Below are 55,296 nucleotides of genomic sequence, written 5' to 3' on the forward strand. Positions count from 1 at the left end.
TTATGATCTGTGCGGAGGTCATCAGTGGGGTGGCAGGTGTCACTTACCCCTTTAAGGTTAGGCCTACATTGCATCTTTGCCAGAACGCCATTTGTGGGGTCATAGATCACGGAGTTATGCTACCTTTATCGCAAGTATTGAAGGTTTATTCCGTGGTATAGCTTTTAGTGAACACATAAGTTTTGAGCCACGACGACACTGCAGGTAGACTTTGTGGAGCACCAAGTCAAAAAAACACTAACACCAAGTCTGATATTAAAATTAAATTTATTTTTTTTTATTCTGTGAAATTCAACACTTAATTTATTTTCCTTGGTTTATTTATTTATTTTTTTTATCACAGTTTTAGCCTTTTTATTCAAAAAGTGTTTCAGCGATCTACTCGTCGACATGCCACACATCCTGTAAGACGATCCGAGAATTTCTGGGACAAGATATATACGGATGGAATTTACAGCAGAAACCCTGTGTCTCCTTGTAGTCTCACTTTCCCGCAGCAGTATAATATATTCTCCGGGGTTTTATCAAAAGCACATGAAACGGCTGCACCTCACACACTTCAACGTATTTTTTATTTTTAGAAAAGTACCTCATGTACCTCCAGAGTTTTAAAAATACTGTAGTAAAATAAACTTTTGACTTTTCGATGCCCTTTGTAGCAGATAGGAAGGCTCCAGACTGAAAATACATGACTATACCTTGTATTCTATACATTTGTATCTCTGAATTCTTTATGGAACTCCATATATTTAGCACAGAGGAGAGTGACTACAAAGTGCACACCTCTCTCTCGTTGATTCAAGCGATAATGCAATACCTCTTTTCATCTGCGGGGGTGCTATAGGGAAATTTCAAACTAAATAATAATGATAATTCTTTATTTATATAGTGCACACAGATTATGCAGCGCTGCACTGAGCTCGCCAAATCAGTCCTTGTCCCCGTGGGACTCACAATCTAATCAACCTACCAGTATGTTTTGGAGTGTGGGCGGAAACCGGAGGACCCGGAGAAAACCCACTCAAACACAGAGAGAACATACAAACTCTTTGCAGATGTTGACCTGGGTGGGACTTGAACCCAGGACCCCAGTGCTGCAAGGCAGAAGTGCTACCCACTCAGCCACCATGCTGCCTTTTTTGCAAGGTTTTATTGGAAAATAAAGCTAAATTATTTTAGAGCCCAGAAGAAGGATCGCCTGTAATTCACTAATATTTAATAGACCTGTCTAAAAAAAAAAAAAAGAGGTTACCTAAAGTGGACAAGCCCTCTAACCTTGCCTAACTGCATAGAAACACCCATGGAGACGCCTCAACTATCTGCTGTCCCAATGTATCCAATCCAGCTAACTTGGCTACTATATAATCATGTGAGGCCTTCAGTGGGAATAGTCATAAAAACTGATGGGGGAGGACTTGCCCACAACAACCATTCAAATTCTTGCTTTTTGTTTTCCAGCCTGACTCAAAAATTAGAAATCTTTAATCTGATTGGATTTTGTAGGCAACAAACAAGGAAGGCGCCAGCTCACCGATCAAGGCTCCTACAGCAATCCTCTAGGTCAGTGGTGGCGAACCTATGGCACGGGTGCCAGAGGTGGCACTCAGAGCCCTCTCTATGGGCACCCGCGTCATCACCCCACTGCAGAGTTCGCCAGACAGGACTCAACGCCTCTTGCGTTCCCAGGCAGCCCATGGTCCTAGAAGGAAGCTACAATGATAACCAAAGCTTCTTCTTCTTTCTACTGTATTGGTGTCCTCAGGTGCCTATACAAGTTAAACATGTGACAGAGCAGGGAGTAATAAGTTACTGCTTAAACTGTCGCATCTGCACTTTGCGAAAAATATGTGGGTTTGGATGTAGTTTGGGCACTCGGCGTCTAAAAGGTTTGCCATCACTGCTCTAGGTGCACGGACAGAAGTGCAAGCCATACACGGAAAAACTCAAGTTTCAAGATAGCGGATTCCAGCACAGTCACGGAGGATGCAGATAGGTTTCAAGTAATCTTTATTCCAGCATAAAAAGCTTGGTCACAAAATACATGCAGCAAACGGACAGAGGTAGGCAGACCTACGCGTTTCGTCTACTCAGACTTAATCATGGTCCCATGATTAAGTCTGAATAGACGAAACGCGTAGGTCTGCCTACCTCTGTCCGTTTGCTGCAAGTATTTTGTGACCAAGCTTTTTATGCTGGGTGCAGTTTGCCTGTCTAGTGTGCAGGGGGCGCCAGATTCATGAAATGTGGCGCACTTCCTCCATGAACCTTGCACTGCCCCGACTGAGAGAGCACCAATTTTTTTTTTTCGTGCATCTTTAACATAGGGCGTGCAACACAATTCTGTCGGACTCTGCGTGATAAATGTGGCGCAAGGTCGGACTGTGCACAGGAACGCCCCTTTATGTGCAGAATTTTGTGTCTCATCGGAAATAGTGCTGCTGCGGACATGTTACAAATGCATGTGTAAGAAGTTTGCATTGAAAAGAACGTGCAAAGTCCGACAGAGAACTGGTGCAGGGGCTTTAATAAATGTGGGGCATACATCTAATATTCCGGCCTGTCCTTGAAATAGGTAATCGGGGAACCCTTACCCTTGCCAACTCCAAGGAGCTCGTATTTAATAACTGCATTGAAGGCAACTCTACAATGGAGCTGCCATCATCATAGGCCAGAGAAATGATAATGACTGAAGTATGAGCCAAAGGGTTTCTCGGTTCTAATTGCAATGGGTGGCGATAACCAAAGTCATGTAACAAATTCTCGGAACCTATGCAACCCCATTCTATTACACATTCTATGAATTTTGGTCGCAAAATCCCCAAGTGTCTCCAGCCCTATGTAACTTCTCTGGCTCCACTTCCTCCAGACCATTGCACTATGTGTGAATGTTTTTAGCAGCTCTCTACACATAAGTGTTTGACGTTTTACTTTTCTCTGCTCTTTTAATTTGACCAAATTGCTTTGTCTTCCTTCCTGAGAATCCCGCTGCCGTCTATACATATCGCCACTCTCAAGGCTAATACCTATTTGGCACAGGTTGGACGTCCTGTTTATACTTAACTTCACACGGTGACTTGGCAAAGGATTTATAATATGTAATTTTTAATAATGCAGAACAATTTTTTTTTTGGGTGTGGAGATGAAATGTGGAAAAAAATTGGAAATGTGGAAAAAAATTGTTACATTTGTTAGATGTTGCATGTAGCCTGACCCCTTTTGTAATAAATCAAATAGGATCCTAGTTATTTTTCCAGAAGGATTGAGATGGACTGGCTGCAAATGTATTCTATATAGTCATCTCGACTCTTCTCTACCGATTTGCATGGTGTGTGTGGACATGGGCTGCAGATATGATGTGCAGGGCCATATGTACTACTACTCCAATACTACAGGCAACAATTATATATTTGGCTACTTGTTGCTTCGGGCCAAAAAGAAGTGGAATAAAAAAAAAATTATTACATGAATATTATGTTATCATGGCTTCACCAAGTATGGGCAGCATTTGTTATTCTGCCTTGGAAGCTTAGTAAGTTGTCTTTATAGTAAGGTTTTTACCTTATCAATTACTTTTAACTCAATCAGGTATCTTATACACAATGCCAAACATCCATACATTGCAAAATTAGTTTTCCAGCATCACCGGAGACTATTGACCTACAGTTCATGTCCCTTGTATACTATACACCTTGTATACTATACACTTTGGTATCTAGCATTCACTGCCCTGTCATTTCTGCCTACGACCGTGACCTGTTTTAGTGTGCAGTCAGTGCAGAGAAATATATACTCCATACAAAACGGTGATGGGTCTTGCAAACTAGACAAAAAGATGAAGTGGAGGACACCTGAGCTACAACAAAATGTCTCCATATGTTGTGACGTATGGAGCTACAGCAAATTGTGCTTAGACTTATGCAGGAAATGGGAGCATCTGCATGATGCTGGGTCCCCTTAGAAATAACATGGGGGTCATGGTGGAAGGAGATGAGGAAAGGGCCAATCTACTGAATGTCGCCTTCTCAACTGTTTTTACCCAGGAAAATCCCCTGGTGGAAGACACAATGAGGAATAATGTAAATTCTTTTTATAATGTCAACAGTTTAACCCAGGAAGAGGTACGGCGCCGCCTCGCATCCACTAAGATAGATAAATCACCTGGGCCAGATGGCATACACCCCCGGGTTCTGCATGAATTATGTACGGTGATAGACAGACCGTTATTTTTAATATTTGAAGATTCACTGAGGACTGGTTATGTTCCACAGGAATGGCGCATAGCAAATGTGGTACCAATATACAAAAAAGGATCAAATAGCGATCCTGGAAACTACAGACCCGTAAGTCTAACTGCTGTGGTGGGGAAAATATTTGAGGGGTTCATTAGAGATGCTATCCTGGAGTATCTCACTGTGCACAACCTTATAACCCAGCGTCAGCATGGGTTTATGAGAGATCGGTCCTGTCAGACTAATCTGATTGGTTTCTACGAGGAGGTAAGTTCAAGACTGGATCTGGGGGACGCTGTGGATGTTGTATATCTGGACTTTTCAAAGGCATTTGACACCGTGCCACATAAAAGGTTGGTATATAAAATGAGACTGCTGGGAGTAGGAGAAAATCTGTGTATCTGGGTAAGTAATTGGCTTAGTGATAGAAAACAGAGGGTGGTCATTAATGGCACATTCTCAGATTGGGTTGATGTTACCAGTGGAGTGCCACAGGGGTCAGTATTGGGGCCACTTCTTTTTAATATTTTTATTAATGACCTTGTAGTGGGTTTACACAGTCAAGTTTCAATATTTGCAGATGATACTAAGCTGTGTAAAGTAATAAATACTGAGGTCGATAGTTTAGCATTACAGAGGGATTTGTGGAAGCTTGAGGGATGGGCAGAGAAATGGTTGATGAGGTTTAATGTAGATAAATGTAAAGTTATGCACTTGGGCCATGGAAACAAAAAGTATAATTATGTTCTAAACGGTCAATTACTTAGTAAAACTGAAGCTGAAAAGGACTTGGGCGTATTGGTGGATGGTAAACTTAATTTTAGTGACCAGAGCCAGGCGGCTGCTGCTAAAGCAAATAAAATAATGGGATGTATCAAGAGAGGAATAGATTCTCATGATAAAGACATAGTTCTGCCCTTATACAAATCCCTGGTCAGACCACACATGGAATATTGCGTACAGTTTTGGGCACCAGTATATAAAAAGGATATAGTAGAGCTGGAACGGGTGCAGAGGAGAGCAACCAGGATTATTAGGGGAATGGGGGGACTAGAATACAATGACAGATTACAAAATTTGGGATTATTCAGTTTAGAAAAAAGACGACTGAGGGGAGACCTCATTACAATGTACAAATACCTGAATGGACAGTACAAGGATCTCTCCAAAGATCTTTTTATACCTAGGCCTGTGACCAGAACAAGGGGGCATCCTCTACGCCTAGAGGAGAGGCGATTCTACCATCACCATAGACAAAGGTTCTTTACTGTAAGAGCAGTGAGACTATGGAACTCTCTGCCGCAGGAGGTTGTTATGGCGGACTCTATGTACATGTTCAAGAGAGGCCTGGATGACTTTCTGGAGAGAAAAAATATCACGGGTTATGGGGATAAAACATTTATTTAATTCTTGAAGGTTGGACTTGATGGACTTGCGTCTCCTTCCAGCCTTATATACTATGATACTATGAAAGTGATCTCTGACCCAAATGTCAATAACTTTGCTCTCTGGTCTCAAAATCTATATTCTCTTCCCAGGTACATTGTACCTATGTCTCGAGCAAGTCTAAGACCCTGGGAATCCAAGTTCAGAAAGGTGCGTAGGATATGCATGCAGTCAAAATTTAACTTATTCGATTTACGGATGTGCGCACCACCACCTACATGAACATCCAGCATCTTATGAGTGACCTGACCTAGTCCTAAGCCCCGGACTGCATGAAATATCCACATTTAGGGACGAAGAAAGCAACAACCTTGTCGCTGAAATTTACCCCTTTGCCAGCTTAAGGGGGACAGGGCTCAAAAATTCCACCCAACACAAAGGGGTCGCTTTATACATTAGTCACCCACACATAGAAATACATGATCTTTATGGGCAGGGTAAAAAAAACACAGTCCTACAGTCAGGCTGGGAATACCAACCAAGTGGCTCCTTCTTCCCGTAAAATCAGAATAATGCACACAGATCCGGAGCTGACTAGCAACCAGCACTGACTTCCATGTAACATCACATTGGACATAGAAAGTGAGCAGCAATGTAGGAATCACAAAGGACAAAAGAGGGGACCACAGACTGGTTATATACCACGTACCCTTCAAGTTATCAGAACTTGGTATTATGTACTTTCCCTATTCTCTGCAGGTTCACTACAGTGGTGTAATACTGTACAGAATAACACCCAACCCTGTCCGGGTCAACTCTACCATCATGGTAAGATACGTCAGCCGTACAGTAGGCTGTTTTCTGTAGCCCTCTGTCTACACATCTCTTCTTTTTTTGACCGTTTACTGGCAACAAAAATCACCATTTTCAGCATTTGGACATTACACTTGGTGACACGTACTGTCTTTTAGGTAATTCCTAGACCCATGTTTGTCTAAAGCTGCAGAGGACTCAATGCCACACCGGGGGAGACCAGTGAAGTGGGACAGACAAGACATAAACTCCACTATTTAGTTGTCTGGCTCTTGGAACCACTCGGGGTGTGAGAAGGAGATGTTATATACAGATGCCCAGCGGGCAAAGACTAGTTTCTCTGTGATGAAGCGATGGTGATTGCCTCTTCGTCCGCGCTCGTTCTGAATGTAAGTGGTGCACTCATCTGGACCACGGGGTTCATAGTAGTGATATGGCATTTTGTGTTGCCGGTTACTGGAAATAAAGAAAGAAATCAGTTTTAGATTGCGTTATTGTCACCTAAACAGGATCTGCCTTCACCTGGCTAATAGAAAAATGTAACTGTAAAGACTAGATTCCATGCGAAGCAGAAATGTGACCTCAAATTTATAACCCATGGTACAAGACTTGCCCCCCCCCATGCTTCCCAATTACTATTTACATCAAAAATGATCTTAAAATGTGCATTATTTTGGAGAAACCCTTACCACCTCCACCAACATTTTGCATACTTGAAAAGGTGTCACTCCCCTAGCTTAAAGGGAACCTGCCACCAGCGGCGCTGAAGAGAATTCCTGAGGAATTCCATACACACAACACAGCCAGCGTCTCCCTCAAGCCCTTCGTTCCCCCCTATCTCAGGATTTCTCTTCAGCAAGTCACACACAGACAACTTCTCTCTTAACTCCCTCATTCCTGAGGGGGCGGGGTTGCTTGACTGTATGCTAGATCCTCCCCCTCTGTGACTGGATCTTTAGTAATAGGAGGCTTCAATAAAAGTCTTTTTTTAACCCATGGTTAGAGCCATCAGTGAAAGGAGAACATACTAACCATAAATGGACTCCATAAAATACATGGAGCAGTTATTATAGCAGTGGGTAGCTGATGTGACCCCTACTCCCCCCCCCCTATAATACCCCTAATGTTTGCTCATCAATTAGTCACCCTGGCTAGCAAATCAATGCCTGAATAATAGAAGGGCCCCCAAAGGTTATGACCTCCTTTCCAAAAAAATATTTAAAAAAATTAATAGTAAGTTGTTCCTCAAAATCGTACCGAATAAAATTACAGCCTGCCTCACAAAACACAAGCCCCCCCAACAACCTGAAATGGAAAATGTAATAGTTTTTTACTCCACAAAATTCAAAGTCCTTTTACTGGGCGGCATAAGTTAACACGTTACCCCTAAGTATTGCTATTAAATATAAATTTTAAATGTAAAAAATTAAATCATGTGTTATACAGCAAAAACCAATCCCTAATGAACAAGAAGATTAGTCAGAAGGTAGTGTGCAAGCCTCCTTACCTGCAGTAGTCGGGGGGCACCATTCCGTATACGTGGACTTTGTTACACAACTCCACGGCAATGACCATGGTAAACCAACCAGTGCTGAGCCATGAATGGGACTTCTGCCTGTGGATAACAACACATTCATTGTCACAAAAAAAACAATCCGTTATATAGGCGCACTCCTGTGGACCACAATACAGGCAATCCCCGGGTTACATACAAGTTAGGGTCCGTAGGTTTGTTCTTAAGTTGAATTTGTATGTAAGTTGGAACTGTATATTTTATAGTTGTAACCCCAGCCAAATTTTTTTGGTTTCTGTGACAATTGGATTTTAAAAATGTTGGATTGTCATAAGAACCAGGATTAACACTAACGCTTCATTACAGACACCTGTGATAACTGTTATAGCTGTTTATTGTAATCTAGGGCTAAAGTACAGTAAACTGCTAACATCCAGAGGTCCGTTGGTAACTAGGGGTCGTCTGTAAGTCAGGTGTTCTTAAGTAGGGGACCGCCTGTAGTGTTATAGGATTGAAGAAACGCTGTGGGCGAGATAATGGAGCACTTGAGCTGTACTGTGCACTTCAAACCTATTTTGTAGAGTTATTGTAGATTTCTATAGCAACACTCGCCAGCATTACGCAGTGTATATAAGCCACACGCAATGTGTAAAAGGCAGGTACTCTATAGAAGGTCAAGCAATAACCGGAGCAAATGCAATCGGAGAAATCCAATATCTTAAAAAAAAACCCTGAAATAACAACATTTTATCGATAAAACCTTTTTTTTTTCAATAAATTTTATTGAGTTTTCAAAATATAACAAGATATTGACATGACAAATTTACAGCCCAATGGGCCACCGTACATTTATAACAAATCTTGAAAGCTAACATTGCAGAGCTTACATCTAGGATTAGGAAATAAGTACCGATCAAATAATTTTATACATTGCCTCCAGTTTTTAGGCTGCAGTCCTGAGGCTTTCATTACTTTTGTGTTGTCATATTTTAGGTTTAGTGTTTTGAAATATGAACAGATTATATTTGTTTTATACATTGCTTTCACTTTTTAAGATGCAGGTTTTTTTTATTGTATATTGTTAAAGGATCCTAATTTATTGGAAAATGTGTTCAGGTTTCACTGCGTTCAGATTTTAGGCTGCAGTTTGATTGTTTAAGTCTTTTTTTTTTTTTTTATTAGGCTTAGAATTTTTGGATGTGAATAAATACATTGCCTTCAAGTTTTGACCTTTTATATGTTCTTCCTATATATTTTGTACACTTTAGCTGCGGTTTAGTCATTTACACAATACAGGCGGTCCCCTACTTAAGGACCCCCGACTTAGAGACTACCCATAGTTAAAGACGGACCCCTCTTCCCGCTGTGACCTCTGGTGAAGCTCTCTGGATGCTTAACTATAGTCCCAGACTGCACTGATCAGCTGTAAGGTGTCTGTAATGAAGCTTTATTCATAATCCTTGGTCCAATTACAGCAAAAAATTTTGAAATTCCAATTGTCACTGGGGCAAAAATTTATTTTTTTGTCCGGATCCACCATAAAATATTCAGTTTCGACTTACACACAAATTCAACTTAAGAACAAACCTACAAACCCTATCTTGTATGTAACCAGGGGACTGCCTGTATATATACTGTACTCCTTTTAAGAGAACCTTTCGCCAGTTAATAATATTTGCCTCTATACCCCATTACGGATCCTGGCTACATTGGTATTTTTTGGCTAACCCACCATTCCTGAGCATTCAGTGCGGTTGGCTTTGGCAACAAATATGCTAATATAGTGTCACGTGGGTGGTACAGGCTTGCTCCTAGGACCACCCACCTGACAAAATCACTTAACGGGGGTAGGAAATAAGCAGAACCGATTGCGTGGGAATAATGGTGCCTAGAGGAAAAATTTGAACTGCAGTTTTATACATTTTTGATGTTGATTTAAAGTGGTATTGGTTCTCCTTGCAGAGAATAGCAAAAAGTTGGAAGCCAATCTGTATAGAATACGCAGACACTATACAATACCCAGTGGCATAACTAGAAGCTAATGGGCCCCAGTGCAAAGTCGGTGCCAGGCCCCCGACTATAATGTATGGTTTATAGTAATAATCTTCTCATATGGGAAAGTGACACCATAAGGGCCCCCTAAACCTCTTGGGCCCAGGTGCAATCGCAACCTCTGCACCCCCTAAAGTTACGCCCCTGGGAGTACCTCCGATTTACACACTGCCTGTAACAGATGCATAACAGAATAATGTCTCCTTAAAATGAAACCATTATATGCAAATAAATCAAAGCTGTATTTGCCTGATCCTCATTGCTCCTTTAAATGCTCCGTACACCTGCAGTGTTGCTTTACAGCACTCGCTGAAAACCGGCAGGTTACGGATGAAATCAATGGATGCCTGGTGTGTACCAGAACAAAGATCGGCTTGTTGCAGCCTCTTGATCTGGAATATTACAGAGGGGTTTCACGCTATCAACTACTTATTCTACAGTATTACCCCTATTTATTATCCCTTTGAGAGGCAGAGATTGTAGAGTGATATGGCCATGAACATAAACTCAAAATGGCGCTCCAATCTTTCATGATTATAAACAGCAATAAGATCATGAGATGAAAAGCACATAAGCAAATTTAAAATCCACTGCAATGTTTTAAATAGTGATGCCACCGAACAGGGATAATACACAGAGTGATGTCACAGTACAAGGAAAATGTATAAAGTGATGTCACGGTACAGGGATAGACACACTGTGATGTCACTGTACAGGGATAGACACACTGTGATGTCACAGTACAGGCGTAGACACACTGTGACGTCACAGTACAGAGATAATACACACAGTGATGTCACAGTACAGGCGTAGACACACTGTGACGTCACAGTACAGAGATAATACACACTGTGATGTCACAGTACAGGGATAGACACACTGTGACGTCACAGTACAGGGATAATAGACACAGTGATGTCACAGTACAGGGATAATACACACAGTGATGTCACAGTACAGAGATAATACACACAGTGATGTCACAGTACAGGGATAATGCACACAGTGATGTCACAGTACAGGGATAATACACACAGTGATGTCACAGTACAGAGATAATACACACTGTGATGTCACAGTACAGGGATAGACACACTGTGACGTCACAGTACGGGGATAGACACACTGTGACGTCACAGTACGGGGATAGACACACTGTGACGTCACTGTACGGGGATAGACACACTGTGACGTCACTGTATGGGGATAGACACACTGTGAAGTCACAGTACAGGGATAGACACGCTGTGACGTCACAGTACAGGGATAGACACGCTGTGACGTCACAGTACAGGGATAGACACGCTGTGACCTCACAGTACAGGGATAGACACGCTGTGACCTCACAGTACAGGGATAGACACGCTGTGACCTCACAGTACAGGGATAGACACGCTGTGACCTCACAGTACAGGGATAATAGATAGACTTCACAATAGTAAAATAATGCTCACAGTGATGTCACAGTACAGTGATTATTGGTAGAATGATGTCACAATACTGAGATAATATAACAATGAATCTGTAAAGAAAAAAAGAATCGTAACTGAACTAAGCCGTCACTGACCAGGCAAAAGTAGGGGTGCAGACCTGTGGCTTAGTATTCGGAAACACAGAACAACTCCACAGAGTGATCCCACAAGGAGATTATGATAACTGTGTACAGTATTGGTTACAAAACATGGCAGCTTCCGTTTCTCCTAATCCTGTTACTTTATTCAGCCACGGGATAGGGGATGACCATTAATCTTGGACCACCCTCTTAAGAAGGGAGAGAGGAGTTGGGGTGTAAGTGTTTGAATTAGAACTGTTAGAATTTTTCTTACCTGTCTCTTCCTGTTTCTGTCCGAAAAAGGTCATCAAATCGCGCCATGTTCCGAGGAGACAAAACAAAAGCTGACACACTGGGGAAAGCCGAGCTGGCTCTCTGAATGATGTGGTACAGATTAGTTTTACTGTTCTGCTGCATCTTGATCGCAGGTCCCCAGAATATGAGGGTCTGGCCTGGTGCACGGCTCAAGAATTCTTGAGGTCTCCGCAGTACTCGGTACACGCTGGAGTGGGCGACCACCCTGAAGGTTGTCTTATTACCCACATCTTTTTCATAGCTGGTGATAGGGGCATCATTCATGCGGATGACACACTCAGACTGATCAATCGTATGGCCTAGACCAGTGTGGAGGAGGTGACTTGAGCTGGTGACCAGGACACAACTGTTGCATTTGTTGTGAAAAGTCTACAAAAAGACCAGAAGAAAGAGGACGTGAGACTAAGAATAATTTTTGGACCAAATTCATGCATTCCTGATAGTCTAAAAGATTGCAAATCCACAACTTTATCCCATGGATAGACTTCTCTAGAATAAAGAACCACTTGAAGTCTCTTCCAAAAAGATCCAACATCCCTTTGTGTACTGAGCATAGTACATCTTACCTTGTTTCCAGTCACACCAATGTAGCCGTCTTGTAGCCCCCATTTTCTAATATTGGGTGGGTTTTGATGTTTGATTTTCAGATCCTTGTAGTTGAATGGCTCCTCATTGTTGTTAGAGCTCAGAATAATGAGGAAGGTCACAAGGGCGAAGATCAGTAGTAGGGCTGCCGTACGACCCTGTGGAGAATAGACAAAAAAATCTGAGTTACTAGATTTTGGAATGGAGACACCATGACAAAGGATCGGTCTGGATTTGTTCGATTTGGCTTGATGTTTTAATAGAGGGGAACTAAGGGCAATTACACAGATCTAGGCTGGTTTATCTCTAGAAATTGGATTTCGGCTTTCACTGACAGATGGTTTACAAGGATCCTTAGACAATAGATTATCTGTTCATCAAAATGTTTTGCCAATGGCAATACAAGAAGAAGGTTTTTATGGTTGACTCCATGGCAACTTTGGAGGACAACCTTAGGTGCTATCTGAACATGGCTATCTCCCTATAGGAATGTTTGATTCCCATAATATCCACTGGGATGCCTGGTAGTGGTTGTTTTACATGACAATAAACCTCTGGACAATGAAGCAGCTATAATATTTGTTGTCTTAAAGGAGCCAGATGGTGAGGCTAAAGATTACTCATTCAACAGCAGAAATCCCCTGGGGATCAGTTTTAATTACAGGCAGAGGATGTGGACGTCCCTTTAACCTGGGGGCTGCTACAGAGGAAATACAGTATTATACAGCAACCATGCAGATGAACTGAGGGTAAAGATTGGAGACATAACTTATAGTCATCCCCTCCCCAGACTGGGAGCAATAGTAATTTAAGGCACAACCCACCGGTGGGAAACAGATGGCGGGTGTACAGTCCCTTACAGAATAAAATTGCTGTAATGTCAGCTGGGAGATCCCATAGATTACATTAGTCAATGGTGTCCATTGGGCATCAGTGTTGTCTATCGTGACTAATCCACGGGTACAGAGACAAAATCAGGTTTTGTAAAGCAGCTGAATAGCGATTCCGGTGTAGCATGGTCAATCGAGAATTTATGGTGGGGACCAATGAAATGCCATCAAGTATTTTGATGATGGACAGGCACAGTGGTGTAACTAGGAAAGGCAGGGCCCCATAGCAGACTTCTGAATGGGGCCCTCCTTCCCCCTTAAAAAATATACATATTTATATACTCACAAATATGTCATACACATATTGGGGGTCATTTACTAAGGGCCCGATTCGCGTTTTCCCGACGTGTTACCCGAATATTTCCGATTTGCGCCGCTTGTACATGAATTGCCCCGGGTTTTTGGCGCACGCGATCGGATTGTGGCGCATCGGGGCCGGCATGCGCGCGACAGAAATGGGGGGGGGGCGTGGCCGAACGAAAACCCGACGTATTCGGAAAAACCGCCGCATTTAAAAACCGAAAATGTGTCGCTTGGGGAGCGCTCACCTTCACCTTCTATGGCAGTGGTGGCGAACCTATGGCACGGGTGCCAGAGGTGGCACATGGAGCCCTGTCTGTGGGCACTCAGGCCATCACCAAAGAGAACACAAGGGATCTTCATGGATTCCCAGGAGGCCCAGGATTTTTTGTGCTCAGTGCTATCCCGAGACTACAGGAGGAATGGGAAGGGGTGGATAGATCTGGAATATTATTGAAGCTTCAGCTCCAGGCCCAAAAATTCTTCGTATTCAGGGGAACCTGAATTTGTCACTTTCTTTTGTACTGTGTTGGTGTTCTTAGGATACTGATACGATTGAAAGCTATAACGGCAAGAAGTTACTGTTTAAATAACTTTGGGATAAATAAGTGGATTTTGGTTGTAGTGTGGGCACTCCGTGCCTAAAAGGTTCGCCATCAGTGTTCTATGGGATGGTGCATTCCGGGGCGTTAAGATTATTTTCGCCGCTGCAGCGCCACCTGGTGGACGGCGGAGGAACTACCATCTTAAATCCCAGCCGGACCCGAATCCTGTGCAGAGAACGCGCCGCTGGATCGCGAATGGGCCGGGTAAGTAAATGTGCCCCATTATGTTGTGCAATGTGCAGCATAATATGTATATAATGGGGTACATCCTCTATTCTTTAGTTTGTCAGGTTGGATGATAGAGCACCCTGACACTGTGGGCCCCATAGCAGCTGCTATGGCTGCTACCACTGTAGTTACGCCCCTGGACAGGCAAAAATAAGGGGGACCCAAGCAAGTGGCCACCCTGACCCTTCCTCTATAACAGTGGAGGCAAACCTATGGCATGGGTGCCATAGGTGGCAGTCAGAGCCATCTCTATGGGCACCCAAGCCATCACCCCTGCGCAAAGTTTGCCAAACAGGACTCAAGGCCTCTTGCAGTCCTAGGAAGCCCAAGACCCTAGAACCAAGCTACAATGATAATCCGAACGTCTCCTCCTTTCTACTGTATTGGTGTCCTCAGGTGCCTATACGATTTAAACCTGTGACAGAGCATGGAGTCATAAGTTACTGACACTTTGTAAAAAAATATGTGGGTTTTGGTTGTAGTTTGGGCACTCGGTGTCTAGAAGGTTTGCCATGTCTTCTCCATAAAATCCAGATTTTTTTTTTCTGTTTTGTGCAACCCCTGGTCATGTCTATAAATTACACAACCTTTCTAATCTTCACTAATGGACGCTTTTAGCTCTGATATTCCCCAGTGAGTATTCACAGTGACCAACATAGTATATGACGGCTATAGGGACCCATAAACACACACTATGCCGTCATAGAAGTGACTCTTATCCGTACGATTGGCCAAATTTGAAGGTTAGTCTTCTTCTGCCCTATAGCTTTGTTATTACATTTCTCTGTTTGTTGTCATGCGGTATTATTTATTTCCTAATAATCCTCCCCCCCCCCCCCCAGCCATTGTATACATCACAATGAGTAGCGGCAGGGGGCCATCAGAGCCATTACAGTCTACTTGACTCAGCTTGGCTTCTAAGGTCAGTCTTTGTCGGATATAATGGCCGCTGCATATTATGGTTTGAATGAAAACCTACAGCACAGTAGTTATTTTATTAAATATATTTTTCTGGATCTAGAAAAAAAAAAGGGTCTGGTTTAGAAAACAGCACCCCGTCTGTCCAGAGGCTGTGTCTGGTATTGCAATTGTGATTGAGTCGCAGGAATGGGGACGAGGGGCAGTGCCAGGAAGAACCCATGCACGGATGTGGTGCTGTTTCTTACCTAAACAAAATCCATAATATAATAATATAAAAAGTCCCTGATGCAATTCAGTCCCTGTCCTGACTCTACAGGAAGTTGTTGAGAATGTATGTGTAGCCACAGAGATGATCCGCCTCTAGCAGTGATTGGCTGAACAGATTTTGCTAGTTGTTTCCTGCTGGATTGGGATCGGGACAGGAAGTGGGGCCTGGATCAATGGTTCATTGAAGTCAGTACAAGCAGTCCCCGGCTTCCATACATAATAGGTTCTTTAGGTTTGTTCTTAAGTTGAATTTGCATGCAAGTCAGAACTATATATTTAAGAATCGTAGCTACAGGCAAATTTTTGGATTGGATTTTAAAATGTTGTGCTTTTCAGGGAAAAATGATTATCAATAAAGCTTCATTACAGACACATTGGGGCACATTTACTAAGGGTCCGCACACCGCATTTTGGCCGGGTTTCCCAACTTTTTCCATTTTTCCATAACTGTTTTTTTTTGTAGCACGTGGTCAGGTTTTGGCGCAATTGCGGGGACTTGCATGCGACACAAATTAGGTGGGCGCGCCGTCGGACGATCCGACGGATTCAGACAACGCACTGGATTTAACATGTCAAATTGTGTCGCAAGACAAGCACTTACAAGCACCGGGAGCAAGAAGGTGAACTCTTAGTGAATCGCGGCAGCTCCGAATCCTCGTCGGACAACGCACCTCGGTGATCACGACGGGACGGGTAAGTAAATTTGCCCCATAACATCTGATCATTGTAACCTGGAACTAAAGTAAAGCCCCCCCCCACCCTTAAGAAAATCTACTAATTCTTCATTCTTCATAAGTAATTAGTAATAAAGAGATCCCAAGTGAAATATCTTGCAGACGCCTACTTCCACCCAGTCGGCCACACATTCCCCATAGGCCCACAGGTTATCCTACCCCTACTTACCCTTTCCTACCCCAATCCCGCAATGCAGCCATCCATCCCCACCTCTCATTATAACACTTTTCTTATTGTATCGCAAGAGCCCCATACTGCGCCAGCACAAGCTGAATGTGTTTCTATGGTAACAAAATCGGAAGGCTTGAAATCTGCATCTCCCCCCCCCCCCCTTTCCCAAAGCAGACGAGAGGGAGGGTGGGAGAGTAATGGAGATGAAGCAAGTGGGAGAGCGAGAGAAATGCTGAGGATCTAGTTTGTATAATACAGAGTTGCGTCTGATTCCAAGATGAGAGGTTTTGGTGGAAGGAGGGGAGGGGGGGGGGGATAGTTTCTTTTTTCCTTTCAGAATTAATGAGCAAGCAAACCCACATTAGAGGTAAGAGAAAACAAAGCAGAGGTAAATCAATAGCCTCTATGCTGACAAGCCATATGTGACAGCCGCTAGTATTAATTATGTTTTCAGCCCTAGTAAGTGGGAGTAATATAGTGCATCGGTGGAGGAGGTGGGGGTTATAGGGTTAAATCCACTTTTATGCCGCCCAACATTACCTACTATAAAAATTATTTATAAAAATAGGTAAATCTCAAGCACTTTCTAATAAATACAGCAGCTGATGGAAGCACCATATGGCGGCACAAAGAGTACCTGCCGGTCCATAATACCAACCCATAGGGACTCAGTGCTGCCGTAACAATCTGTGTACATCCCAGCCTTGTGTGCAGGAGCTTATCTGTCATCTAGGGAAACAAAAATGGGTATTCTGTGTATCCTTTATGAAATGTAAAAAATTCTGAAATTCACCATGCCGTCCCACTGTTATATCTTTTTATACAAAAAAAAACACCTTTGAACACCTCCTTGTGCATCAGATCAATGATTTTCCTGGACACAGGACCATCAATTACAATAAAGGGGACCTTCTAAGGTAGGGAGAGCTTGAATTCAGTGTTAAATTCTCCGTCTCCTTGAACCAATTTACATGAACAATGTTGATTTTGTGAATGATGCCACCAAACTGGGCAATGAAAGAAACATCTAGAAGCTGTTCAGCTGCTTGACAACACTGCTAGTGGTTTATTTTGCCGATTTCTGATGACAGGTTCCCTTTAAATCTCAAATTTCATTCTACGTTAAAGTCGTCTGTGCTCTGCAATCAATCCCATGATGCCTCAGCACAGCAGCTCATATACAGTTTAATTAATCTGCCTGATGTTACCAGTATAACAGAATAACTATCATTTTCTCTTTATTGACCTTTGTAATCTAAAATACATCAGTATACAGGAAGGAAGACTAAGCTGTAATCTTCTTGCTTATAAAGTGTGACTAGAACTTTTCCAAGCAACTGCAGTAGGGATTTGGAGAGGCAATGGTACAGTCCATCCAGTCTTGGAGACAACAGGATGTGTCTTTCCCAGATGTAACATGATTCAATAGAATAGAACAATATCACGAATTTGATATTTTTGCATTAAAAAAATTTTTATAGGAAAAAAAAAAATCCCATAATGTGCCGGCATACCGGATATGACTGGATGTGGCCTGTCCCCCACGCGCCGTGGCAGGCCGCCTCCACAAATATCTGACTTCACGTTTTCACGCTGTTCTGAAAGACTCGCTCTGTCTAGAAGAAATCTGCTTCATACTGTGTCTTCAGACGCTCCAGCCTCTACTCTGCGCATATCAGCGGGCGCCGAGCTGACTAATGATATCTCCACTGCCCATTCATGAGAAAAATTCTTGTTAGTCATTTCAAACGACTGTAGCAAGCGAGCGGAAAAAGCTGGGCAAATATCTCTGTTCAATTTTTCTAAACTCGATCATTCAAAGCCGCGTAAGACCAAAAGTGAAAAATTAGAAAAAATATATTGTGCCCATATGTGAGGCATACTAATCCGCTGAGAGCAAAAATCGACGACATCTAATACACATAAGATGGTCAATGGACGATCCCAAATTTGGTGGACTTGGCCAAGTCTGTGGGGCAGATTTACTTACCCGGTCCATTCGCGATCCAGCGGCGGGTTCTCCGACGCTGAATCGGGTCTTCTGGCGATTCACTAAGGTAGTGCGCCCGATGTCCACCAGGTGTCGCTGCTGCGCTCAAGTCCGTCGGAGTTCACTAGAGTTCACCAAGCTAGCCTGGGTGCAGGTAAGTGCGTGTCAAGCGACACATTTTATTTTTTAAATAAGGCGGTTTTTCCGAATCCGCCGGTTTTTCATATGGCCACGCCCCCGATTTCCGTCATATCTCACTGTATGCTCATATGGTGGGATACGTTGTGCTTCTCCTCCCCCCAGAAAGTGGGAGAAGGAGTGAACATCAGTAGATGCCATTGATTGTTAGGAATATCTGTTAAGTCATAGTTGCACTTTTTTTTACCAAAAAATACTGTGCGCAGCTCCATTAAAACCTGCCAAGATCTCGTCCATAAATTTTCAGACAAGTTTTTCTTTTTTTTGGTGTGGAAGATTTTTTATTTTGTAAGATGCATGAGATGTTGTTTTGTGTATGTGACTTTTTTGTCTGAAAATTGCAATACCTAAAGCAAGCCACAATATAAAAAGTGGCACAGAAAAATGCCTCTTTGGTCTACCGGAAAAAGAGTAGACCGCTCGGACTATCCGAAGAGTTTACAATTCTGTTTGGTGCCACTGAGATCTTAATGGCAAAAAATGGACAGCCCCAATTACACAGGGGCAATCCCAATAACATTGGTCAGGGGTCACTACCGCTTTTTACTTCTTGCCAAAAACAACAAGGTGACACAATGAATGAAGGTATGTTGATTGAGTAGTACACCCCTATCACAGAGAGCGACAGGGTGTTCTCTGTGTGTATGTAGGGTTCCTATTCTATCTACAGTTGATAAGAATTGTCATGTCCTCCGCTGGTCCTGTCCCAGTCTACACAGCAAAGCCTGACCTGGAGAACTCAGTAATCCTACTTTAGTGGCCAATGAGAGAACCATAACAATTCGCGACATGTTATTTGAAATAATGTTAAAAAACTAAAGCCTTATTAAAATTACGTTGACACTTCCCCTTTGAGTGCAGGATGCCTAACAAGAAGACATTGGGGCAGATTTAATTACCCGTTCTGACGCGTTCCCCGAAAAGCGCATTGTCCAACCAGAATCTGCCATGATTCACTAACATTGTGCGCCCGATATCGAGCATGTGTCCGACACAGTTCACCTTCTTCTTCCTGGTGCATGTAAGTGCTTGATCTTTGCGACACAATTTGAAAGTTACATCCCGCGCTTAGTCCAAATCAGTCAGATCATCCGACGTCCGCCATTCGATTTCTGCCGCATCAAAGCCGGCGTTGCCGCGCCATAATCCGATCGGGTACAACACAATCCCCTGCTAAATACCTTCACAGCGGCGCAAATCCTGAAAACAAAGGAAAATCCGACAAAAGTGCGGCCCTTAGTAAATAAGCCCCATTGACTTAGTAAATAAGCCCCGTATTTGTCAATGTAATCAGGATAAAGTGGTTGTATGAGGGAAATGCAAACTAATGAAATCTCGTCTCTACAGGTAATTTATTCCCATCTCCTCGCCATGATGTACCGCGCGTTTCAGGTTTCCGTAACCTAATTCCCATACACTTTGCTGTGTATAAGCAATTGACTTACATAAACCCTTCAAATTTAAAATGTTTCCCCTATAAAATGTCTCTTCTGGTGACGCGGCCCCCGCACCCACATGTGAGAGGGACTTACGCTGCCTCTTTATAATTCACTGTGAGTAATTTCCTCTGCAATAACATCTCTCACGGGACACTGCTGTGTAATAGGGATTATAGTATTAGCACGTTACTTGCATAGAGTAATAATATCATTTACTTAAGGAGGATACACACTCGTTGTCTTGAGAAGGATATGTACCGTAAGTCATGATCTCTGGGTAATGGATACTTGTTCACCCCACCATTGCAGCTACAATATCATCTGTGTCTCCATCTCTCCTACAATGTCTATCGGCTACATGGTGGTTTGTCCTATATTCTTTCCTCCATGCTTTACACTGAAGATTTGCTCATGTAGATTTTTTTTTAAGACCCCACTTCTGAGGATATATATGTGTAAAATAAAACAGGTGCCAATTTAATGGAATTTTCCTCTGTGACCCCTATCATTGTTATATATGTGCTGTAGGGAAATCCCCTTTTAAGGACTAGGTTTCCTAAGTGTCACCTCAGACTCATCCCCTCCCACGCTTGGCGATCTTCGTCAGCTCCGTAGAGATGAATGGTGCAGCACGGTCATGCGCGGGCGTCTGCTCCATTCCTCTAACGGAGCGACGAGGGGTCCGAAAGAGCTATATGGGACCCCATCAGACCCCTCCTTTTTGTGATCTGTGAGGGTCTCATCACCGATCAGCAAGTTTGGGACCAACTTGTATTTGTGGGAACACCCCTTTAACAATAGGCCCAGGAGAACATAGCAGATCAGGAGGAGATGAGTAACTGGTCTGGTACTTCCCATAGGATGCAATTAATTTCCTAATTAATGATCTGTACAGTTCTGTTTAGAGGGAACTTGTTGGATCAAAGTGCCACTGAGCAGGGGGAGCGGAGCGGATAGATATACAGGTTAGAGGGGAAATATTTAGTATAACGTGTTTTCTCTAAACAACTCTGTCTATTTTAAGCTTGGGAGTCCAGTGGCCGGTCCTACTCAGTGACAGGTAGTTATCTATGTATGTATCTCTGAGGAGGCCTGCCCACTGGACTCCTAAGCTAAGGACAGAAGTTTGGAATAATACCAAGCTATAATAGATAATTTGTCCCAATCTTATGTATTAATCTCCTCAGCTCCTCCTGCGTTATAACACACTATGTAAAATCTGCTCAGCTCCTCCTGCTCTATATCATGCTGCCTGCAGAAAGGACACTATGTACAATCTACTCAGCCCTTCATGCTATTTAACATGCTGCCCCTGTGCCCTTTTCTGTAGCCCCCCTTTATAGTGCTCCCATTTCTGTAGCCCACTTTTTCTGTTGCCTGGCTTTATAAGAAGGGTGCTACAGAAAAGGGGGCATTATAATAACATGCCTATAATGTCCCCTTGTCTTTGGCCTTTTCACTGCAAAAAAAAAAAAAAAAAAAAAATATATATATATATATATATATATATATATATATATATATATACCGTATATACTCCAATATATACGTATAAGCTGAAGCACCTATTTTAAACACACTAAAAAAATGGGAAAACTTATTGACAAGGATGAGAAATGCTGATGCTACTCTTTAATAAATGTCCAGCATCTTTCTCATCAATGAAATGTCCAACAGCTTCCCTTCAATAATATGTCCAGCAGCAGCCTTCCCGCATTAATGAAATGTCTAGCAGCAGCCTTCCCGCATTAATAAAATGTCCAGGAGCAGCCTCCCGCATTAATAAAATGTCCAGGAGCAGCCTCCCGCATTAATAAAATGTCCAGCAGCAGCCTCCCCGCATTAATGAAATGTCTAGCAGCAGCCTTCCCGCATTAATAAAATGTCCAGGAGCAGCCTCCCGCATTAATAAAATGTCCAGGAGCAGCCTCCCGCATTAATAAAATTTCCAGGAGCATCCTCCCGCATTAATAAAATGTCCAGGAGCAGCCTCCCGCATTAATAAAATGTCCAGGAGCAGCCTCCCGCATTAATAAAATGTCCAGGAGCAGCCTCCCGCATTAATAAAATTTCCAGGAGCATCCTCCCGCATTAATAAAATGTCCAGCAGCAGCCTCCCCGCATTAATGAAATGTCTAGCAGCAGGCTCCCCGCTTTAATAAAATGTCCAGCAGCAGCCTCCCCGCATTAATAAAATGTCCAGCAGCAGCCTCCCCGCATTAATAAAATGTCCAGCTCCTCCTGCTATATATATGCTGCCTGCAGATAGGACACTATTTAGAATCTGCTTGGCTCCCCCTTCTCTATAACATGCTGCCTGCAGATAGGACACTATGTACAATCTGCTCAGCTCGTGCTGCTCTATAACATGCTGCCTGCAGATAGGACACCATATATAATCTGTGCAGCTCATCCTGCTCTATAACATGTGGCTTGCAGAAAGATCACTAAATGGACAATCTGCTCACCTGCTTCTGCTCTATAACATGCTGCCTACAGATAGGACACTATGCACAATCTGCTCATCTCCTCCTGCTCTAATAAATGCTTCAGATAGGACATTATGTACAATCTGCTTAGCTCCTCCTGCTCTATAACATGCTGCCTGTAAATCTTCTTTCATTTCGGGTAATCTCAATGTTAAATGGTGTTTTCCAATGACTGCTGCACATCAGAAACATATGGATATTTGGAGGGATTGTATCCATCATCCGTCTTCATGGAACGAATGGAGCTCAAGTGCTCTCTGTTATCAGGAAACCCTTTAAGAATGTCAATCTTTACCTTGATAAATATGAGGGATACATTACATGATGACAATGAATGTGCAAATCTTTGTTTCATTTTTGGGTTTGTTACACTCCAGCGATGGATACATACTTCATGCGCCTTTTAACTTGCATTATTTATAAATTGCGCCTCCAAATGGAGAGAGAATACTTTAATATCTTCTTATTGCCCCTCGGTGAACCCCTTCTTTCCGTACACATCTAGGAAATCCCATGCCCTCCCGTATTATGGAATAACACACGGATATAGTATCCCCTGATACTAGGCCACCATAACAACACCTGTTCTGAGTCACTATGGACCTACAGGCCACCAAGCCGAGCTACAAACCATAGCAGAAGAATATTTCGGTCACCCTCCCGGAATTACGGTGGCAGCTTTGCGAAGGCAGCGGTGAAGCAGCTGGCACTGACTCCCCATACAGGACGAGGGGCAATGATGTGGACTCATTATATAAGAACAGCTGTCACCGCTGCTCCCATCCCTTCCCCCCCTGCACTTACCGGGGCCATAGGAGCACTCAGATGTCCCCTCTGGTCACCAGGCCTTGACGTCAGGATATTGCTCCTTGCCGGTTGTCACGATATTCTCTCTTCTTCTTGGATCAATCCTTGTCTCGCAGCAAACCATACATCCCTATGCATCTACCTATGAGCAGTCTAGAGGAGACTGTCTCTAAGTATTAGATGGGGGGTCCTCCTCTCTGCAATCCTACATTTGGGGTCCCCGCTCTTCCGTCATTGTACCTACACTTGGATGACCCCCGTCTTCCTCCTTGGAGGGTCTCTGGCTATATACAGGCCTCCCGATCCAAAATGAGGGTCTTTCTTTATGCGAAGGTCTGTCACTTACATCCAACCGTGCAGACGGTCTGTCGTATTGCATTTATCCCTCTCTCCAATTCGTCTGTGGAGGCATTGCCCTGTAGTGTTTGAGGGTCTCTGTCTGTGTGAGGGTCTCTCCCCTTTCTGCTAAAGTCTGCAGCTGCTACATGGAAGCGGTGGAAGACGGCGAGCCGACCACAGGGTCCTAGTGCCCGCAGCTGTCTACAGTGCACTGGTGCTGAAATCTGTGATCACACATCTATAGAGGAGAATCCCCAGATTCAGTATATATGATATATAAACGTACATTACATATAGTTATGCATGGTTCTTCTTTTTTATTTTATCATCTAAAGGACACAAATGGAAGAATAACCCCGTTGCCCTTTAATTTGGGAATGTTTGGTATCTGGGTGATAGCGATGTGTAGGGCAGAGGGATTAGCTTGCAAATCCGCATTCCATATTTGTACATTATTAAGGAGCGTGGATGTCACCCGCCAGCCCTGGTATTGTCTAAAGCGATTCCGGCTCAATTCACATGCAGTAGATTTTGTTGCAGAAAATAATGAATTTGTCTGGAATTTCCATGCAAAATGTCATTGTTGAAACTCCATGGCATTTTACAGAAACCATCTACCGTATTTTTCGGACTATAAGTACAGTGCGCCTTACATATGAACCGTACTTACAGACAACAGCTGCCTTGAACTGTGCACAGGTCTGCCACCTGCTGGTCATTCATCCTTATAATCAGGTGCGCCTCATAATCCGGTGCGCCTTATATATGAACCTAGACGTTTTAGCAGGCATTTGATGGTGCACCTTATAATCCGGTGCGCCTTATGGTCCGAAAAATACGGTTCTTCTCAATGTGATGGGACTTTCACAGATTCTTGGTTTTTGATGATATTTATCAAAAACAGTGCAAATCCTCTAATTTATGCCCAAATCATATAAAATGCTGTATTTCACACACTTTCTTGTAATGTTTTTTTACTTGACCCGGTGAATATGGTATGTTTGTGCACAAATCGGACTAAAACCCCCTCTGGGAATTGGAAATGTCCATTTTCGTGGATCAAAAAAGTCACAACCGCTGCAAATAAACAACCAAAAAAGGTGAAAATTCAATTAACTATTAAAAATACTGGATTGGCAATATCATATTTGTGTGATTTGTCAGCCAGAATCACACAAAGATAGAATTTATTCAATCGAAGTTGACGTTACTCGCCGAGGACTTTGAGGGGGAGTCCAGTTTAGAAAACCCCCTGTCCTAAACGTGTTTCATAATAGATGGGGTCTTATTTTCAGAATTTTGATCTTTTGGCCAAGGTGGGAGACTCTACAAAGACTATTGCGCAATGTTTAAAGGGGATATACTAAGTATGATTGTTATCACCAATCAGATCAGTGGGGGTCCAACTGCTGGGACCTATACTCCTATAGTATTGTATGGAGTAGCTTGATGCATGATCAATCTGCTGCTTCTCTTAGTAGTGAGAATGGGAGCCCTGTTCTCATGATCGTTGGGGGTCCCAGCATTCGAACCTCCACAGCTTGGACCGTGATAATCTATCCTGTGGGTAGGGACTAACCATCAAAATTAGTGCAACGGCTCCTGTATAGTGCTGTATGTATACTGCCAGAGACCCCTTTAAGACACTGATACTCATTAGTCGGAATTTGGCCGACCCCCACAAACATTGTGACATACATGTACACCTTCCATAGAATCTTCATTGGGGTAAGTGTAGAGATAGTGTATAGATGATAGATTCCCAGTTCTTTAGGTTCTTATGGTCAATATGGCTGCAGTAAAGCATCTCTCTGAATGCTGTTCAGGCAAGATGGCCGCCCCATGATCAGGGGGCTTCCAAAAATTTTGATTTATAAATGCCAAATCTTCCCATTTCTACACTGACGCGTCCATCTTATTAACCCCCTGAACAGCTTTGCCATTCAGGAGTCTGGAAAAGTCCAGTGACAACACTTCTGGGCAGGAAGTGGCTAAATCAAACTTTCTATAACTTGATAGAAGATGATAACTTGCTGATTTATATTCTGTGACGATCATATGGTTTTAGGGAGAAGTGCACAGTGTATTATGGTAATGGATACCATCTGTCTCGTATTTGCTAGATCCATCTCCATGTGGAGTGACAGAACTAATAGGAGCAGAAGAGTTTAATTGTGGCATCAATCTGCCATTCGCAAGGCATCATGTCATGGTAGCTAACAGCTGAGGAAGAACTTCCCAGATTTTCTTATTAAAACTGAAGAACATTAGACAGGACGGCCATGTCCTGTATGAGGGATAGAAGTACAGGCATGTATGGAGAAAATAGATTCAGCCTATAGGGTCCAAGGGTATATGGAAATCAGGCTATGCTCACATCGAAGTCACAGAGCCTGACAAAAATATCAACAGATGCCATAAGGGGAACCCAATGGACCCTATTAACGTCAATGGTGTCCACTGGGATCTGTTATACGATAGATCCCTCTTCATAGGGACTGTATTGTAGGGGGAACTTGCACAAACTCCATATACAGGGTGTAACAAAAAGGCTAGAGCAGTGGACTATCTTGCAAAATACACTAAAAATATATGGGAGGGGATAAACATGAGTCCCCGGCCTCACACACATTGGGCAGGGGTGTATAATGTGAGTCCCTGCCTCTCTCAAGTCTTAAGTCTCCTTCCCTCTGAAGATGGGAAGTTTTCTTCGAATCCTCTATATGAAAGGAAATCTGCCATTTGCTTTTATGCATTATGAACCAAACATTCCTTGAGAATACTGTAGCTACACTGATGCAGAAGAATATCTTGTTTAATCCCTAAACTGAATGGTTTTGCTGAAAAAACTATTAAATTATGATAATGAGGCTCTGTGGCTGCCCCAGTGCTCTCCTCACCCTAATTATGCACTGCTCCAGCCTTGTCCTGCCCAGTGTAAGCCGAGAACATCATCACTGTGTTGTCTTTGACAGGCAGAAATAATCAATCGCTGCACCATCCCCTAGTTGCTGTGTACGAGTCATCCAGTTCAGGTTGATTAGTCCTGTCTGGACAGTTCAGGCAGATCATGTGTATGTGGGAGTAATGTGCTTTATGTAGGGCAGCCAACCTTTCCCAAGCTCCTGAATTTTTTTTTTAGCAAAACTACTCAGTTAAGGGATTAAACAAGATACATTTCTGCATCAGTGTCACTACAGAATTCTCAAGGTATGTTTGGTTCACAATGCATAAAAGTGGATGGTAGATTTCCTTTTAGTGCTGGAGTTTGATGAAATTGGATAGCTTTTAGAAAAATATTGCATACGTCTGTTTTCACACATTTAGATTTTTGGCAATTACAGCACTAAACGTCAATGAAAAAAGACACAGGTCAAATCGATGTAATTATTCCCGGGGAGTCCAAATCTGCAATAAAAAATGGGAGTTTCCTTTTAAGATTTTGAAGTTGCCCCACACCCAGGGGGTGTGGGTAGGGGGCCGAGTTTGGTATCATTGGATAGATTTTTAAAAAATATTTGACATGTGTATTTTTAGTTTGTCAATCCGATGAATGTTTTGTGAGATATTGCACCCTATATAAGATAATCAGCCATTATTGGGTCCAGTGTAATGACCAGAGATGACTCTAAAGAGACCTGTCACTAAGTACTACATTCTGAATACTTTCTGATGGTTACTGATCCATTTGGTGTTGGTTTCTTTAAAATTCATCCGTTAAAAAGATATAAAGATACGGCCCTGAAAACTTAGACATGAATTAAATTATATTAGCCAAGGGGGCGGTAACTTTTTATTTTTCTCTCTGGGGGTGTGTCCCTGTAATAGGGTAACTACTTCCCATCTACACTTCCGGGGGCCATAACTATTGAACTGATGTATGGATTGTAATAAGGTGATTAGTGATCATTAAGTTTAATTTGCCACGGATATACTGTGTACATTCTCTGTGACTAAACAAATGGAGCGGCAGACACTGACGTTACATGTAATTCACGCTCTCGTTCTCTTCCGAAATATGTTTACTTGCCGAGATAATGCTGAGAATGAAACACAATTTCAGTAATGTTCTGTAACAGTTCTGAAAGCAATTCGCAGAATTTTCCTCAGCCCACTCACTATTGTATCCGCTGCCAGTGCCGGAAGTATAGGATCAGCCATTGCCTGAACATCTCAGATGTAGAAGACGACAGCAGGAAGGAAAACTGAATGTATGAACTGGGGCTTATAGATCAGGGTTTTCTAACTGGGGCTGATTTTGCACCTCTTGGCTACAGAGAAGACCCCGTAGACAAATAATGGATAGATATAAACACAACGTCAGCATGTATTACTATCAGTTGCTTCTGGCCAGCAGTTTTTATGCCAGCGAAATGTGAACGAGCCCTTAGTCGTCTTTAGTTGCTATATTTACCAGCCATGACTATACACTCCTAGTGTTCAACATTGCTTCACACAACATGACATCCTTGGCAGCTGTGCCTCTACTGCCCCCCCCCCCCCCCCCCCCGCTCAGGAAGTAAAATGGTGACATATCGTTTCACCAAATTATTTCACAGCCTCCTACAAGATCAGTATGCGGTTTCCTGAAATACTCTGTGCCGCTGCTGACTAGCTATGCACACTATAGACTTTCCTGTCACGCCGACCATTCACGTCTTCAGGACATTGTATTTCTGTCCACTTTGAAGTAATGCGGATGGACAGGAGGGGGGTAAAAAGTTGCACAAGAACAGAAGTCTAAGCGCTACGGAATATGGCACTATATAAAGATCATTATTATCATTACGTAGAGCTTTTCAGAAAATAATAGACAGTTATGAAAGTCCAAGATTGAGTTCTGATCATTTCTATATCAGGCAAGAAAATGACCGTAATAGCTTAAAATTGGGGAAATAATAGGGGGAAGCTGCAGCAGGGCTTCAGAGCATCACAGCACTAGTACCAGTAGCTCCTCAGGGCGACCACACGGCAATAGATGCCACTTCCTCCTCCTGGACAGACCTGACCGCTTCTTCTTCTGTGGTTGTCTGAAACTTAACTAACTTCGAGCCTGAGGTAGTCCCAGGTCTGGGTGATGGGTAGAGATGAGTTGACCCAATGTTCAGGTTCAAACACACGACTCAGATAATCCCGCAATATGTCTGGGTTGTGTGTCTAAACCATTGGGCCACATTTACTTACAAGGTCCAGTCGTGATCCCAGGGCGCGTTGTCTGACGCTGATTCGGGTCTGCCGGGATTCACTAAGATCGTGCGGCCGATATCCAGCAGGTGTCACTGCTGTGACGTGGTCCGCCGGAGTTCATCTGCTTTTTCCTGGTGCATGTGAGTGCTGATCTTGCAACACAAATTCTTTTTAAAATTATGCGTTTTTTCCGAATCCATCAGGTTGTCCGACGGCCACACTCCAATTTCTGTCGCGTGAAAGCCGGCGCCGACGCGACACAATCCGATCGCGTGTGCCAAAATCCCGGAGCAATTCGGAACAAAACGGAAATATTTGGGAAACCCGACGAAAGTGCGGCGTTCGGACCCTTAGTAAATGAGCCCCATTGGGTCTATTCATCTTTAGTGATGGGCTATCCTGCTATGAGCTAGCTCTCCCTGTTTACATCGAGGCCCCCAATGCCGGATCTCTCCGACTCCTTGTGATATATTTCACATTCCGGTCACCCTCTCAATGTTCCTTGCAGCCCTTTGTCAGGCCACTGTCTCATCTACAGGGGTCTTTCTCTGCCTTCAGATTCCACCCTTGGTGACCACGATTAGTCCTGCACACTAATGTCTGTATAAACTGTATAAACATTTCCTCCACAACAAGTCCAAGCGATTCTGCCGCATCTTGTTTTCACTTTTTATTTACTTCCTTTCCTTAAAGCAGAGAAGCCACAAGGGATCAGCCCCCATTGAATGACACGGATCCTTGTGCAGATCAGAAACAATGTAAACGGCTTATCCATGGCAGATCCACAGAAAACCAAAAACTCCAGGGGAAGCTGTGGAATTCATATTGTAAAATATCCTGCTGGAATCTGCATTGTCATAATTTGCCTCACATTGAGTGTCCATCACAAGGGGCACCAGAGCGGTGGCGATTGAGCACCGGGGGATTTAACAATATTTATGACTATTTTTAACACATTATTTACATATTTTTTGTTAAACTCTTGGTTACATACGAAATAGGGTCCTTGGGTTTGTACTTAAGTTGAATTTGTATGTAAGTCGGGACTGTATATTTTATAATGGTAGATCCAGACAAAATTTTGTTTTTGCCCCAGTGGCAATTGGATTTTCTAAATTTTTTTGCTGTAATGGGACCAAGGATTATCCATAAAGCTTCATTACAGACACCCTACAGCTGATCTGGGAATATAGTAAAGCATTCAGAGAGCTTCACCAGAGGTCACAGTCGGCAGAGAGGTCCGTCTGTAACTAGGGGTTGTCTGTAAGTCGGGTGTCCTTAAGTAGGGGACCGCCTGTATAGTTTATGGACACAATGGTGCACTTTTTCTGAATTAAAGAGGGCCTTTCACCTATAAAAAATGCACTAGGAGCTTCTTACTAAGGTAAGCAGCTCCTAGCACTACCTCAGATGCAGCAGTGTTACACTGCTAGCGCTATTGGAAACCTCTGATAACGCTAGCAGGTACTACAGAGATGTACAATAGGAACGCCGGACCGCACTCAAAGGGGTACGGCATATTCATGAGGGGGCGTTCCGAGGTGCTGCTTCTTCCCCGGACCACCACCCCCACTCCATAGGCCGGCGGTGACTGCCAAGCTTCATGCCTCCTAGTACCGCCCCCTCATAGATACGCCGGACTGCCGGGATAAATTCTCTGTCTGTCTGTAGCTATACACTCATCACACTGCTGCCAGCAGGAACTCAGTGGGGGTCAATTAGTAAGGGCCCGATTCGCGTTTTCCCGACGTGTTACCCGAATATTTACGATTTGCGGTGATTTTCCCTGTATTGCCCCGGGTTTTTGGCACACGCAATCTATATTGTGGCGCATCGGTCGCTGGCATGCACGCGAAGGAAATCGGGGAGCGTGGCCGAATGAAAACCCGACAGATTCGGAAAAACCAACGCATTTTTTTAAAAAACCGTGTCGCTCGGCACGCGCTTACCTTCACTCAGCCCGGCTCGGTGTACTCCAGCGCGTTCTGATGCTCTTCAGCGCAGCAGCGACATCTGGTGGACGTAGGAGGAACTGCCTTAGTGAATCGCCGGAAGACCCGAATCCACCGCAGAGAACGTGCCGCTGGATCGCGAATGGGCGGGTAAGTAAATCTGCCCCAATGTCTGTGTCAGTGTGAGAGCTCAGTCCTGGAATGGGAGGGACTAAAGTGTAGGGAGCAAAGAGACCAAGATGGATTCCCCGACCCTAAATTAAAGTTACAGGGTCGTGTCTCTTTAATAATACGTCATTGTCTCTTTGACAATGCTATACTATCTGCAGGTTCAATGCATTACTTGAAAATAAAAATGAGCAGATTCTATATATATTTTTGAGAGGGGGAAAAAAACTATCACTCATAATTTATAAATGTAAACCTTGGCTTAAAGGGGTATTCCAGGAATATGAACATCTGATAAAACAAAAAATCCATAATGCTAAAAAATAAGTGAATGAATGCAACAGAACTCAATGTAATTAATCAATAACCAGAGCTTAAATAGTTTGCTTTTATGATTCCAAAATTTTATGGGGTTTCTAAAGTAGGCTGAGTTATCACCAAGATGGCTGCCATCTACAACTACAACTCTCATGATCCCTCAGTTCTCAGTGACAGCTCCTCCCTCTCATGCTCTGCTCCCAGTGATGATGTAACAGAATGTCCTGCTCTGTTACCATAGTAATGATGTGTAACTGTTATCACTGCGCATTACCTCACTGAAATAGCATCTCACCACTACACTGGTCATACTGCATGCACTGCAACCAACCGACTACAACCAAACATAGTGATGATCACATAACCTGCCCAGGCAGGTACAGGACATGATCTGAGCATGTGACCAGCAGCCATTTTCCGTCCTGTGTCTTCTCCACAGGGACAAAGTCACAGGAGTGATTAAATGGCTGGTAGCAGGGGAGCAAAATTTTACATGACAACTAATTACATATTAGCCTATATTTTAATGACCCATTTTGAACACGAATTATTCCTGGAATACCCCTTTTAAAGCAAACCTACCATCAAAATCACACATGATAAACTAGGGACACTTAGATCCATGCACCGTGACTGTGGTTATCTTCTTATATACATCCTTCTAAAATCAACTTTTAAAATTATGCTATTGGACTAGAAGGACTGATAATTGCATAATTGTAAAAATTGATTTTAGAAGGAAAGGGGACCATGGATGACAAATATAAAATGGTGCCTGGATTTTATGAGCTTTATCATGAATATTTATTTTGATTTCCTTTTGAGAGTCCAGTGGGTGGTCTTAATCAGTGATTGACAGATCTGTGCATGCTAGGACTAGGACTTCTATTGGACCAACAATTTTTAAATACTAGTTTTAACCTGCACCTTTAAATCGGAAAGGACTGGTAAAATAAGAACATCTTTGGTTTAAATCCTTCCCAGATCTGCCGTCTGTTTCATTCCATTCCGCTTTGGAATCCTGAATGCGGGTGAGAATACAGTAACCGCTGCCTCAGAACAGGCACAAAGTCATCCTCTCCACTGGAACTATTTTAGGAATATTAATCTTTTAATCCTGAGGCATGTTATGAAAATTGTCATACTTTTGCTGAGCTACAATACATCTGGCGGTTCATAAAAAAATTGTGTTCTTCGTGCACTGGATCTGTGATTAGTAGAAATGGGTATAAGGAGCTTTACAAGACAAGCAATGTATCAAAATCAATCCCATTTCTGAAGAAGAAAGCTGCACCTCTAGTGCCGCCTGTTGATAAATGACTTTCTGCTTGTCACCTCTCCAGACATGTCTTCTCTTAAATTAAGTTGTATTTTCCATGAAATTTTTAATTAGCATTGTTCCTCTGTTATTCTTCCTAGAAATATATCAATACTTTGGGGTGTATCTACAGGACTGGGACAGAACAATATCATTCCCTCCCCCATTTAAGAACAATATCTCCTCCTTCGCTTATCCTTAATACCTTCCCTCTAATTCAGATCCCAGACCAGAAACCAAAATTATCTAGCCCTGAAGAACCTATATACCCAAGGTAGACCCCAAACCAGATTCATAAGACAGACCCACTTCCCATAATCAGACCCTAGATGGGCCAAGATATGGCCCCCTAGATTAGTATACAGGCAGTCCCCAGGTTACGTACAAGATAGGTTCCATAGGTTTGTTCTTAAGTTGAATTTGTATGTAAGTCGAAACTGTATATTTTATAATTGTAGATCCAGACAAAAAAATTTTTGCCCCAGTGACAATTGAAGTTTCAAAATTTTTTGCTGTAATGGGACCAATGATTATCAATAAAGCTTCATTACAGACACTTTACAGCTGATTATTGCAGCCTGGGACTATAGTAAAGCATCCAGAGACCTTCACCAGAGGTCATAGGGGGCAGAGGGTGCGTCTTTAACTAGAGGTTGTCTGTAAGTCGGATGTTCTTAAGTAGGGGCTTGTCTGTATAGATCTCTAATTACAGACCCCAATCTAAATCCCTAAAACCGACTCCAGAGCAGTCATATCCCTTAAACATGCCCAGAACTGGAACCCTAAACTTCTTAACAACCCAGACCCCCTAACCTTGAAATCTGGATACCAGATTTGGCCCCTAAATTAATTCAGATCCAAAACCAGATCCCTTCATTCAGGACCCAGATTCCTATGATAGACCCTAAAGTAATAAAACTGAGGACTGGCCTTGAGATCTAACACTTAAGAATAGCTCAGTTATGACTACCTAAATCAGTGATGGCAAACCTTTTAGAGATCGAGTGCCCAAAATGAGACCCAAAAAACACTAGCTTTTCCCAAAGTGCCGACACGGCAATTTAGGCAGTAACAAACTTATTGCTACCAGAATCTTTGAGCTCCAATCCGACCCTGTCCACACCTTTTTACTCTTTGGACAGGACCAAGCAGCACAGGATGGGTCACTTTAAAATAGCAGGGCACTACTTGGACTGACTGAGACTGTAGGAAGATGCCATGTCTGGCAAACTCTGTGCCTGGGAGACAAGCCAGTGTGCCCACAGAGAGGCCTTCGAGTGCCATCTCTGGCACCAGTGCCATAGGTTCGCCACCACTGCCCTAAATCATGGCTCCTTCAGACCCCAGAACAGTCATATAAGTCACTTCCCTAAATCAAGCCCAGAACTGGACCCCCTAAACACCCCAAAGTTCAGATCCCAGATAAATCATTCAGATCATAGATAAGACTCTGTAATTAATTCAGAACCGATAATGCTATCTTAAATAGCAGATCTCTAGACCCAAACCATTAATTCCATCCTGGAAGAGATTTCTAAGCAGGACCCCTGACCAGTCCTCTAAGTCTGCCCCTAAATCTCACCTAAACAGAGTAAAATGATATTAGTTAGTAGGACAATCCCTTACAGCTACAAGGCTATTGGCAGACGGTATTTATATGGAAATGAATAATACATTTTCTCAGGTTTTCAACATAAACTGACCACTAGGTGGCTCCGTTCAGCAGTTTGTTTTTTATTGGTTGTATTTGTTATACACACACATTATGGTCGTTTTTCATATTTACAAGGTGCATTAGGATTGAGAATAAACTCGACAAAATAGTTTTGCATTAGAAAAAGCAACATAATGGACCTGAATAAGAAAATTACTCACCCGGTGTTCCGGTACAAAGGTGCGTGTACGTATTCTGTGATTACTGCTCGCTCCAAAAGGATAGATAATAGGTCCAAAAATTGTTTTTATTACATAAAAGCTGTGGTGCAAAACTAGGAGTAGCAGGTAAGAAGCAGAAGTTACACTTCCTCTCATTGTGCTTCCAATATGTAGTCTGGGCTCCTTTGGGTGTGGCTATGAGCATTTGTGGCATAGCATCACAGGAAACTTGGCACAGAGAATCATTTAAATGAATCCACCCAAAATAATAAAAAAAAAACTTCTTTAATAATTATTATTAAAAAGCATTGCCCTTATCCCTTAGGCTCCGTTCTCATGTTCAGTTTTTCAGATGCAGTTTTTGAGGCCATAAGTTGGCGTGGATTATAATGAGTGAGAACACATGATTTGATGTTACTCCTCCTCCTTTTTCACTACGATTTGGTCTGGTTTGGGCATCAAAAACTGCATGCGAAAAACTGAATATGGGAACACAGTCTCAATGGCTCCTTTCCATGGCTGCAATCTTAAAAAAAATCAGTTTAGTAAACTTATACTGGCAACTTTTGGATCTGGCATAGTAAATTTTACTTGCATTGCCCTGCTTCCATTTTCCTGATTGACAGGCATCGCTGTTAGGACATGCTGCTCTGTAGAACATTGAGAGACAGCTATGTTACATCATTGGTGATTTTGTCTTGTGACCATGGTGATGTAATTTAAGGTCCTGCTACATTTGCAACGTCTACCCCATGTATCTATCTGATCACATGAAATCACAGCAGCCTCAATGGAAGATAGGGATGAGTATAAGTCCATGGAGGCTGCTGTGTTTTCATGAGATCAGATACATACATGGGGAAGACGTTACAAATGTAACTTGGTAAAGGACCTTAGATGACATAACCCTGGTACATAACATTTAGTACTGAATGCTGGAAAGAGGAATGGGAAATGGGGAGGAGTAGATGGGAGGGGCTGGCTGAGCAGGACACGCCCCATCTGATGCCAGGTAATATAAGTTGATTTATGGGGATGTAATTGAAACTATTTTTAGCGAAAAATAAGGGTGCCAGTTAATAGGGCTCTATGGGAACCTGTCACTAGCTGTATTTGTGAAAATGTGGTGACAGGTTCCCTTTAAATTCAATATAGAAATATTTTAATAGATGAAAAACACCTAGACCTTTATCAGCCTTTTTGGGATATACATTTATGCATGGATAAAGGTTTTATTTTCACATGAGAAATAATTTTTCACCAGATGCCAAGTTTTCTGAGATCCTGGGATGTGTAGGACATAATATAATAACATAATACGAGTGCCCACACATCTATGAAAGGCAAAGATTCATAACAATACAAATAAAAAATAATAGATCTCACGCGAGCAGAGGGCTGCCCCACCTATACCGTGGCCTCCTCAGGGGGGATCCTTACATCAGGGATTTGGCGCTTCTCATCGGGCGATTGGAAACCGGCTAAACTTTTAGTTACAAAGGACATAGAATCATTGTATAGGATGATGTCTCATGAGATTGGGGTGTCAGCCGTGGCCTAATTTGTCTGACAAATAATTTGGGCAGAAAGCATGATGCATATATTTAGGAATTTTTGTGCTATGATACAACTATATCCTGTTTAACCGGTACCAGCAGGTGTCCTGCACCGCGATGGGGGCACGCCTACTATGTAAACCTATTTTTGGGACATGGGTGTACCCATCCCGGAGATATCAAACCCTTGTGAGTAAATTATATAACTACATAGACTACATTGTGTTTCTTTGGCAGGGCACCAAACATGGGGCATAGCGGAACAATAACATTGTCAAATCTCAAGAACAATGGTGGAATTTCTGGATCTGAAATTGGTAAAACAAGGTAATAAGATTGATACTAGAAGAAGATGGCTACAAGTAATAACAGATATAAGATTAAAAAACATTAATACAGTATTTTTCGGACTATAAGGCGCACCGGAGTATAAGGCGCACCATCAATAAATGCCTGCTAAAATGTCAAGGTTCATATATAAGGCGCACCTGATTATAAGGATGAATGACCAGCAGGTGGCAGACCTGTGCACAGTTCTAAGCAGCTGTTGTCTGTGAGTACGGTTCATATATAAGGCGCACTGAACTATAAGGTGCACCTTTTGATTTCTGAGAAAATCAAAGACTTACCGAAAAATACAGTAAGTCTTTCTTGTTTCATGGACTCTTGGATGCAAGATACGGGAAATCTAATGACTGCTGCACACACAAAAAATGATGAGCTTTACCTTTTAATAATAAAACATCAGTCATTTATGTAACAGAAACCACACTTAAATATTTGAGCATCGTCCACAGGTAAAAGGCACATAAAATGTCAGAATACTGGAATCCAAGTCGTGACATTAATACAACATAAAAGCTACAAAACATATAAACAATAAAAGCAATAAAACCATCTTGGAGATAAAACATGATTGTATAGTTACCAAAGTAACAAGATCTGTCACTTCCAGAAACAGTTTATTGGAATTCCAATTTGTGTGGATATGACTGACACACGTGATGACATGTACATGGCCGGTATACTGACACACGTGATGACATGTACATGGCCGGTATACTGACACACGTGATGACATGTACATGGCCGGTATACTGACACACGTGATGACATGTACATGGCCGGTATACTGACACACGTGATGACATGTACATGGCCGGTATACTGACACACGTGATGACATGTACATGGCCGGTATACTGACACACGTGATGACATGTACATGGCCGGTATACTGACACACGTGATCGACATGTACATGGCCGGTATACTGACACACGTGATCGACATGTACATGGCCGGTATACTGACACACGTGATCGACATGTACATGGCCGGTATACTGACACACGTGATGACATGTACATGGCCGGTATACTGACACACGTGATGACATGTACATGGCCGGTATACTGACACACGTGATGACATGTACATGGCCGGTATACTGACACACGTGATGACATGTACATGGCCGGTATACTGACACACGTGATGACATGTACATGGCCGGTATACTGACACACGTGATGACATGTACATGGCCGGTATACTGACACACGTGATGACATGTACATGGCCGGTGGTATACTGACATGTAATATCAGAAGTGACTGGCAAATACTGATAATATTTAGAAGTCACCCATCTATTGTCACTATGAGGTGATTTTCTGTGCAGTATGGAGTGTATATAAGGGAGGTTGACACTATTCTGAAAGTTGGCACTATATATACATATATATGTAAATATAGTAAACCTCAGCAACTAGTTTTTTTACAACATTTTTGCATCAAAAATGCATGGTTATGCTGTAAAACCCAGAAAATGTGCAGTTTTAACATCTAGAAGAAATGTTGTATCAAACATTTGCAAACATCTGTTGATATATATATAGAGAGAGAAAATGGCACATGGGACATGTAATCACAGGTAAATACTGAATATAAATATAGATGTATGGTTTACAAATACCTTCATTCATTTTCAATTGATCAGTTAATTTTTAAAATTGGAAACTGTCAGCAAGCAGGTTATACAAAACACTGATACTGTACTTGGTCCTGATTCATATCGCTGTGTGGAGCATTTACAATTCTCAGAAAACTTTGATTTGTCATATTTCTGGCACGTTTATGGCACAGATGAGTGATCTGGAGACTCATAGGGGGTCATTTACTAAGGGCCCGATTCGCGTTTTGCCGATGAGTTATCCGAAAATTTCCGTTCTGCGCCGATTTTCCCTGAATTGCCCGGGATTGTGGCGCATCGGTGCCGGTATGCACGTGCCGGAAATGGGGGGGTGGACGGTGGACGTACGAAAACCTGACGGATTCAGAAAAAACGCCGCATTTTTTTAAAAAAAAGTGTCGCTGGACACACGCTTACCTGCACCCGGCCTGGCTTGGTGAAGTTCAGTGCATTCCGATGAACTTCAGCACAGCAGCGACACCTGGTGGACGTCGGAGGAACTACCTTAGTGAATACCGGCCGGACCCTAATCCTCAGCAGAGAACCTTCCCCGACAGCACAGACCTACAATGCGTCACATGTAGCGTACAGCACGTGTGTTGTGTGAACACAGTCTAAGGCTATATTCACACTGCCGTTGCCCGCCCGTACCGTACCATAGCGGGCAACGGCAGTGCACGGGGAGAGGAGGAGGAGGTGAGCGCAGCTCACCCCCGCCCCTCTCCATAGCAACCTATGGCGCACGGCGCCGTATTATGGGAAAAGATAGGACAGGTCCTATCTCTTTCCCGGGTACCGCTCCCGTAGGGTGCCGTGCGCCCATAGAAGTGTATGGGGGACGTATATCGGCCGTATATACGTCCCCCATACGTTAGTGTGAATGTAGCCTTAGGCTGCATTTACACATTCAAATTTTTGAATGCAATTTTTTTTTTCCGTAGCCTGAAATGTGGAAAAGCACCTTTCTATACGTTACACTCCCACCAACACCTACGCCTATTGTTGGCCTCATAAACTGCATGCACAAACCTGAGCTTGTAATTACACCCCAACTATCGTAATTACAGCCTTCTGCTCTCACAGTACTTGGTGACAGTTTCGTTTGCAACCTAAGCAATATAAAACACAGTAAAAATAAGTAAAAAATGACAAATTATACAAATATGTTATATTTTACATAGGTTTGGACTAGATCCAATGGGGCACATTTACTAAGGGTCCGAACGTCGGGTTTCACGATTATTTCCGTTTTGCACCGAATTTCCCCGGGTTTTTGGTGCACGCGATCGGATTTTGGCGCATAGACGCCGGCTTGCATGCGACAGAAATCGGGGGACGTGGCCGTCGGACAACCTGACTGATTTGGACAAACCGCAGAATTTAAAAACAGAATTGTGTCGAAAGATCAGCACTTACATACACTAGGAAGAAGAAGGTGAACTCCGGCGGACCTCGGCGCAGACGCGACAGATGCAGGAACTCGGGCGCACGATCTTAGTGAATCGCGGCAGCTCCGAATCCTCGTCGGACAACGCACCGTGGGATCGCGACAGGACCGGGTCAGTAAATCTGCCCCAATGTGTTCTGTCTGAGTTTTCCACTCCTTGCTTTACTGTAACAGACTTATACTCGCACGAGTGCAGTCACCTCCCCGAACAGGGTCGTTCTTGGCACCAGTGGAGGTTCTAGAATCCAGAACCCCTATTAAATACATTTTTAGGAAATGTTTTACTTAACCCTTAAGGTTAGGCTGCATCTTGCTTGTCCATGATGAGCGGCATCAGTACATCGGGGTTAAAATTCCATAATTGTCAACAGCAAAAAAATTCGGGAAAAATATTGATTGTTAAATTGGTGACTTGTTCACTTTAAAAAAAAAATCCACTGAGGAGTCTGACACGTGATATAATAAACCTTAACTCTATCTAATAAGATCTGTCTAATGTCAGGACATGTCATCGTGTTATCGTCATCTACTTACAAAATGGGTTTTTATAAAATCAGTGCACGGAGAAGCGTCAAGATGCTGTATCCATAGCAACCGCCACTTTAATGACCTGGAACGGCAGAGACGAGAAACAAAGAAGCCGCGTTCTTGATGTCATTACTCCTAATGTGCTATAGACAATACATCCGAGGAGGCTTGTAAAAACCTGCGTAGATGGTTCTATAGAGCCCTATGATATGATACACAGCGCTGTCTTACAAAAGGGCGGGACTTTGCAGGAAGAGGTGTGGCTTAGAGGAAATTAGTTATGTTTTAAAGAGAACCTGCCACACAGGTCCTTATGGACTGATGGTTTAGTGTCCCAAATTATCCTTTAGAAAGTCTCCAGGTGACTGGTTCTTGCCTGGTTCTGGTGCTCCTCATACTACAACAAAGTGGGGGTGCAGTGCTCTGAGGCTTTGGGAGCACAAGAGATGGCTCAGATGCGCCTCATCTGACCAATCTCTAGCTAAGTATTGATTTTTTTTTTTTTTTTTGGATAGTGGTCACAAAGGGGGATTTGGGACAGTAAACCACGAGTCCAAATCACCCTGACAGGTCCTCTTGCAACTTCGGAAGTTATCCCCAATCCACAGCATAGCACCGCGAGGGTCCGACAGCAGGGACCCCCACTGTTATGAGAATGGACCCCCCATCAATCTGAAAAACGAGAGTTCCGCTCTCAAGTGGAGTGTCGTGTTTATTATGCGTCTTGCCGCTCCATTCAACTCTTTGAGAGCAGCCACAGATTGCTGAGCACAGCGCTGAGCTATCTATATTACTCACTTAGACAATGAATGGAAGTGCTGGAGACCTACCCATACTACTGAATGGAACAGCAGGACCACCCACAGATTTATGGATTGTTCCAAAAGAGACTCCATACCGGGAACAGAAACCTATAAGAGAGAATATGCAGGGTTGGCATCAGCCGACCTGTACTCTGAGGAAGTCAGAAAACTTTTCTAACGAAGATAGAAAGTACCAGGAACGGCAACGTGTTACCCTTGCAATATCTCATTCCTAAATTCGATCTCTACGCCCCATAATACGAGGGCTGTAATAATTTGGCAAGGACTTGGTAAATGTAAAACCTGCCGCAGTTGCAGAATCACTGATAAGAGTTTACAGATCTAATTTCTGGTGTACCCTGAAAACTAGATAAAATTGTGAATTATGGAGTGTGAAAAAAATGCAATATATTGGGGCTTCTCACGTTCTATAGAGTGTCCTGAGGGTGCGACACTTGCATTCAGTAATGTGACCGCAACCTTCGTTTTATGGCAATCATCTGGCACTTTATCTGGCAAAGTCTTAGTCCTTGTCCTGTCTGCTGGTGTCAGCAGCTAGCGCCACACGCTGGTGGTTACTGGGATCAGCTTATCTAATCCCCCCTTTAAGAAAAACCGAGAAATGTCAGCAAATATTACACTGTAGTATCCCCTTAGCTGCATTTTGTTCTCCAATGCTGTAACACTGTATAGCAAATTCTCCAGTATCTGTAATAACTAGACATAACTTGCCGTACAGTTGGGAAGGAGTTAAAATAAATTGCTGCACTAATGAGCTGCTGTAGTTATACCTAGAGAGGAGTAACTTATGTCTCTCCACCTGGTGGTATTCCTGGGTATTGCATGTACTCACACCTCGAATAACACTGTCACCACATAGATAATACTGCTCAATAGTCCCCTACAGAATACCGTATAACGCAGGTAGGTGCACGCCGCAGCAGCACAGTAGCATCTGTAAGCGGCCTTACCAGAACACTACAAACTGCTACTTAATGTACGTGCACCCGCTTGCTTCACCCTGGGCCTCTTGTAAATGTCCTAAAATAGTCATATAAAAGTATAAGAACAGATGTGCAGGTCTCTCTGAAGAGGGTAAGATTGTCATAATACTTCTCTCTGTGATTCCAGAAAACATCAGAGCTCACAGGAGCTGCAGGACGGCAAAACCCTAGATCGGCATTACCTGCTTTCTTTAAAAAAAAATGACTTAAAAATTGCTGTGCGTGGTATAAAAGGGAGGCCGCCTCCAACCTCAGGCCTCCCAGGATGGGTGCTTAAAATAGATCCGTTTTCTGCGGGCCCAGCGGGAGAAGACTGCCTTCTCGGTGATGAAGCGGTGGGCGCCCCGCGACGCTCTCTCATGCATCATGTAAGTTGTACATTCATCCAGGCGGCCCTTCTCATAATAGTGGTAAGGCACCGGAGGTTGCGTGCGATCCCTGCAGGGAGAGAGGGGATTATATAAGGTGCATGTTCTCGCTGAATGGAAGACATGGGGGGCCACTACAACAACCACTAGCACTCTGTGGGGGTACAGAAAGCCCTTTCCCTTTCTACCTCTTAAATTAAAAAAAATTTACCATCAAAATCACACATGATAAACCAGGAGCATTTACTTATAAATCCAGGCACTGTGACCAGGGCTGTGGAGTAGGTGAAGGGAACCCGTCACCAGGGACCTCATTTTCACAAAAGACAGGTTACAGAAGCCCATTACACCTGCAGTGCAAATCTGCCTTCTCTAAGCATTTGCATTACAATATAATTGTGAATTATAACTAACGTTGCCCCCTGACAGAATCCATTGTGTAGTCCTAGGGGTTGGGCTTTGGTTTGGATGCATTTCAAAAAACAACATGTGACCTTTGTGATCCTGTACAGCTCCCCCCCCCCCCCCCTGATGTCAGCTCACCCCGCTGTGAGCTCTGTGAAGGAGCAGGAGGGAGGAGCTGTACAGGAGTACAAAGGTGGGGGCTGAGAGCTGATCAGTCTACAGCACAGACAGTATGTTATTATACTGTAATGCAGATGCTTAGAGAAGGCAGAAAGGCATATTTGCAATCCAGCTGTAATGGGTTTCTGTAACCTGCCTTTAGTGAAAATGAGGTCCCTGGTGACCTTTAAGCCAAACCTCCGACTTTTAAGCCAAACTTTCACTCCAGCTCCACCAAAATGGTCACCGACTCCACAGTCATGTTTTCCTGGTCCCTCTAGCAGTGCATGTTGGCATTCCTTCCCAGTGTTTTATTCCTCTGATATATAACAGAGAAGCTCCACTCCTGAGCATGTACATAAAGTACACAAAGGTGCACAAGCTGTACTGATAGGCCACATGCAGCCTGTCAAGCCATGAGTTGCGGTCTGCACCCTGCTGACTGTCCATTGGACATTTCCATAACTGATGTAGCAATTCGTGCAGCTGCAAATTTCTCAATACTACTGGGTCCTCTACTGTGTGCTCTGGGTCCTGACTGCCGACACTGGTTGTATACTTCAAGGTCAGGACCCAGAGTAGAATCTGCAGGAGAGGACCCAAGAGCGGTAAGTACTTGTCACGAGTACCTCTACTACTCCTTGTGCATTTCTACTTAGGGTCCTGATGCTGCCGCATAGAACCAGCGCAGGACACAGAGTAGAGAGGCACATGGAGGAGAGAAGTAGCTGCAGTGTGTGTGTGGTGCAGGGAGGAGAGAAGAAGCTGCAGTGTGTGTGTGGTGCAGGGAGGAGAGAAGAAGCTGCAGTGTGTGTGTGGTGCAGGGAGGAGAGAAGAAGCTGCAGTGTGTGTGTGGTGCAGGGAGGAGAGAAGAAGCTGCAGTGTGTGTGTGGTGCAGGGAGGAGAGAAGAAGCTGCAGTGTGTGTGTGGTGCAGGGAGGAGAGAAGAAGCTGCAGCGCGTGTGTGGTGCAGGGAGGAGAGAAGAAGCTGCAGTGCGTGTGTGGTGCAGGGAGGAGAGAAGAAGCTGCAGTGCGTGTGTGGTGCAGGGAGGAGAGAAGAAGCTGCAGTGCGTGTGTGGTGCAGGGAGGAGAGAAGAAGCTGCAGTGCGTGTGTGGTGCAGGGAGGAGAGAAGAAGCTGCAGTGCGTGTGTGGTGCAGGGAGGAGAGAAGAAGCTGCAGTGCGTGTGTGGTGCAGGGAGGAGAGAAGAAGCTGCAGTGCGTGTGTGGTGCAGGGAGGAGAGAAGAAGCTGCAGTGCGTGGTGCAGGGAGGAGAGAAGAAGCTGCAGTGTGTGGTGCACGGAGGAGAGAAGAAGCTGCAGTGTGTGTGTGGTGCAGGGAGGAGAGAAGAAGCTGCAGTGTGTGGTGCACGGAGGAGAGAAGAAGCTGCAGTGTGTGTGTGGTGCAGGGAGGAGAGAAGAAGCTGCAGTGTGTGTGTGGTGCAGGGAGGAGAGAAGAAGCTGCAGTGTGTGTGTGGTGCAGGGAGGAGAGAAGAAGCTGCAGTGTGTGTGTGGTGCAGGGAGGAGAGAAGAAGCTGCAGTGTGTGTGTGGTGCAGGGAGGAGAGAAGAAGCTGCAGGGTGTGTGGTGCAGGGAGGAGAGAAGAAGCTGCAGTGCGTGGTGCAGGGAGGAGAGAAGAAGCTGCTCTGAGGATCTCCAGTAATATTATCTACTACAGGGTCTCCAGTATGTGTCTGCCCTGCGGGTCTCCAGTATTTTAAGCCTGCTATGTGGTCTCCTGTACTATTATTATCTGCTCTGATTTGGTTTCTAGGGTAGTATTTTGTGCTGTACTGTCGTTTTTGGTGCATCTAGGGTGCCAGTTACTGATGCGCCCTCTAAAGTTGAGCATTATGACAATATGGCCCTTGGACCAATAATTGTTACTCACCCCGGATATAAAATCCTTAGATCAGGAATAGAACAGACATTTAATGGACATTTCAATTTTAATAATTTATTATATGTTTGTGCAGTTGGTCCATTTTATCACTACTCCGACTCCACCCAAATTGTCACCGACTCCACAGAACCTGACTGTGGTAATCTTCTTGTATTTGTTATCCATGGCCTCCTTCCTTCTAAAAGCAACATCTAAAATGATGCTAATGAGCCTAAAAGGCTCTGGGGAGTATTACAAGAGCCTCTCCATACTGCAGCTTCACAGGCTGCGCAAGGAGCACTTCCCCCTCCAACTATGTGGTTGAAAATACCTCTGCTGCAGTAACATTACATCAGGCAGAGGTGGGGAGGGGAAGAAAGTGTAACAGCCTGTGAATCTGCAGCACAGAGGGGCTTTTGTAACAGTCCCCATAGCCCTTCTGGCTCATTGGCTTAATTTTACAAGATTATTTTAGAATGAAGGAGGCCATGTATAAAAAATGTAAGTCACAGTGCCCGGATCTCTATGTCCCTGGTTATTCATGATGTATTTTGATGGTAGATTTCCTTTAGTACTGTGGTGCTCTATTCTTTAGCAGTACATTGACTATATCAGATTGTCTCCTTACCTGCAGTAACTCTCGCTGACCATCCCATATACCGAGACCTCCTCACACAGCTCCATGGCCAGGATCATAGTGAACCAGCCGGTGCTAAGAAACGTACCAGACTTGGCTCTGCGGGCACAAAAAGAGGTAAGAGGTCTCAATAAATAGCATAGGAATAGCAATAGGAGAATAGGACTGCCGCCATTACCTACATTCTGATGGCTCATACAGAGGGTATTCTCATATTAAAGGAGTATTCCCGTTTCAGAAAATCAATGTTTTTTGTGATAAAAAGTTATACAATTTTCCAATATACTTTCTGTACCAATTTCTCACGGTTTTCTAGATCTCTGCTTGCTGTCATTCTAAACAAATTATTTCAACATGGGGAGAGAAAAAGAACTGGACCGCACATCCACACATCACACAACGATCTACTGCCGCTAGGCTACATTATGTAACCAACTCGAGGTTCTTAGTTACATTTTGATCAAATTGTATAAGCGCACCAACCACTTCACGGTGACCTCTTTATGGTGGGTCCCTACGCTATTATGTGCGGCATCACATGGTGTCCACCACCGCCGCAGCACAGCGCCGGCAGGGACCAAGACCCGGTTGCCCCCCAGTGCCTATACTGGCAGATATAGCCCCCATAGCCCCCACAGAAATCTGACCAGGGTCACACAGGTGCACAACTCGTTAGTAGCACAGAGGGTAATCAGCACTAACGAGCTGTGCACCTGTGTGACCGTGGTCAGATTTCTGTCCACTAGAAGTAAACATATAATTTCTATAGAAGCAAAGCAAGCAGAGATCTAGAAAACCGTGAGGAATTGATTCATAAACTTTTTATAATCCAAATAATAACATTAATTTTCTGAAATGGGAATAACCCTTTAACTCGTTAACGCTCCATGATTTTAAATAAGTTATACCCGGCGTTGGACACCATAACATAAAATAGTGCCCAAATGGCATCAGAAGACGGTGAGACAAAACTTTTTTTTTCCTCATACACAGGGTTTTAATTTTTAAAAATGTATCAAAACACAACAAAAACCTGTTAGATTTAGAATCCCCAGAATACAATACGTAAAAAAAAACAAGCTCACAAGAAAATGTTGCACTGATTTCATAGCATTTAGAATTTTTTTTCCCAGTACACGCCATGAAATAATAAATACCATCACAAAGAAGTATGAAAAAAAAAGTATGAAAATTGAACGGAAAAAGGCTGTGTCCTTAAAGGAAACCTACCACTTGAAATGGCAGGTGTAAGAAGAAGCTGGTGCTCTGTGTTTTCTTCTTAAACCTGCCATTTCAAGTGGTAGGTTTCCTTTAAGAGGTCAAAGATGGAACATACCATTACTTTGTGATCAGTGGGGTCTATCATCTGGGATCCCATGATGATGCAGCACTGGTTTAGCACTATGTCCCCTTTTTCGCTCCTGACTACCTGGCAGTGCAGGGCACTGCCTCACATTACATGTATACCAAGATAGGTGAGCACCTACCTGTCCTTGCCTGTCTCATTCTGGAAGACCTGGTCGCAGTGCGCCATCATATTCTGTGTAAGCGCGTAGATGTTAACGCCAGGAAACTTGCTCTTAGCTTGTAGCAAGGCGCGATACGTGATCCCCTGGTCAATGTCCATCTGTTTGGGTGGTCCCCAAATCACATACACAGTGTCTTGAGACTGCTGGAAGAAGTAGGTCTGGTTGCGTAGCAGGTGAGGTACACTGGTATGTGACACGACCCTCAGGGTGCTACGACTCCCGACATCTGACTCGTAGCCAACAGTAGGAGCCGTATTCATGCGCAGGACACACTCAGCCTGGTCAATCTGTGGCCCCAGGCCAGAACCAAGCATCTGCCCGGAGCTGGACACCACGGCACAAGTGTTACAGGGATTCCTCACCAGGGGCTTTAGGATACAAAAAAGGACAATGGTACAAAATTACAGAAGGAAATAAAGTGTAACATGCTGGCAGGGCGCTGTAATTGATATTGTTTGAATAATGAAAAATTATACACATGTCCAGTATACTTTCTGTATAAATTCACCATGGTTTTCTAGATCTCTGCTTGTTGTCATTATATAGAAAGTGTCATTGTTTATTTCCAGTGGACAGAAATCTGTCCATGGTCACGTCTCATTATATCACACAGCTCTGATTACTCTCTATGATACTAACGAGCCGTGCACCTGTGTGACCATGGTCATGTTTCTATCCACTGGAAGTAAACAATGAAGCTTCCTATAGAAAAAAAGCAAGCAGAGATCTAGAAAACTGAGGAATTGATACAGGAAGTATATTGGAAAATTGTGTCATTTTATTGTCATGCAAACTATAACATTCCTTTGTCAATGTGGAAATACCGCTTAAGGCTACATTCACGCGGCCGACGTATATACGCCGTATATACGTCCCCCGTAGACGGCAATGGGCCAATGGCCGATTTATCAGTGATAAATCCCCCCATATGTCTCTCACCTCTCCGTCTGGTAGTCGGCTGTAACCCGGGAGCTGCAGTACATGAGGTAGTAGAGATGGACGACGTTCTGCTGGTTCCCTGACGTTTGCCTTAATCCAGCACAACCAGAGAATGACGCAGAGCAGGAGACTTGCCACACACACCCGACCCTGTCATCACAAAGACTGTATTCTATACATGCAACGTCTTTTACATCTACATAAAGGACACCTACCATCAGTTTTACTAATGTTAAATGTCTCCTACTAAGAAGTTATAACTCTTTACTGTAATTATGCTAATTAGCCCTCATCTTTTGATTTATTCAAATATTTAATATTATTGTAAGAGGGGAGTGAATAAATTAAAAGACGAGGCACGCTGCGGTGCTCTGCTAAGGTAGCCGGAGAGCCCCAGGGTAATTACCTTAATTTTTATAACTCTATGGGGGAGATTTATCAAGCTGCCTACGAATAAGATTGTGCTTTGTTTCCCTTGGCAACCAATTACAGCTCAGCTTTCATTTTACCAGTGCTCAGGAATATTTTAAAGGGGGGCTGTAAGTGGTTGCTGTGGGCAACTAAGCACATTCTTACTTTTAGGCAACTATACGCCGCAATTGCGCCATATAGAGTTGTAATAATAAAAGAAATCTGTTCCTCAGGAACTATTAAGTAGGACACGTATACCACTAGTAAAACTGATAGTAGGCGCCCTTCTTCGTGAGCAAGGTCATTGATGCCTGAATGTCTAGGTCAAAACAACTTTACATATCAAAACCATTTTACTTTGTTTTCTTGCATGACATGTGAGACCTTTAACTTGATAGGATAGTTTTATTAATTACATATATTTTCTTTATAAAATTTGCTATTAATTGACTACAAATGTAGAAAAAAGGGTTTTATTTTGTCATTTTTCCAATTAAATTTTTACTTCTTTACTTCTGGAATTCTGCAAACTGCCGCTTCTTCTACGTTGTACCCTCAGCTGACAGGCTGGATGGGGGTGCACTTCAAACACCTATATCTCCTGAACCAATTCTGGTGTCCCTCCTAAAGATTAAAGGAGAATCTCTCCTTTTAATATGATATAAGGATTGTGTATGGATGTGTCACAGAACTGTAGATATCCACTCTTAAAGTTACAATCGGACATCTCAGGAATAGAAAGCTGTATATTAAAAAAAATCACTTTTTTACTACAACTTTAAGAGTGAATATCTCTGGTTCTATATCATATTATAGGAGATTCTCCTGTTTAATATGGCCCCAGATTTGTGTTTCGAGGTGCTATGGATCAGGAGGTATAGCCCTTTGAAGTTTTCCACTGTCATGACGTATACAGGCGGTCCCCTACTTAAGAACACTCGACTTACATACGACCCCTAGTTACAAACGGACCTCTGGATATTGGTAATTAATTTATTTACAGTCATGAAGGGGTTTAGGTCTCCCCACACACTGATCAGAGAGGATGTGGAAAGATGATAATAATATAACTTGGGATAACCCCTTTAAGGGAAAAGCCACATAATTGCATATATAACCTCAATGCCCAACTAGACCCATAGAAGCCCAAAGCTTTAGCAGTCATTTAGCATCAGCAATAATGAGGATCTCTTAAAGGGGTTCTCTGGGATGGGCACTGCTGCTGACCTATATATTAAAAAATCTCAGACAACCCCTTTAAGTATAAATGACACTTGTGGATAATCTTTGTAATAATTCAGCAATATGATTTACTTACTAAAATCTTCATGTTTCATCAGATAAGGAGACTCCAAGGGCCTGCAACAAGAACGAACAGGACCGGTCAGCGACTGTAGCACCCACACGTGTATAATACAGGGATAAAAGGTCATAAGGTTATATGATAAATACCCATAAAGAAGTATAAGAGCGAGCATCTGGATATAGACCTGGCACTGCTCTGCCCTCCGCTCTCATCTGGGCAGTAATCAGAGACGGCGGGTATCGGTGCACTTCCAGCTCGGGCTACACAGTAATGTGATACAATGATCCCAAAATTACATCTAGTCACTGTCAATGTGTGAGTGCAAACCCCAATATTATACAGTGCCACCAAATATTCATAAAGTATATGAATCCCTTTACTAGTCAGAGCCATTGTAGAGAGTAGCCCTAGAGAAGCGTCTATGCCCGGGCATTACCTACTGCCCGCTTACTATGCCAGTCTGTACCTCGCCCTCGCCTAAGGACATGTTCACATGAAACATATGCAGATTTTCCGTCACGTCATTTTAGCTAATTTTAAGGCAACCTCCCACAAATTTAATCAAATTACAACATAAAATCTGCATTAAAAGTTATTATTTTTAACCTGGAATTACTGAAGATGTGTAATGGACATGAGCCATAGGGAGCTGGGGGATAAGTGGCACAGATACTAATGTGCCACCACTTATGTCCAGGACCACATAGGACAAGGCCCAGTTTTGTGTGCCCTGTGATGGGGGCACAGATATGACATAACACAGCTATACTTATCATAAAGGAGCCCTCTAAATGTCCATAGAGAAGGGGCACAGGGCACTATAACCCATGTAGGCAGCGGTGCCATGCAGTATGGCATGCCCACCCCGAGAACCGTATTACATCCTCCCTGCGGTAACGCAGCGTCTGCATGACTCACCTCCCCGGTGCCCGCCGCATGGGTCACCCCGGGCCGGGTGTGCCTGGCATGGGATGAGCAGATAACACAGTCCGAGGCCTGAAGGGGAGGCCTCCTCGCCCCGGATAAGGAAGCCTCAGTCCCGCCCCATAGACACTGCAGGGGGCGACGTGACCAGGGCCTCCATCCTGTGCCCTGGGGGGAGATGGCGGCGGCCCGGCATGTACTAGTGATAGTGACGTCACATCACACCGTATACTGCAGCCTCCTCCTGCTAATATGGGGGACAACTGCTTACATAGCAATCCCTTATGTGTATTACAAGTAATAGAGACTATGGAGGGGCCTATAGAGGGAAGGAATACCTGAGCTGGCACCATATTTACCCACCGTGGGCAGACCTATGTTATGTCGTCTGTTATGGGCACAAATATTCAGACCTGTAAATGATACTGCAGTATAACTTCCATTGAATTTAATTAAACATGAATCCTTTATTCTAGAAATAGCGCCACGTGTGACTACAGGATGTATGTGGTATTGCTGGTCATTACTTGAATGGAGCTGAGCTGCAATACCAGATATAACACATAGTAGGCAGATGCCGCACTGGTCTGTAAGACAGTAGCTATCCTGGGTAGGCCCTTTAAAGGAATTGTACCATGTTTGATTGTAATCCACTGGATAAGAGTCAACAATCTGATTGTGTGGGGGTCCGAATGGGGAGAGCCGAAGATCATGAGCATCTGAACTCTGAGAGGGGATTAATTGAACAATCATTTTGATCCCTGCCACATGTATCTTAACCTGTATGCGGATTCCCTCTATTCGGACCGTTATTCTCAGTATTTAGGGTCTATAGATGATTTGTATGGTATCTGGTTATTGCCAAAATATTCATTAAAAACACAGACTTGTGTATTGACTACAATGGTAAATGCAGTTTGTTAAGGGTTCATTCACACTGCAGTGTCCTGCTTCATGGACCGACCACAGTGCAGAGAACGGGACTCTTAGTGATACCGTATATGATACAAGGAGTCCCTGCTTCCCTGTGCAAGAGCAGCGCAGAATTGTAATCAGGATAACAGCAGGGAAGCAGGGACTCCTTGTATCATATATCACTATGATGCTCGGAGTTCCGTCCTCTGCACTGTGGTCGTGAAAACTCCCAAGTGCTTGGCCCGGGATTCACTGCCTGATACACTTGACCGTGGCTGCCATAATTGGGATAATTTTTAGGGATAAATTTTTCAAACTTCTTTGACTTTCATAGAAATGAAGAATGCGGTGTGGCTGATGCAACTCAGATATTGTGGACACCAGATGGCACAGGGGTTGGAGACCCTTCTTTTGGATATGGAGGGAGTACCAGATGTATGACTGTAGAGACATATAACTTGTACTTATATGGATATGTTGTTCATTTCTGTAGTGGGAATACCCCTTTAAAATCAGAAGATGGGGCTGGTTGCACAGGATGGATGCAGTAGGACACGGTTACCAAGAAGAGATATGATCGGAAGGCAAAAACCTGGAAGAGATGACCTCAAGAAGCTTATGGGTCAGTGGATGGGATAACAAATTTAGAGGGTCTGAAAAAGTAAGATCCCCTTGTAAAAATAGTTATTTGCCATAAAGTCTGCCTCTTTCCTGACTATTGGGGTCACCAGGAGACAGTGGGCACATTTACTTACCTGTCCTCCCTTTGACGCCGCCAATCCGGAATGTCCGATGAGGATTCGGAGCTGCCGCAATTCACTAAGATCGCGCGTCCAATTTCCTTCATGTGTCGCTTCCGCCCTCAGGTCCGCCGGAGTTCACCTTCTTCTTCCCGGTGCATGTGAGTGCTGATCTTGCGACACAATTTTGAAAATGAAATTCCGCAGTTTGTCCGAATCAGTCAGTGTGTCCAACAGCCACGCCCCCCGATTTGTGTCGCATGAAAGCCGGCGCCGACGCGCCACAATCCGATCGCGTGCGGCAAAAACCCGGGGCAAATCAGAAAACTTTGCAAAACTCGGCAGAAATGCGTCCGATGGACCCTTAGTAAATGTGCCACAGTGTGATCAGGGAAATCTATTAGGAAATTGCATTTGTTGCAGAAAAATGCATCTCTAACAAGTGGCCAGTAGATGGCAGTAGTAGCTTGGGAATCATTTTTGCAAAATGTCTGCAAAAGTTTCAAGTTCCCATTATGGAGAGATACATGGAGACCAAAAGAAGAGAGAGCAGCGAGACCTTGAAGGCTCTCTGACATCTCGCTGACATTACTGAAGGGATTGACGCTAATATGTGTGAGATGAATATTCAGACCAAGGATACAATGATTATTTTACCTTTATTTTAGGAGCCATTAGTGTTAGTATATGTCACAGGTACAATTCTTTTTTATTAGGACAATCGGGCGGTATCCAAATCCTTGGATTAAGGGGCTCCATATAGGGATATGTAAGTGAAGTAGATGACTTACACTTAGCACTCATACACATACACTTCTGATGACATCACATCCAGTGGTGACATCATACATGATGCTTCATTACATCATTGCTCCTTTGTACTGATCCTTGTGTTGCTCTTTTTGTAGGTATTTCTTCAATCTAAAGAATATAAATGGTAAGTCAGAGGCTACCCCATGCACTCCATGCGGGGTAGCACTGGCATTACACAGCAGCTTCATTTTCTGCATCCTAAATTTTGTGCCTAATCTGGTGCATTTCCGTGACCATAGGTTAATCTCTAGTTCCCTTATGACACACATTTTTATAACCCATCCATGGTTGCCCCAGGGGCGTATTTCAACTATATCGGGTTCTGTGTCCATATAGACCACCATTGCCCTCTATGTGTCTGACCTCACTACATGCTTGTGCCCAGTGGTAAAGCAACCATGGAAATTCTGCTGAAATTCTGGCAACTATAACATAACCCCTGTACTTGTTACTGTACAATGTTTCCTACAGGGATCACGACATAAAGCTGAGAGCCCAGAAAAGTAATGGAAGACGTGAAGTGTTCCAGATGTTCATGGCACCTATTATAGAGGAAAGATATGCCTCAGGCTGTCTGGACTCCATGTGACCTTGTGATAAGGGACAAGATGGCATTATGTAACTCTACAGCAGTGATTCCTAGAAACCCCCTGAAATAACCCCTATATCTCATCAATAGGGCCGAGGTGTGGGTAAAGCATTTCATAATTTTCATAAAGTCCTACAAGACTTGCAACTTATTATAATAGCACCAGAGGAACCAATTATAGCATTAGATCGGCGGAGACCGCTTTCCCATCCATCTTTTGTTTAAAGGGGTCAGTCCTAAAGATTGTTCTGCGGACCTGTGACATACTGCTCATTAGTCAGTGACCTTTCTATGGCTCATTAGTCAGTGAACTTTCTATGGCTCAGTCTCTTTCAATTAAATAGAATTGAGATGTAATACTAGGCTTAGCCACCACACAATGAGTGGCGCTGTTTATGGTATACAAAGAAGAGGCCACAGCGTTTGCTTGAACACCTAAGTCCCTTCAATTAGATGCCTTATATTAATGACCAGGGATTGTTCTTCAATATTGTAGAAAATACAATAGGTATTGTAGAAAAAAACCCTTTTAAAGTGACTTCTTAAAAATATACTTGATAGTTGTATCAAAATATCCAGAGGATTAGGGATAACTACATTTCATTGTAAGACCCTCACTGATCTGCAGGTTATCCCTATGTTGTGTAATGGGGATCATTTTAAGTCATTTTAGTCTATTGGAGGAAATGTGCACAGAATATATGTACTCGGGGGTCCTGAGGGGGGCGCTCTAATAAGTCTGTAAAGGGTTTGTTTAAAATTATCCCTGGAAATAAGTGGGAATGTCCCTTTTTTACTTTGATTTACAAGATTAAATAACATGGGATATATTCATTAATTATACAAATTCAACACATCAACATTATATCATATTCTAAGTGCGTCAATGGATCATTAAAAAAACTAATTTTAAAGCCAAGTTTCCGCAGCTATTCCAACCCCCGCTGCAAACCTCAATTACACCGTATATTACACATGAAGATTTGGGTTTCCCATATCCTTTTGTTTCCATTTTCTCTTCTCTTGTACATGCAGATTCTTCTCCCAAAGCTCCAGCAAAGGTGGAACGATGTCTTTACATTTTTGCATTGTCAGTTTTATTGGTATAAACAAACCTTAAAGGGCATAAACATAGTGGGGCACATTTACTTATCCGGTCCCTGCACGATCCCCGATCCGGAATAACCAACGAGGAAGAACTCTGCTGCGATTCATGAAGATCGCGCACCAGATTTCCTGCATGTGTCGCTTCCCCGCTGAGGTCCTGGTGCTTGTAAGTGCTTGGCTTGCGACACAAATTCAAATGTTAAATACCGCGCATATTCCAAATCCATCCCCCCCCGCGTGAAAGCCATCGCGATTGCGACACAAAATGATCGCCTGCGACACAATCCCCGAAAAGTCCGGAAAACCGACAAAAATGCGGCCGCGGGACCCTTAGTAAATAAGCCCCAATGAAGTATATTAACTCCCTTATTTACTACTTGAATAGAGTTTTTAGGTTCAATTGGTATTCATACCCCCAAAATGATCTGTATTCTCCCAACAACCTCCGACCCGTTCCAGTGAAGCTTTGGGCATCGCCATGTCATACATATGAAATCTGCAGTGTTCAGTTCACAGCGTTTTATGGATTTATTCTACATTTTGGGTGTATAAATGCATGAAAAGCAGCTGACATGGTAGCCTAACATATCATATTCCTTGCTTCTTTCCATTCTTCTTCAGTGT

The 55,296-nt window shown here is 43.3% G+C and overlaps 2 protein-coding genes across 5 annotated transcripts; both read right to left on the bottom strand.

Moving 5' to 3' along the window:
* Nucleotides 1-250: 250 nt before the first annotated feature.
* On the bottom strand, nucleotides 251-36,792 carry ST6GALNAC6 (ST6 N-acetylgalactosaminide alpha-2,6-sialyltransferase 6). 3 transcript variants are annotated; one of them, XM_072124179.1, is made up of 5 exons: nucleotides 34,643-36,792; nucleotides 12,427-12,603; nucleotides 11,820-12,229; nucleotides 7,936-8,043; nucleotides 251-6,884 (listed from the first exon to the last, which is right to left on the bottom strand). In XM_072124179.1, the coding sequence occupies exons 1-5, from the start codon at nucleotides 34,796-34,798 to the stop codon at nucleotides 6,686-6,688; spliced, it is 1,050 nt and encodes a 349-aa protein (XP_071980280.1). In that variant the 5' UTR covers nucleotides 34,799-36,792; the 3' UTR covers nucleotides 251-6,685. The 3 variants fall into 3 exon arrangements, with proteins under 3 accessions (XP_071980280.1, XP_071980281.1, XP_071980282.1); XM_072124180.1 differs by lacking the exon at nucleotides 34,643-36,792 and adding an exon at nucleotides 23,832-24,037; XM_072124181.1 differs by lacking the exon at nucleotides 34,643-36,792 and adding an exon at nucleotides 23,483-24,032.
* Nucleotides 36,793-40,598: 3,806 nt separating this feature from the next.
* On the bottom strand, nucleotides 40,599-50,721 carry ST6GALNAC4 (ST6 N-acetylgalactosaminide alpha-2,6-sialyltransferase 4). 2 transcript variants are annotated; one of them, XM_072124182.1, is made up of 6 exons: nucleotides 50,503-50,719; nucleotides 49,597-49,637; nucleotides 47,868-48,017; nucleotides 46,887-47,296; nucleotides 45,391-45,498; nucleotides 40,599-42,392 (listed from the first exon to the last, which is right to left on the bottom strand). In XM_072124182.1, the coding sequence occupies exons 2-6, from the start codon at nucleotides 49,606-49,608 to the stop codon at nucleotides 42,206-42,208; spliced, it is 867 nt and encodes a 288-aa protein (XP_071980283.1). In that variant the 5' UTR covers nucleotides 49,609-49,637; nucleotides 50,503-50,719; the 3' UTR covers nucleotides 40,599-42,205. The 2 variants fall into 2 exon arrangements, with proteins under 2 accessions (XP_071980283.1, XP_071980284.1); XM_072124183.1 differs by lacking the exon at nucleotides 47,868-48,017 and having other exon boundaries at nucleotides 50,503-50,721.
* Between the last annotated feature and the right edge of the window lie 4,575 nt (nucleotides 50,722-55,296).

Source organism: Engystomops pustulosus, chromosome 9 (genome assembly GCF_040894005.1).
Source record: "Engystomops pustulosus chromosome 9, aEngPut4.maternal, whole genome shotgun sequence".
NCBI lineage: Eukaryota > Metazoa > Chordata > Amphibia > Anura > Leptodactylidae > Engystomops > Engystomops pustulosus.

Excerpts from the sequence above, each read along its gene's own strand:
- ST6GALNAC6 (XM_072124179.1), bottom strand. The coding sequence starts at position 34,798 with ATGAGAGGAAGTGTAACTTCTGCTTCTTACCTGCTACTCCTAGTTTTG. Across the intron at positions 12,230-12,426 it reads TTGGTGTGACTGGAAACAAG|ACTTTTCACAACAAATGCAA; the intron begins GTAAGATGTACT and ends GTCTTTTTGTAG. Across the intron at positions 6,885-7,935 it reads GTGCCCCCCGACTACTGCAG|TAACCGGCAACACAAAATGC; the intron begins GTAAGGAGGCTT and ends CTTTATTTCCAG.
- ST6GALNAC4 (XM_072124182.1), bottom strand. Across the intron at positions 47,297-47,867 it reads GCCGACTACCAGACGGAGAG|CCCCTGGTGAGGAATCCCTG; the intron begins GTGAGAGACATA and ends TGTATCCTAAAG. Across the intron at positions 42,393-45,390 it reads GTCAGCGAGAGTTACTGCAG|GGATCGCACGCAACCTCCGG; the intron begins GTAAGGAGACAA and ends CTCTCCCTGCAG.